Source organism: Eleutherodactylus coqui, chromosome 5 (assembly GCF_035609145.1).
Source record: "Eleutherodactylus coqui strain aEleCoq1 chromosome 5, aEleCoq1.hap1, whole genome shotgun sequence".
NCBI classification, from domain to species: Eukaryota; Metazoa; Chordata; class Amphibia; order Anura; family Eleutherodactylidae; genus Eleutherodactylus; species Eleutherodactylus coqui.
This window is the reverse complement of record NC_089841.1, coordinates 29,982,088-30,054,176: the sequence shown is the minus strand read 5'-3', so window position 1 is coordinate 30,054,176 and position 72,089 is coordinate 29,982,088. Positions and strand designations below refer to the sequence as shown.

The window sequence follows — 72,089 nt, the reverse complement described above, 5'->3', positions numbered from 1 at the left end:
AGAAGCAGAATGACCAAAAGTTAATGTTTGAATAAGTTTTACTGTTTTAGTTTAAAAACTCTAATATAAAGTGACAAACTGTATAATTTGTGACAACCCATGCAATAATCTAAGATTGAATCTCTACTCTGAGTACAAGAATGTTATCTTTTATTTTTCCTCTTTTGCTATGTACGCCCCCTGCGTGGGGAAAATTATTGCATAAATGGCATCTAGTTCAGTTTGTGCTGCTTTAATAAAAAAACTTTAGGCTACTCTTGTGAAACCAGCTCTGGTTCCCATCTGCCATGCAGAAAACTAGATGGGAATGGAAATGAAGTGCAAACCTGGAGGTCACCACTGGGTAGAATATGTGAAGTGGAGACGACTGATCTCCATCTCATATAGATTCCATTCCTGTTAGTCTTTTAGTTTGGATAGAAAAGTGCTATGTTCTTCAACTGTCGTTATTCCTTGTTGGCTGTTCTTAGTAGCTGAAGACAGACACATCTCTGTCCATAGAAGTCAATGCGTCTGTCTTCAGCCATTGAGAAGAGCCATCAAGGAACGATGATGGTTGGAGGAGCACAGGGTGCGGAGGAGCACTCCTAACTGCACATCATTTGTTACTACCTATAATAGTATCACATTTTTATCCATATTTAATTTGTACTTTCACAGAAAACAACAAATAAAGAAATCTACACAAAATAGTTACAGTTGGTTAAAAAGTCGAATCTGTGACTGCTGTATTTGGTGGTTACTACTCACCTGGGTGGTTACCTGTAGGAATCTCCTCTTTACACCGCTGATCGCTCCTCACATTTGTCTCTGTAGCATTAATATCGGTCAGATCTTCATCCGGATACAAAAGCTGTGAGACAAATATTGTAAAAGTCAGCAGACGGTTGGAGAAATCGTGTGGAAGGTTTTACATGACCGTAAAAGATCATTAATCAGGACAGGAGTAGTTATCTGAGCTGCATAGCTATAGTTCTAGAAGCTGGACATAGATATTAGATAGTGGTTCAATGACCCCTTCAGGAACCTAATTTAATCATTAGGAGCTTTCCTGCCAAATTTATGTTGACTTCACCTCTTGCCCTGCTCTGGGTGGTTTTGGGAACCAGTTGGTAACAACAGCTGAGTGGCTCAAATCCCTGATCAACGAAAACTTCTTGCTCGGGCAGATGTTCACTTCTAACCAGCAGCATCTGTCTCATATTACCTCCACTTAAAATCAGTCTCTATTAAAATATGACTTATATTCCTATGTAATTTAAGGCATGCATTTCGTACATTGTTCCCATATTTTTGTCCACCTCCTGTATATTCGGTATGGCTAGACACGCTACACATCTCAGTGGAGGAGATCAGCTTCTACCAGACACATCCGCTGTTTGTCTCAGAAGACATAAAGGAGCAGATGGATATAAATCTAACCTGTTGGCTCCTTATTCCCACCAGCAGTCTCCACCGCCAGAAAACTGGGAGAAGATCCAGACAACATGTAATGTCTCTGGCCAGCAGTAATCCTGCCATCTCCACCGGCCTCATCACACAAGTAGAAGACATCTAATAAGACTGAAGACAAGAGCTTCACAGACTTCTACAAATCAGAGGGACATCTCCATCTACCTGATGGTCCTGTGGAAGAAGAGGATGGGGACATCTCTCTGGTGGGCTTCTCTTACTGGATGGAACTGGAGGAAACACAGACAGTCACTGAAGTCATTCTTTACATACAGATAATAAAGTCCCCGTGTATTTAGTCCTGTCTATTACCTAGTGATGGGAGCGGCTGGCGGGTCTCCATCATGGCCTCCTTGTACAGATCCTTGTGTCCTTCTAAATACTCCCACTCCTCCATGGAGAAATAGACAGCGACATCCTGACACCTTATAGGAACCTGACAACACAATATACAGTCATCACCCAGGAGCCTCCAGTGCTGTTACTGTATAATGTCCCAGCATTCCCTGCAGCGTCACCTCTCCAGTCAGCAGCTCAATCATCTTGTTGGTGAGATCTAGAATGTTCTGTACTTTGAAATCCTCATGTATCAGGGGGTGAGGTGAGGGCCCCGTGATCGGGCTAAGGGGTCTTCCCCATCCATCACATACAGGGGCCCAGCAGCCATTACTAGAGGTCTTCTTCACTACTGTGTAATCCTATATATGGGGAGACATTAATAAATATCACTACAGACATTTCCAGAGTCCATCACCTCTACAGTCATATTATCTGCTATTATCATAGATAAGAATGATGTAATATGACATCACCAGAATCTCTCCCCCCTCCAGTGACATCATCTGTTATTACCATAGATACGAATTATGTAATGTGACATCACCAGAATCTCTCCCCCCTCCAGTGACATCATCTGTTATTACCATAGATAAGAATGATATACTGTAACATCATCAGAATCTCTCCCCCCCTCCAGTGACATCATCTGTTATTACCATAGATACAAATGATATAATCAGAATCTCTCACCTCCCCAGTAAGATGGAATAGTATCTCTAGGGTGAGATTTAATGCACATTCTGTCATCATGTCTCTGTCTCTATCCATTCTTGGTCAATCAGAAAAAATCTTTTTTATAGAAGGTATCAGCAGAGGATCCTTTATTGTGAGGAACTGAATGGAAAGATGAGAATATATAGATATGTATAACAGTTACTGGACATAATGAGGGGAAACATTTGAGAAGATAATAGAGATTTGATGTTTTATTCTCTGTTTTTGTTTGGTCTGGAACATAAGTTGAATTGCATTTCAAGAGTTCAGAAGTGAGTATGCCATAGTAGGCCAAGTTCATACTATGTATATTCTTTTGACACCAGCCTGAAGGAGGACCAGGACTCTTTCTGAAAACTTTGATGATGTAATTTAAATTCACTTCTTAAAAGCAGAGAACTAAGGTGTGTTCCTTCTCCTTACTCATTGGTCAGAACTTGCACCCAACAAAACAAAAGACATCATATTTGGTCTCTTTTTTGCAAATCTTTCACATGTTCTAATCTGGCTCCTCTTTATAAGCCCCTCACCCTTTTCCACTTTCACATTATTCCTTAGAATCTCATCACTTCATCCAGCAGTGTCCCTCACACTCCATGCACTTAACAGCACTTCAAAGCTGTTCCTACACAGATGCTGGAGGGGGTCCCCGTCATTTTTTGTTGTTTACTATGGAGGAAAATTCATGCAGAGATAATAATGATGACTATTGGCGTTTGTCCATAGTTTATGTGAATGCATAGAGTTACCATTACCTACTGGCTGAAAGCAATTGTTTTGTTGGAAGTATTCACCCTCAGAGAAGGTCAGAGAGGAACCAGTTGCCAAGGTCTTGCGGAAAATCAGCAGAAGAATGCAGCAAGCTCAGATGTGATTATCGTTCAAAAACTCGTTCAAATAAGCAATAGGGAAGAATGTCGTTCAGTCTAAATGTTCGCATTTCACTCGATAATTTGCTGCAGACAAAAAAATTGTTCGCTTATTCATTTATCATTTGGTTTAGACAGCAAACAATTCTGAAAGATTTCTCAATTGAGCGATCCAACAATGTATCTGGCTTTCTAAGCAGAATGCATGAGCGAACGATGATATCACTCGCTCGTGCAAACAATATGTCGGCTTGTCTAAAAGTACAATAAAAGTACACCGTTCTTTTTTCATCTGGTCACTGTCTTGCTTATATAGGGCAACCATGAAAAAAAGAATATATTAGGACAATAACAGGAAAGTTTCATTAATTTATTAGAAAAAATAAGAAGTGATAAAGGTTTAAAAGAAAACATTTGCCACATTTATACTAAAGAAGAATCAAAGCAAAAGCAAATCTATTAAATAGTTTTTTCTCAAGTGTATTCACAAGGGAAAAAAAATGTCACACAAGATGCAGGCGGATAAAACTACCCTCCCCCCCACACACGCACACAAAATACCACCTGCCTAACACAGGAGGAAGAGCGGAGACGGTTAAAAAAGATTAATATCGAAAAATCGCCGAGCCCAGATGGAATACACCCCAGGGTTCTAAGGGAACGAAGTGATGTGATAGCTTGATTTTTATTTCTTATATTTAGGGACACTATAGAGGTCGGGGTTGTACCATTGGATTGGCGTATTGCTACTGTGGTTCCAATATACAAAAAGGGGTCAGGAAGAGAGTCCAGTAAGTCTCACTTTAATAATTGAAAAAATATTTGAGGGGTTTCTGAGAGATACCATCTTGGAATAGCTCAAGGAACACAACGGTATAACTCCTCATCAGCATGGGTTCATGCGGGTTCGATCATGTCAGACTAAAGACCCTTTTATATGCAACAATTATCACTCAAAATTCGTCCAAATGGCCAAAAATTAGCGATAATCGCTATAAGTAAATGTTGACATCATACACTTTTCGTTTGAATTAGTAAAATTTAAAATCCAGCGTTCAGCCACTGAAAGACTGAGCAAATACAGTTCATTTGAATGTATTTTGCGCATCTTTCAAAAGATTGCATGATGTTCTTTCCACGGCATGTTTACACTAGCAGCGAGGAGGACAATGCAATCTGCCAGCAGCTGTTTACATGTCTGGGCATGTATTTAAACACACATTGGGCTCTGCAAACAGCACCTGGAGGTCCTTTTACATGAAAATGAAGATGATAAAGTGTTAATGGACATTAATACTTTTTGCAAATAGATCGCTAAATCTTTCAGCTATTTGAAAGATTATCTTTGAGTTTAAAAGGGCCTTTATTTCATCAACTTCTACAATGAAGTAAGCTCTATGCTGGACCTGGGAGAGTCTATTAATCTCATAGTAACATGGTATGTTAGGCTAAAGGGAGACAATCTCCATTTAGTTCAGCCTGTTTCCACCCTCCTGTGTTGATCCAGAGGAAGGCAAAAAAACCAATGAGGCAGAAGCCAACTAGCTCTTTTGTGCGAAAAATTCCTTCCCAACTCCATAATTGGGTACTGCTAGAGAAAAGTGATATGGAGAAAGACCAGGGGGTACAAGTTGACTGTAGACTTAACTGGAACAATCAATGCCAGTCAGCTGCTGCAAAAGCAAATAAAGTCCTGGGGTGTATTAAAAGAGGTAAAGGGGTGAAGGACAAGAACATAATTCTACCACTATATAAGGCACTTGTCAGGCCTCACATGGAATACTACGTACAGTTCTGGACACCGGTGCTCAGGAAAGATGTTACGGTATTGGAGGGGGTTCAAAGAAGGGCAACTAAACTAATACATGGAATGAAGGGACTGGAATACCCAGAGAGGCTATCAAAATTGGGACTATTTACCCTGGAAAAAAGACGGCTAAGGGGCGATCAAATAACTATGTATAAACACATTAGGGGACAATACAAGGATCTCTCCCATGATGTTTATACCCAGGACTACGACGGTAACGAGAGGGCATCTGCTACGTCTAGAAGAAGGAAGGTGTCATCACCAACACAGAAGAGGGTTCTTTACTGTAAGAGCAGTTAGACTGTGGAACTCTCTGCCTGAGGACATGGTGATGGCAAAATCCATAGAGGAGTTTAAAAGGGGACTGGATGTCTTTCTAGAGCAGACGCATATTTACAGCTTATAGACATTAGGTGACCAGCGGGGGTTGTTGTTCTGGGTCTTACAGTCAGGTAGGAACTATCAAAGGTTGATCCAGGGATTATTCTGACTGCCATTATGGAGTCGGGAAGAAATTTTTCCCCCCTAAATGGGCTAAATTGGTTTCTACCTCTTAGGGGTTTTTGCCTTTCTCTGGATCAACTAGGAGGGAGTAACAGGCTGAACCAGATGGACATTGTCTCCCTTCAGCCTAACATACTATGTTACTATGTATTAATCCCCCAAATATGGCTACAACCTGCAGCGCCAACACTTAGCCAATGGGTAGTGAAGGGGAATTAAATCTGCAGATCCCATGGGGAATTCATAAACACCTGGAAGACTTGGCCGAAAAGGTCTCCAAATGATGGTCCCTGCCATTAACTCAAACTGCACAATACAAAAAAGCACTTCCAATCTAATTTGACTGTTAGAGGTTGATGAACCCCTCCCTCCACAAGCCAAATGGGGTTAATGCTCCTCTCTGCAAGTAGAACTGACAGCCGGGGACAAACCTACCTGCAGAGCCAGACAGCAGCCTACAGGACCTGTGCTGACGTCACCCTCATGTGATCACCTGTGTGGGAGGAGTCAGGGAATCACATGACCAGCGGTGGTCAAGGTATGCGGGACTGTGCTGTGCTTGCTGGTTGTGATCCCTGCAGTATGTAGCAGAGCTGTGTGTGTGTTGTGCAGGGATCAGGATGGATGTAATAGAGATGAAGGTTAAGCATTAGCAATTATTGACAAAGCAGTAGGACACCCTCTGTATTCACCCAATCTCGCTCTGTGCAAATTTTATTTATGCGTGCAGTGGAAAAGGAAAACAAATAGTACAGCTGCACATTGTTCATATGATCCAGCCATCAGTAAAATACGCAAAAAAACAAACAACTTAAAAAATAGACATCACTGGAGCCAAACACAACCTTCCTGGTGTACCGCCTCAGAAGGGCTCCGCAGATAACAGAATACAGAATGTGGAGACATAGACCCAGATAACAGAATACAGAATGTGGATACATAGACCTAGATAACAGAATACAGAAAGTGGAGACATAGACCCAGATAACAGAATACAGAATGTGGAGACATAGACCCAGATAACAGAATACAAAACGTGGAGACATAGACCCAGATAAGAGTATACAGAATGTGGAGACATAGACCCAGATAATGAAATACAGAACGTGGGGACATAGACCCAGATAACAGAATACAGAATGTGGAGACATAGACCCAGATAACAGAATACAGAACGTGGAGACATAGACCCAGATAACATAATACAGAATGTGGAGACATAGACCCAGATACCAGAATACAGAATGTGGAGACATAGACCCAGATAATGAAATACAGAACGTGGGGACATAGACCCAGATAACAGAATACAAAACGTGGAGACATAGACCCAGATAACAGAATACAGAACTTGGAGACATAGACCCAGATAACAGAATACAGAACGTGGAGACATAGACCCAGATAACAGAATGCAGAATGTGGAGACATAGAACCAGATAACAGAATACAGAATGTGGAGACATAGAACCAGATAACAGAATACAGAATGTGGAGACATGGAACCAGATAACAGAATACAGAATGTGGAGACATGGACCCAGATAACAGAATACAAAACGTGTAAACATAGACCCAGATAACAGAATACAGAATGCGGAGACATGGAACCAGATAACAGAATACAGAATGTGGAGACATAGACCCAGATAACAGAATACAGAACGTGTAAACATAGACCCAGATAACAGAATACAGAATGCGGAGACATAGACCCAGATAACAGAATACGGAATGTGGAGACATAGACCCAGATAACAGAATACAGAATGTGGAGACATAGACCCAGATAACAGAATACAGAATGTGGAGACATAGACCCAGATAACAGAATGCAGAATGTGGAGACATAGACCTAGATAACAGAATACAGAATGTGGAGACATAGACCCAGATAACAGAATACAGAATGTGGAGACATAGACCGAGATAACAGAATACAGAACGTGGAGACATAGACCCAGATAATGGAATACAGAATGTGGAGACACAGACCCAGATAACAGAATACAGAATGTGGAGACATAGACCCAGATAACAGAATACAGAATGTGGAGACATAGACATAGATAACAGAATACAGAACATGGAGACATAGACCCAGATAATGAAATACAGAATATGGAGACATAGACCCAGATAACAGAATAAAGAACGTGGAGACATAGACCCAGATAACAGAATACAGAATGTGGAGACATAGACCCAGATAATAGAATACAGAACGCAGAGACATAGACCCAGATAACAGAGTACAGGATGTGGAGACATAGACCCAGATAACAGAATACAGAATGTGGAGACATAGACCCAGATAACAGAATACAGAACGTGGAGACATAGACCCAGATAACAATACAGAATGTGGAGATATAGATCTACATAACAGAATACAGAATGTGCAGACATAGACCCAGATAACAGAATGCAGAATGTGGAGACATAGACCCAGATAACAGAATACAGAATGTGGGGACATAGACCCAGATAACAGAATACAGAATGTGGAGACATAGACCCAGATAACAGAATACAGAATGTGGAGACATAGACCCAGATAACAGAATACAGAATGTGGAGACATAGACCCAGATAACAGAATACAGAACATGGAGACATAGACCCAGATAACAGAATACAGAATGTGGAGACATAGACCCAGATAACAGAATACAGAACGCAGAGACATAGACCCAGATAACAGAATACAGAATGTGGAGACATAGACCCAGATAACAGAATACAGAACATGGAGACATAGACCCAGATAACAGAATACAGAACGTGGGGACATAGACCCAGATAACAGAATACAGAATGTGGAGACATAGACCCAGATAACAGAATACAGAACGTGGAGACATAGACCCAGATAACAGAATACAGAATGTGGAGACATAGACCCAGATACCAGAATACAGAATGTGGAGACATAGACCCAGATAATGAAATACAGAACGTGGGGACATAGACCCAGATAACAGAATACAAAACGTGGAGACATAGACCCAGATAACAGAATACAGAACTTGGAGACATAGACCCAGATAACAGAATACAGAACGTGGAGACATAGACCCAGATAACAGAATGCAGAATGTGGAGACATAGAACCAGATAACAGAATACAGAATGTGGAGACATAGAACCAGATAACAGAATACAGAATGTGGAGACATGGAACCAGATAACAGAATACAGAATGTGGAGACATGGACCCAGATAACAGAATACAAAACGTGTAAACATAGACCCAGATAACAGAATACAGAATGCGGAGACATGGAACCAGATAACAGAATACAGAATGTGGAGACATAGACCCAGATAACAGAATACAGAACGTGTAAACATAGACCCAGATAACAGAATACAGAATGCGGAGACATAGACCCAGATAACAGAATACGGAATGTGGAGACATAGACCCAGATAACAGAATACAGAATGTGGAGACATAGACCCAGATAACAGAATACAGAATGTGGAGACATAGACCCAGATAACAGAATGCAGAATGTGGAGACATAGACCTAGATAACAGAATACAGAATGTGGAGACATAGACCCAGATAACAGAATACAGAATGTGGAGACATAGACCGAGATAACAGAATACAGAACGTGGAGACATAGACCCAGATAATGGAATACAGAATGTGGAGACACAGACCCAGATAACAGAATACAGAATGTGGAGACATAGACCCAGATAACAGAATACAGAATGTGGAGACATAGACATAGATAACAGAATACAGAACATGGAGACATAGACCCAGATAACAGAATACAGAATGTGGAGACATAGACCCAGATAACAGAATAAAGAACGTGGAGACATAGACCCAGATAACAGAATACAGAATGTGGAGACATAGACCCAGATAATAGAATACAGAACGCAGAGACATAGACCCAGATAACAGAGTACAGGATGTGGAGACATAGACCCAGATAACAGAATACAGAATGTGGAGACATAGACCCAGATAACAGAATACAGAACGTGGAGACATAGACCCAGATAACAATACAGAATGTGGAGATATAGATCTACATAACAGAATACAGAATGTGCAGACATAGACCCAGATAACAGAATGCAGAATGTGGAGACATAGACCCAGATAACAGAATACAGAATGTGGGGACATAGACCCAGATAACAGAATACAGAATGTGGAGACATAGACCCAGATAACAGAATACAGAATGTGGAGACATAGACCCAGATAACAGAATACAGAATGTGGAGACATAGACCCAGATAACAGAATACAGAATGTGGAGACATAGACCCAGATAATGGAATACAGAATGTGGAGACATAGACCCAGATAGCAGAATAAAGAACGTGGAGACATAGACCCAGATAACAGAATACAGAACATGGAGACATAGACCCAGATAACAGAATACAGAATGTGGAGACATAGACCCAGATAACAGAATAAAGAACGTGGAGACATAGACCCAGATAACAGAATACAGAATGTGGAGACATAGACCCAGATAACAGAATACAGAATGTGGAGACATAGACCCAGATAATGGAATACAGAATGTGGAGACATAGACCCAGATAGCAGAATAAAGAACGTGAAGACATAGACCCAGATAACAGAATACGGAACATGGAGACATAGACCCAGATAACAGAATACAGAATGTGGAGACATAGACCCAGATAACAGAATACAGAACGCAGAGACATAGACCCAGATAACAGAATACAGAATGTGGAGACATAGACCCAGATAACAGAATACAGAATGTGGAGACATAGAACCAGATAACGGAATACAGATCGTTGAGACATAGACCCAGATAACAATACAGAATGTGGAGATATAGATCTACATAACAGAATACAGAATGTGGAGACATAGACCCAGATAACAGAATACAGAATGTGGAGACATAGACCCAGATAACAGAATGCAGAATGTGGAGACATAGACCCAGATAACAGAATGCAGAATGTGGAGACAGACCCAGATAACAGAATACGGAATGTGGAGACATAGACCCAGATAACAGAATACAGAACATGGAGACATAAACCCAGATAACAGAATGCAGAATGTGGAGACATAAACCCAGATAACAGAATACAGGATGTGGAGAGATAGACCCAGATAACAGAATACAGAATGTGGGGACATAGACCCAGATAACAGAATACAGAATGTGGAGACATAGACCCAGATAATGGAATACAGGATGTGGAGACATAGACCCAGATAATGGAATACAGGATGTGGAGACATAGACCCAGATAACAGAATACAGAATGTGGAGACATAGACCCAGATAGCAGAATACAGAATGTGGAGACATAGACCGAGATAACAGAATACAGAATGTGGAGACATAGACCGAGATAACAGAATACAGAATGTGGAGACATAGACCGAGATAACAGAGTACAGAACGTGGAGACATAGACCGAGATAACAGAGTACAGAACGTGGAGACATAGACCCAGATAACAGAATACAGGATGTGGAGACATAGACCCAGATACCAGAATACAGAATGTGGAGACATAGACCCAGATACCAGAATACAGAATGTGGAGACATAGACCCAGATAACAGAATACAGAATGTGGAGACATAGACCCTGATAACAGAATACAGGATGTGGAGACATAGACCCAGATAACAGAATACAGGATGTGGAGACATAGACCCAGATAACAGAATACAGAATGTGGAGACATAGACCCAGATAACAGAATACAGAATGTGGAGACATAGACCCAGATAACAGAATACGGAATGTGGAGACATAGACCCAGATAACAGAATACGGAATGTGGAGACATAGACCCAGATAACAGAATACAGAATGTGGAGACATAGACCCAGATAACAGAATACAGAATGTGGAGACATGGATCGAGATAAGAGAATACCGAATATGGAGATTGAGTTTGTTTTTTTTACAGGGGTGCTGCAAGCCGAAAAAGGTTGAGCATTATTGATATAAATTATAAAAGTAAATTTGTAATTAATGACTAGTAACTGTAAGGACTGGCGGTTCGCGGGTCCGTCGTGCCCGCACCGCCGGTCCGATCACACGTGCGGCCGCTGTGCGGCGCAGGGGAGCCCCAGTCCTCGTCACCACCCCTGGCCGCCGGGCTCCGCCTCACCGCTGGGTTGCTAGGGACGCGGTGGGTGTTGCCCCGCGTCGCGTCCTAGGTATCCTGGCAACCAAATGTGTGTCTCCTGTCCTGCCTCCTGCAGGGCTGGGGGCGGGTTCCCCAGTGCTGCTGGGTGCACTCAGCTGCTGTCAGGCTCCCCGCCCCAATCAGCTGCTCGGGCGGGAGCTCTGACAGCATTTAAACCTGCTGGTGTCTCCTGACCAGTGCCAGTGTTAGTTTTGGATTTCCTGCTACACCAGCGTACTGCATAGTTCTGACTCCTGACTCCTGTTACTGACCCTCTGCCTGTGGACCTGACGTTGCCTTTGCTTGACCCTCTTGTACCGCGTACCGCGTACCCTCTTGTTGCTGAACCGGATTGCCTGACTCGCCTTGCTGTTGTTTGTTCCAGTGTCTGTCTGTTCGTTAGTCCCCGCGTCCCCCTTCCTTAGTGAGTGTAGAGACCGTCGCCCAGTTGTCGCCCTGGGGCTTAGCCCAGGGGGGCAAGTAGGAAGGGACAGGGGTTGCGGGTATTTTCAGAGACCTCCAGTTTCCCGGACCCCGAGTCCTGACAGTAACAAGTTCTGAGATGCAGTTATATGGGTCAATGTGAAATATTCTTTTACATTTGTTTTAGTTTAAATGTTAAATATTACAATAAAATGAAAGAACAATGATTAAAGAACGTTGTAAATGTATCGCATATAAAACAATTGGTAACCATACGGAAGATACGTTTCCTTAAATGTTGTGCCATCGTCTGCACTGCGAGAGTTACAGATGAGGTAAAGCACTGACCAGTGTCAACCTGTAACAGGTGATAAGGGGGAGGGGGGTAAATGTCTCTCTGAGCCCCAAAAAACTGGATGTAGTGTAGAAAGTAGTGTGGTTATGTCTCAACTGGTTAATTACAAGGAGATTAAAGATCTGTGATTTTGGGAGCAAATGGCATTGTCTTCCCATTGGGTCCAGACTCTCAGATATTCCACCGATCGATCAAGAAAGTTAGTTTCTTGTTGATTAGATACCAGTCTCTTTACCTCGGATAAGTCTAAAAGCCCATCTCAAAAATCACTCAAAGCCATCTTTTGAGCGAGAATCGTTGAGTCTAACTGCACGGACATTGTGCACTTTTTGTTAACGAGTTGAAAGAGAACGATGAGCCTTAACGGTGCCGTGCACTGAGTTCTCAGCCGGATACTGCTGATACTATTTTTTTAGCTAGTATCCTGTTCGGAGAACATAGCCGGAGTATGAAGAAGACAGTGCTCCAGCTGTGTTCTGGACACCCCACTCGGAGCACTCAGCTGCACCAGCTGAGCGCCCCCACAAGAAAACAGCTGTATACAGAAGACAAACGGCCCCGCTTGTCTTCTGCATACCCCGCTCCATGCGCTCAGCTGTATACCGCTCCGAGAAGGCAACAGCTCTATGAAGAAGATAGCAGTCCCACTTGTCTTCTGAAAACAGTCTGAGCCTTCATTTACACACTTATGCAAAGTGAACGCTCAAAACTGTTACTCAAACTGCTGTTTGAGCGAATTTTTAGCGATCATCTGGCTGTGTAAATGCACACAACGGTTATCGCTCAAAAGATGTCTTTTGAGCAACTTTTGAGAGATAATCATTGTATCTAAATGAGCCTTAAAGGAGATGTCCCGAGGCAGCAAGTGGGGTTATACACTTCTGTATGGCCATAATAATGCACTTTGTAATATACATTGTGCATTAATTATGAGCCATACAGAAGTTATAAAAAGTTTTTTACTTACCTGCTCCGTTGCTAGCGTCCTGGTCTCCATGGTGCCGACTAATTTTTGGCCTCCGATGGCCAAATTAGCCGCGCTTGCGCAGTCCGGGTCTTCTGCTGTTCTCTATGGGGCTCCGTGTAGCTCCGTGTAGCTCCGCCCCGTCACGTGCCGATTCCAGCCAATCAGGAGGCTGGAATCGGCAGTGGACCGCACAGAAGAGCTGCGGTCCACGAAGATAGAGGATCCCGGCGGCCATCTTCAGCGGTAAGTATTGAAGTCACCGGACCGCCGGGATTCAGGTAAGCGCTGTGCGGGTGGTTTTTTTAACCCCTGCATCGGGGTTGTCTCGCGCCGAACGGGGGGGGGGTTTAAAAAAAAAAAAACCCGTTTCGGCGCGGGACATCTCCTTTAAGGAGTCAAGTCCATGCATGATCACGCAGGATAAGGTGCTTGATAAAGGCCAGTTATTGGCCGAAACGTTGCCTGATACTTGCTCCATGGAATAATAAGGTATTCGCACCAGTTTATGCTGCCACACTCATTTATATTAGCCCACACTTTGCAGACATTAACCTCTCATTTGCTGCAGCTGTGCAATATACATAACAGAAGGACAAGACACTTTTGCACACTGCATCAACATAAGGCATGAATGCATGACATTATGGAGGGGGCCAGGAAAGCATGTACTGGGCCACTACACTGGTACCGTCAGAAATAGCTCTGCCAGTATGTTATGTATGCCTGGTGCTTTATTTTTGGCTAGTTGTTTCATAGCCATAACCACTATATTATTTAGGAAGGAGGAAAGCAATCACCATAAGTCTGGGGAAATGTTTGCAACACGCTTATTCAATAGCACTTCCCATGGGTTCTTGGTATGTTGAAACCTGTTATAAAATAGATTAGTGAGTAAACTCGGATACATAATTTTTTAACTCGGGAGCAGGACGACCATATATGAATTATGTTACCGAAGGTATGGGCATCCACCAAAACAATTTGAGACATATCCCGATATCGCATCGGCTATTTGGGTAGGAACTAAATACAAGCGGAATAGGGCTTTAAAAGGTTTCGGGCACCTCTGTTAGTCGACTCCCAGAGCTGGGACCAATCTTCATGGATGTTTCGTATGTCATATGTTTCTTGCTGAGAGACAGATAATTGTGTCCAGTTCGAGAAGTGGACCAGTCTGGAGTATATTTATGAGATAAGGCCTTTATCGTGTGTGTGTATTTAAGGCAAAAATTTTCAAAAGGAGTTAGGGCCAATGGGGAATTAGCTTTCTTAAATAGAAGTGTTTGAGTTGTAAATATTAGAGATGAGCGAACGTACTCGTCCGAGCTTGATATTCGTGCGAATATTAGGGTGTTCGGGATGCTCGTTACTCGTAACGAGCACCAAGCGGTGTTCCGGTTACTTTCACTTTCCTCTCTGAGACGTTAGCGCGCTTTTCTGGCCAATAGGAAGACAGGGAAGGCATTACAACTTCCCCCTGTGACGTTCAAGCCCTATACCACCCCCCTGCTGTGAGTGGCTGGGGAGATCAGATGTCACCCGAGTATAAAAATCGGCCCCTCCCGCGGCTCGCCACACATGCCTTGTGACTTAGCTGAGGGAAAGTGCTGCTGCTGGTGCTGCTGTAGGGAGAGCGTTAGGAGTCAGTGTAGGCTTCAAGAACCCCAACGGCCCTTCTCAGGGCCACATCTACTAGTGTGCAGTACTGTGTTAGCACAGTAATTTATTTTTTTTTTGTCCAAAATTGGATCTGCAGAGCATTGCGCCCAGCAATAGGGACAGAAGTGGGGGTTAGGCAGGGAGAGTGTTAGGAGTTAGTGTAGGCTTCAAGAACCCCAACGGTCCTTTCTAGGGCCACTTCTATCCGTGTGCAGTACTGTCCAGGCTGCTGTTAGCAGTGTTGCATATTTTTTTTTTCTCAAAACCGGCTGTGCAGAGCATTGCACCCGGCATTAATACTACAGGGATAGAATTGTGTAGGCAGGGCCAGAAGACATTTATTATTCATTGAATAGACGCAGTGTGGGTGTTCCCTTTGCTAAAAAGGAAAAAAATTATATTTGGCCAGGCTGTGTCAGTCCTAAGGTCTGCGTGTACGTGTGTGCTGCGTGTACAACGTACAAAAATCAGACGCAACCAGCTACGCTTTACTGCAGCCTAGCGCCATTGTCTTTCCTGACTGGCAAATACCTGCTCTGCTAGAGTTAATAACTCTGCTACACTATAGTTGTGTGACACTTTTTGAGGGCCACACCACAGATATTAAACTTCTTGTTCATTGAATATACGCAGTGGGTGCTTCCCTAAGCTAAAAAGGAAAAGAAATTATATTTGGCCTGCCTGTGTCAGTCCTAAGGTCTGCGTGTACGTGTGTGCTGCGTGTACAACGTACAAAAATCAGACGCAACCAGCTACGCTTTAGTGCAGCCTAGCGCCATTGTCTTTCCTGACTGGCAAGTACCTGCTCTGCTAGAGTTAATAACTCTGCTACACTATACTTGTGTGACACTTTTTGAGGGCCACACCACAGATATTAAACTTCTTGTTCATTGAATACACGCAGTGGGGTCTTCCGTTTGCAAAAAAGCGAAAACATTATATTTGGCTTGCAGGCTTGCGCCAATTTATTTCCTGCCTGGGAAATCAAATCACTGGTAATACAGCATGCTGAGGGGTAGGGGTAAGCCTAGAGGACGTGGACGTGGACGTGGCCGAGGACGCGGAGGGCCAAGTGAGGGTGTGGGCACAGGCCGAGCTCCTGATCCAGGTGTGTCGCAGCCGACTGCTGCGCGATTAGGAGAGAGGCACGTTTCTGGCGTCCCCACATTCATCGCCCAATTAATGGGTCCACGCGGGAGACCTTTATTAGAAAATGAGCAGTGTGAGCAGGTCCTGTCCTGGATGGCAGAAAGTGCTTCGAGCAAGCTATCATCCACCCACAGTTCTGCGCCGTCCACTGCTGCAAATCCGAATCCTCTGTCTGCTGCTCCTCCTTCCTCCCAGCCTCCTCACTCCACTACAATGACACCTGCTCAGGAGCGGGAACACTCCCAGGAACTGTTCTCGGGCCCCTGCTTAGATTGGGCAGGAGTGGTTCCTCTCCCACCAGAGGAGTTTATCGTCACTGATGCCCAACCATTCGAAAGTTCCCGGGGTCCGGGGGAAGAGGCTGGGGACTTTCGCCAACTGTCTCAAGAACTTTCTGTGGGTGAGGAGGACGATGACGATGAGACACAGTTGTCTTGCAGTGAGGTAGTAGTAAGGGCAGTAAGTCCAAGGGAGCAGCGCACAGAGGATTCGGAGGAAGAGCAGCAGGACGATGAGGTGACTGACCCCACCTGGTGTGCAACGCCTACTCAGGACAGGTCTTCAGAGGGGGAGGCAAGGGCATCAGCAGGGCAGGTTGCAAGAGGCAGTGCGGTGGCCAGGGGTAGAGGCAGGGCCAGACTGAATAATCCACCAAGTGTTTCCCAAAGCACACCCTCGCGCCATGCCACCCTGCAGAGGCCGAGGTGCTCTAAGGTCTGGCAGTTTTTCACAGAGACGCCTGACGACCGACGAACAGTGGTGTGCAACCTTTGTCGCGCCAAGATCAGCCGGGGAGCCACCACCAACAGCCTGACCACCACCAGCATGCGCAGACATATGATGGCCAAGCACCCCACAAGGTGGGACGAAGGCCGTTCACCGCCTCCGGTTTGCACCGCTGCCTCTCCCCCTGTGCCCCAACCTGGCACTGAGATCCAACCTCCCTCTCAGGACACAGGCACAACCGTCTCATGGCCTGCACCCACAGCCTCACCTCCGCTGTCCCCGGCCCCATCCACCAATGTCTCGCACCGCACAGTCCAGCCGTCGCTAGCGCAAGTGTTGGAGCGCAAGCACGCCACCACGCACCCGCACGCTCAATCGTTAACCGTCCACATAGCCAAATTTATCAGCCTTGAGATGCTGCCGTATAGGGTTGTGGAAACGGAGTCCTTCAAAGCTATGATGGCGGCGGCGGCCCTGCGCTACTCAGTTCCCAGTCGCCACTACTTTTCCCGATGTGCCATCCCAGCCCTGCACGACCACGTCTCCCGCAACATTGTACGCGCCCTCACCAATGCAGTTAGTGGCAAGGTCCACTTAACTACGGACACGTGGACAAGCACAGGCGGGCAGGGCCACTACATCTCCCTGACGGCACATTGGGTGAATTTAGTGGAGGCTGGGACAGAGTCAGAGCCTGGGACCGCTCACGTCCTACCCACCCCCAGAATTGCGGGCCCCAGCTCGGTGGTGGTATCTGCGGCGGTGTATGCTTCTTCCACTAAAGCACCCTCCTCCTCCTCAACCTCTGTCTCGCAATCAAGATGTGTTAGCAGCAGCAGGACGTCGCCAGCAGTCGGTGTCGCGCGGCGTGGCAGCACAGCGGTGGGCAAGCGTCAGCAGGCCGTGCTGAAACTACTCAGCTTAGGAGATAGGAGGCACACGGCCCACGAACTGCTGCAGGGTCTGACAGAGCAGACGGACCGTTGGCTTGCGCCGCTGAGCCTCCAACCGGGCATGGTCGTGAGTGACAACGGGCGTAACCTGGTGGCGGCTCTGCAGCTCGGCAGCCTCACGCACGTGCCATGCCTGGCCCACGTCTTTAATTTGGTGGTTCAGCGCTTTCTGAAAAGCTACCCACGCTTGTCAGACCTGCTCGTAAAGGTGCGCCGGCTCTGCGCACATTTCCGCAAGTCCCACACGGACGCTGCCACCCTGCGCACCCTGCAACATCGCTTTAATCTGCCAGTGCACCGACTGCTGTGCGACGTGCCCACACGGTGGAACTCTACGTTCCACATGTTGGCCAGGCTCTATGAGCAGCGTAGAGCTATCGTGGAATACCAACTCCAACATGGGCGGCGCAGTGGGAGTCAGCCTCCTCAATTCTTTTCAGAAGAGTGGGCCTGGTTGGCAGACATCTGCCAGGTCCTTCGAAACTTTGATCAATCTACCCAGGTGGTGAGCGGCGATGCTGCAATCATTAGCGTCACCATTCCTCTGCTATGCATCTTGAGAAGTTCCCTGCAAACCATAAAGGCAGCCGCTTTGCGCTCGGAAACAGAGCCGGGGGAAGACAGTATGTCGCTGGATAGTCAGAGCACCCTCCTGTCTATATCTCAGCGCGTTCAGGAGGAGGAGGAGGAGGATGAGGAGGATGAGGAGGAGGGGGAAGAGACAGCTTGGCCCACTGCTGACGGTACCCATGCTGGTTGCCTGTCATCATTTCAGCGTGTATGGCCTGAGGAGGAGGAGGAGGAGGAGGAGGAGGATCCTGAAAGTGATCTTCCTAGTGCGGACAGCCATGTGTTGCGTACAGGTACCCTGGCACACATGGCTGACTTCATGTTAGGATGCCTTTCTCGTGACCCTCGCATTCAACGCATTCTGGCCACTACGGATTACTGGGTGTACACACTGCTCGACCCACGCTATAAGGAGAACCTTCCCAGTCTCATTCCCGAAGAGGAAAGGGGTTCGAGAGTGTTGCTATACCACAGGACCCTGGCGGACAAGCTGATGGTAAAATTCCCATCCGACAGCGCTAGTGGCAGAAGGCGCAGTTCCGAGGGCCATGTAGCAGGGGAGGTGCGTAGATCGAGCAGCATGTACAGCCCAGACAGTGCAACAGTCTTTAAGGGCCTGGCCAGCTTTATGGCTCCCCAGCAAGACTGTGTCACCGCTCCCCAGTCAAGGCTGAGTCGGCGGGAGCACTGTAAAAGGATGGTGAGGGAGTACGTAGCCGATCGCACGACCATCCTCGGTGACGCCTCTGCCCCATACAACTACTGGGTGTCGAAGCTGGACACGTGGCCTGAACTAGCGCTGTATGCCCTGGAGGTGCTTGCTTGTCCTGCGGCTAGCGTCTTGTCGGAGAGGGTGTTTAGTGCGGCTGGGGGAATCATCACAGATAAGCGTACCCGCCTGTCAACCGACAGTGCCGACAGGCTAACACTCATCAAGATGAACAAAGCCTGGATTTCCCCAGACTTCTCTTCTCCACCAGCGGACAGCAAGGATACGTAAGCAATACGTAGGCTGCACCCGCGGATGGAAGCTACGTTCTCTCTCACCATCCAAAACGGGGACATTTCTGCTTCATCAATCTATGTCTAATATTCCTCCTCCTCCTCCTCCTGCTCCTCCTCCTGAAACCTCACATTATCACGCTGAACGGGCAATTTTTCTTAGGGCCACAAGGCTCACTCATTATTTTTCAAAACAATTTTTAGATGTTTCAATGCTCTGAAAAGCGTTGGAACTTTAACTTGAACCAATTTTTCGTTAAACTGGGCTGCCTCCAGGCCTAGTTACCACTTAAGCCACATTAACCAAAGCGATTAATGGGTTTCACCTGCCCTCTTGGTTGGCCATGGCCAATTTTTTTCAGGTACATTAGTACTGTTGATACAGCAATTTTTGTGGGCCCTCGCCTACAGTGTAATCAAATAAATTTTTAGCCCACCTGCATTAAGCACGACATTACTACCTCAGCTGTGTTGGGCAATGCAATGGGATATTTCTATGTACCGCCGGTGGCTTCCTGGCACCCACCCATGCTGTAGGTGCACACGGAGTTTTTACTACATCTGTACACTTGAAAAGAACCCCAGTCTGACTGGGGCATGCAGTGTGGGCCGAAGCCCACCTGCATTAAGCACGACATTACTACCTCAGCTGTGTTGGGCAATGCAATGGGATATTTCTATGTACCGCCGGTGGGTTCCAGGGAGCCACCCATGCTGTAGGTGCACACGGAGTTTAATCTACATGTGTCCACTTGTAAAGAACCCCAGTCAGACTGGGGCATGCAGTGTGGGCCGAAGCCCACCTGCATTAAGCACGACATTACTACCTCAGCTGTGTTGGGCACTGCAATGGGATATTTTTATGTACCGCCGGTGGGTTCCAGGGAGCCACCCATGCTGTAGGTGCACACAGAGTTTAACCTACATGTGTCCACTTGTAAAGAACCCCAGTCTGACTGGGGCATGCAGTGTGGGCCGAAGCCCACCTGCATTAAGCACGACATTACTACCTCAGCTGTGTTGGGCAATGCAATGGGATATTTCTATGTACCGCCAGTGGCTTCCTGGCACCCACCCCTGCTGTGGGTCCACAGGGAATTATAAATGCATCTGTTTCCACTTGTAAAGAACCCCAGTCTGACTGGGGCATGCAGTGTGGGCCGAAGCCCACCTGCATTAACCCTTTCCTATCCAATTTGTATCCTGGTTTTCCTAGGGGGCTTACTCTTTTTCTGCCATTATACAATGGCGCTATATGCTGGCTAAAGCCAGTACTGCATGAGGTGACACGTTGGATAGGCTCCAACAGCAGAGAGGCTGGCAATATACAGTAAAAGAATCCCGACGGCCATCTTCCAACATCGGAGCTGTACAGCCTTAAATCATAATGTCTTCAGAGGTCAGACAGTGGATTGGAAAGGGTTAAGCACGACATTACTACCTCAGCTGTGTTGGGCACTGCAATGGGATATTTTTATGTACCGCCGGTGGGTTCCAGGAAGCCACCCATGCTGTCGGTCGACAGGGACTTCACAATAGGGAGTTGTACCTGCCTGTGTCTATGAATTAAAAAGCCCGGTCTGACTGGGGCATGCAGAGACACCTTGACAGAATGAATAGTGTGTGGCACATAGGTTCCCCATTGCTATGCCCACGTGTGCAGCTCCTGATGGCGGTGGCACAGGATTCTATTTCTCATTGCTTCTGTACAGCATTGTGGGCTATCGCACCGCCACTCTTAAAGAGGGTCGCTGCCTAGCCGTGCCAACCTCTGCAGTGTGTGCCTGCGGTTCCTCCTCATGGCAGACGCACTTCTAAATAGACATGAGGGTGGTGAGGCATTAGGGCAGCTGAAGGCTGCGCAGGGACACTTTGGTGTGCGCTGTGGGGGGGAGGGGGGGCGGCTGGGCAGCATGTAACCCAGGAGAAGTGGCAGTGGAGTGTCATGCAGGCAGTGATTGTGCTTTGTTGGAGGTAGTGTGGTGCTTAGCTAAGGTATGCATTGCTAATGAGGGCTTTTCAGAAATAAAAGTTGTTGGGGGGGGGGCCACTCTTGCCGCTATTGTGGCTTAATAGTGGGACCTGTGAACTTGAGATGCAGCCCAACATGTAGCCCCTCGCCTGCCCTATCCGTTGCTGTGTCGTTCCCATCACTTTCTTGAATTGCCCAGATTTTCACACAAGGAAACCTTAGCGAGCATTGGCGAAATACAAAAATGCTCGGGTCGCCCATTGACTTCAATGGGGTTCGTTACTCGAAACGAACCCTCGAGCATCGCGAAAAGTTCGTCCCGAATAACGAGCACCCGAGCATTTTGGTGCTCACTCATCTCTAGTAAATATTTAAAAAAAACTCAGAGGAAGTTAAATTATGGTTGTTTTTTTAGGGTAGGAAATGAGGTGGTACCTTCCAAAGAAAGTACATGGTATATTTTGGTAAGACCTCTGTCTGTCCAGGCTTGAAAAATTCAGGAATAGTAATTACCAGGGGAAAAAAGAGGATTTCTTAGAAAGGGCAGCAGCGGTAAATGAGGGGAGATTAGCAGATTTTAGCAAAATGTCTCACAATTGGGTTAGTAAACAGGGAATCTGTATATTGGTGTTGTTAACAGGATTGAGTCAATAGTGAAAGGATAAATTTTGCATGCCTCTAGAAAAAAACAAATAGGGGCATTAGTTTTTGGATGGAGAAGAGCTATCTGGGCTGCTTGGTAATATTTAAGAAAGTTTGGAATGCCTAGACCTACTTTCAATCTGTGTCTGTATAGGGTGAGCGAGAGACAATAAGAATGGAGTTTTTCCAAGGCGAAGAGACATTTATTGAAATGTTTTCAGGATGTGCTCTGGGACTTGGAGTAGAAGCACAGTAAAGTAATATATGAGTTTTAGAAGGAATGTCATTTATAGTGAGTTCAGTCTTCCTATCCATGAAATTAAAAAAAAATCAGATTCTCTAGAAGTAATGTGAATTTATGGAGGAGAGGAGCGTAGTTCTGAGCATATAGTGTTGTATAAGAATTAATTATATTTACAGCTAAGTAATCTAGTGATCCAGATAACCATTGGAAAGGGAAATTCAATTGAATATGGGAGACCAGGTGTGAGGGTAACATGACAATAAGATTTCTTGATTTTGGATTGTTAATTGTTATACCCAAGAGCGATCCAAACCTGGACAGTTCTACTACCATAGTAAGTTGGGAATAGAACGGTGGGGAGAAGACACCAACAGTAGAATATCATCTACGAACAAACAAATTTTATGGCAGGCTGATGCAATCTGAATTCCCATGATGTCTGGGTTATTACGGATTTTAATGGTTAGGAGTTACATTGCTGAAACAATAAGAAAAGGGGACAAAGGGTGAAATATTAGACGTACAAGGGTGATATAAAAAGTGTGTTATCTGGATTCTATTTGTTTCTGGATAACGGATATTTATCAGTAATCACATACATTTCTTATTCATCACCTAGTACTCTAAAATTGCGTCCCTTTATTTTCCAGTACACGTCGATTTATGGTTCCAAGTTTTTTTTCTCTCTTGTGTGAATCCTTTGATGTTCAACAAGATGCGATTTTCTTGAGAAGCATTTCCCACATTCTGAACATGAAAACGGCTTCTCCCCTGTGTGAGTTTTCTGATGTTCAACAAGATTTGATCTATCTGTAAAACACTTCCCACATTCTGGACATGAAAATGGCCTCTCGCCTCTGTGAATTCTCTGATGTCTGACAAGATGTGATTTAACACTGAAACGTCTCCCACATTCTGGACATGAATATGGCTTCTCTCCTGTGTGAGTTCTTTGATGTGCAATTAGACCAGACCTTTGGTTATAGCACTTTCCACAAACAGTACATGAAAATGGCCTCTCCCCTGTGTGAATTCTCTGATGTGTAACAAGAGATGTCTTCTGGTTAAAACATTTTCCACATTCTGGACAGGAAAATGGCTTTTCTCCTCTGTGAATTCGTTGATGTCTTACAAGATGTGATTTAACACTAAAATATTTCCCACATTCTGAACATAAGAATGGCTTCTCCCTTTGAACTCTTAAATGTTGAATAAGATATGATTTAACAGTAAAACATTTCCCAAGTTCTGAACATGAATATGGCTTCTCCTCTGTGTGAGCCCTTGCATGTTCTCCCTTTTTGTGACTTTTTTTCTGCTTGTCGGTCTGTGATGAATCAAAAGATGGAACATGCATAAGATGACCAGATGATGAATGTTTGCTGTGAAGGGCTAAGGGGATATCTGGGAAAATGGCAGGTTCTTCATATGTTGCTTGTGTGACATCACAATCCTCTGCTTTACAATCTGCAGATATCAGATGTCCCTCTGAGCTCCCTGTACCATCATCTGCCAAAAATAAATATTTATTACTTTGAGTAATAGAACCTTAAAAATTTACATTGATATTTACAGATTTTTCATACAAGTCATGCAGAAAATGCAATTATTAACTGACTAGGATAGTGGTGGCAAAACAGATGACAACCTAATCGTAGACACCAGAGTGAAGACCAATAAATTATGATGTTTGGCCACCAATCTGTTCTCTTGCAGTTTTTCACTTTTGTGATAAAACCTCCATCTTACTAGTTTCATGTATCAGTGTACACAATATGAGGACTCTGGGGTACCTGAAAAAGTACTTGCAGCAGACTCCTCCAGAAGTCTTGGGTATCTGTCCCTTGTAGCAAAGGCTACAATTAAAAGTACACTGATATACCAAAAGTCATAGGATCCTGTAGGAACCCATGTAGGTCACCAGCAACTCGACGTGGCATCGATTCCACAAGTGGGAAGGAGACATCTGAAAGGATGTTGTGCTTTCTGTGCCATCTAGTTAACCACCCACTGCTTTGTGGTATTTTTAGGTGCAAAATCTTGGGTGTACATAGACCTCTTCACTACATCCCATAAATGCTCAATTAGACTCAAGTCAGGTGAGTATGCAGGTGTAGACTAAGTATGTGATTTCCCTTGTTAAAGCACTGACCAAAGTCTATGCACAGGTGTTCTCTTCCAGACCTAGAGGCAGACACCGGGACAAATATCTTGCAGTCTGGGGATTGAGTATATGCCAAGAAGTTCCTCAGGAAGCACCCTCTTGAGCCTCGATTTGATGGTCCCTACCAGGTGCTTCTGACTACTGCCACCGCTGTGAAACTAGTCAAAAGACCGACTTGGATCCACGCTTCACACTGTAAGAAAGCCTCAGATCCGGGAGACCAGGATAATTCATGCTGTGGACATTACTCTGGTTGGGGCTAGTGAGAGAGTAGGGTGGCAACTAGAATCCTTGGTCGGAGGAATATAAGGGTATGGTTACCTTCTGGTATAACTCATCCAACACTCAAGTAGCCACATATTCCTTCGACTATTGTACTGTGGTCCCGTGTGTAGAAGCAAAATCCCACTGCAGGCTAGATTTAGCTCAGTCCAGCTGGTTATATGACTTATATACCCGGGGAATACAATATGTTTGCGTCACTGATAATGTCTGGGGAGAAGACTGCTGCTATAAGGGATAGAGCAGATGTTCCCGAATGGAAGCTTTCACATAGCCCGTGCCTGTAATTAACCCCCTACACCCTAAAATAAAAAACCTTGCAAGACATGATGGTCATAGCCGACCCTACCTTTGAAGACACCATGACAGTAGAGACTGGCTACTCTGACCGGAATCTCTGGTTGGAGTGGATGAGAGCGACAAATCTAACTGTTTCGTGTGCGGTAGTGCCCAACCACACTTGGGGACGGTCTCCCTAAATCTCCCTGCAGATGCTGAAGAGTGTTTCCTTAGTCTCTTCACTAACACTTCCACTAATTACACTGCTTGTGAGAAGTGGAAAAAGGAATACTCTATAAGCACTTAAGTGCCTCGCCCCGGGGAGAGCATTACTGTCTACCCCAGAAACTACACCTGCTATGCAAACAGGCAGGGTGAAGGGAGATTTTTGGGTAACTCGCCAACGGGGATTGCTCCTCCTACAGTACACTAGGAGGGGAATGGACGCAGAACCAGGTCCAGACCTTAGAAGACATTTAATGGCTTTGTAGGGACATGAGGTTGAGGACCCGTCTGGAAGGTAATTGGACAGGGGAGTGTGCCTTAGCAAAAGTCCTTATGCCTCTCCACATCCTGTCAGACAGCGTTGAGGATAGTGAGGTTACCCCGAATAGTTACCATAGAGCGAGAAGAGAGACTCCTGGTCGTAGTTTTGATCTACACGTGTACATTGACATCATAGGACAGCCAAGGGGGCTACCTGATGAGTTTAAAGCTAGAAATCAAGTTAAAGGTGGGGATTGTGGGTTCGAGTCCATTTTTCCAATCATTACGGTAAATGAAAAAATGTTGACCGGATTAATTATATTTATTATAATCAGCAGCTGTTTATAAATTATACCAGAGATGCCTTACAGAGAGTAGCTGATCAATTAGGACCTACCTTGACTAGGACTTTTCAAAATAGAATGGCCTTCAATATGATTTTATGATGTCTGTAAGATGATAGGGCAAACTTGTTGCACCTACATCCCAGACAATACGGGACCCACAGGTAAAGTCGCAGTTGCCATTAAGAAGCTGACCGCATTATCGGAAGAATTAAAAAGAAACTCAGGGATAACTGACCCTTGGGACCAGTACTTTTCATGGATGAGCGGGTGGCAAAGGATCCTGGCCCAGATGGGCATTGCTCTTGTATTTGTACTGATTATCTTTTCCGTTCTAGTATTTCCCCCTGTGTCCAAAAGACCAGTTAAACTGCTGTTGAAAAAAAAAAAGCTGCTCCCACAATGAGTTTGCTGGATGCATCTCCAAAAGGAGTGGACAAGTCATACACCCCCTTGAAAACCCTAAATCCAACCTTCAATGTGCTCCAGTTATAGGGTCAACGGGAGAGGACAGAGAAAATTACCAGGGAAAGTTAGAGAATAGACATTTCAAGGGGGGATTGTAGTAGAAGTGATGATTAATTAGCGTAAAATGTCTATTAATTTGTATAAACTAGATGTATCATGCAGCTGTAGTGATTGAACTCTGTAGAGGCTAATCGACGCATAATTTCATTATGGTAATTGCTGGACAATGACATGGTAAAAGATGTGTGCTATAACGTTAGCCTAATGTAAAGCTGTAGTGCAGCCTTTTAAGGGTTAAGTCACATAGATATACTTTCAGTCTTACAGTATAGCAATCTTGGGCATCTCTCCCCCCCACCCCGGGATAAAGGGATTCTGTATGGCCCAACGAATGAAAATATATATGTTATTGATGTCATATGTTATACGCCCATAAAGGGCAGGGATTATATGTTTTAATAAAACTGAGGGTCTGAGCATTGTACCGCCCAGACCCAGTTTAGATCCGAGACTAGTAGCTTGTGTCAGGCTGGTTCTTACATAATTAGGAAGCTACAGAATACCCTGTAACCTGCTAGAGAAATTGGCACCCAGAACAGTAGTACCCTGTTGTACCATCTCTAGCTTGGATACAAGATGTGATATTGGAGGCACGGGGGCTCTAGTACCCTGTTGTACCGCCTCTAGCTTGGATACAAGGTGTGATATGGGGGGCATGCAGGCTCTAGTACCTTGTTGTACCATCTCTAGCTTGGATACAAGATGTGATATTGGAGGCACAGAGGCTCTAGTATCCTGTTGTGCCATCTCTAGCTTAGATACAAGGTGTTATATGGGGGGCAAGAACACAGCCAATGGGGGCAACGGTGGGTGTAAAAGGCAGTACATGTAATAAGCGCTGTGAGACCAAATGTCCTTCAGCCCATGGAAATGGTTCCGAAGACACAAGGACCTGTAACGATGGCCTCTCTGGATTGTGGACAACAAAACAGTTGGAACTGCTCATGCTTATTAGTTAATCAGACGATCCTCTATACTGGTGGTCTGGAGGGGGCATCCTGAGCCTGGTCACCTTGTGTGCCCTCACACATCCACTATGATACAGCTATAGGCTGGCTGTTTATGGGCGAGTTGTCATTGCGAGATCAGATTGCATGACACGCTTTCCATAGGCTAACTATGGAAAGCGCAGCTCGACATGCACGAGCGGAGAATCATAGCGATTTTCCGCTTGTGGGATTAAAATCACGGCATGCCACGATGAGCCTATCTATTAAGGCTCATTTAGACACAACGATTATTGCTCAAAAGATGTATTTTGAGTGATAATCGTTGTGTCATTTACATTGCAAGATGATCGTTCAGACCTTGTGCTCCAAAGGATGCAGAGAACAAGTGAGGGGGCCGCTTGTTCTTTGCATCCAGCTGTTCCCTGCTCGTAGCACCTGGCTCTTATACAGCTGAGCATTCTGAGCAGAGGATGCAGAAGACAAGCAGGGGAAAAAGCTGTTTTCTGCACGGAGAGCCCGGCTGTTATACTCCATGCGGTGTATGAAGAACACAACTGGACCACTCTATTCTTCATACTCAGCCTGTCATCAGAGAGCAGGATACAGCTGAAACAATAGTATCAGCTGTATTCCGCTGTGAATCTCTGATAAGGCTCATCGTCAGCATGCTGAAAGACAACGATGAGCGATGGTTTAACCCCTTAGTGACGAAGCCTGTTTGCGCCTTAGTGACGGAGCCAAATTTTGGAAATCTGACATGCGTCGTTCAACGTGGCATAACTCTGTAAAGGCTTAACATATCCCAGTGATTCTGACATTGTTTTTTCGCCACATGTTGTACTTCATTTAGATTGTAAAAAGAGACCGATATAATTTGTGTATATTTATTAAAAGTACCAATATTGGAAACATTTTGAAAAAATTGTCATTTTTTCACATTTTCAACTGTAATATCTCAAATATGTCCAAACATACTGTACAAATTTTTGATAAGATATGTATTTCCATCTGTTTACTTTATTCTGAATGCACACTTGAAAAACTTTTGTGTTTTTTTTTAACCATTTAGAGGACGTACAAATTTAACATTACTTTTCAGCATTTTGAGGAGCACTTTGTTTTCCTGCACCAAGGCAAGTTTGCAAAGGCACATAAGTGTCAGAATAATAGATACACCCACAAATGACCCCATTTTAAAAACTACACTCCTTAGTGTATACACTGAGGGAGGTCATGAGTATTTTGACCCCACCAGTTTTTTTCAGGAATTAGTTCAATTTAGGGGAGAAAAAATAACATTTCATATTTTTGCAAATATGTCATTTTAAAGACATATTTTTTTTCCTATAGAGCCCATGAAAATGAGGATTTACACACCAAAATGGATACCCCCGTTTCTCCCGTGTTCAGAGACATACCCATTGTGGCCCTAATCTCATGTCTGGATGCATAACAGGAGCCAAAATGAAAGGAGTAGTCAGTGTCTTTCAGAACATAAATTTTGCTTGAAGGCGTTTTAGGCCCCATAGCACTTTTGTAGAGCTCTTGAGTGGCCAAAACCAAAGAGAACCCCCACAAGTGACCCCATTTTGAAAACTAGACCCCTTAACGAATTTATCTAGGGGTGTACTGACCATTTTGTTCCCACAGTTTTTGAATGAATTGAAGCAAAGCAAAAGGAAAAAATTGTGATTTTCGTTTTTTTGGCAATTCTGTCGTTTTAAAAACTGCTTTTTTGGTACAGCACACACATGAATGAAGACTTGCACCCCAAAGTGGATACCCCTGTTTCTCCCGTGTTCAGAGACATACCCATTGTGGCCCTAATCTTTTGTCTGGATGCACAACGGGGCCCAAAATGAAAGGAGTAGTCGGTGGCTTTCAGAACAGAAATTTAGCATGAAGGTGATTTAGGGCCCCATTGCCCACTTGTAGAGCCCTTGAGCGGCCAAAACGACAGAGAACCCCCACAAATGATCCCATTTTGAAAACTAGACCCCCTAACGAATTTATCTAGGGGTGTACTGTGTATTTTTACCCTACAATTTTTGAATAAATCTAAGCAAAGCAGTAGGAAAAAAATTACAATTTTCATTTTTTTGGCAGTTGTATCAATTTAAAAACTGTTTTTTTTGTACAGCACACATAGGAATGAAGACTTTCACCCCAAAATTGATACCCCTGTTTGTCCCATGTTCAGAACCATACCCCTTGTGGCCCTAATCTACTTAAAGGACGCATGGCTAGGCCTATAATGGAAGGAGCACCCGTTGGATTTTAGGGTACAACGGAATAAATTCCAGGCCCCATTGCCCACTTATAGAGCCATTGAGCGTCCAAAACTATAGAGAACCCCCACAAATGACCCCATTTTGAAAACTAGACCCCTTAATGAATTCATCTAGGAGTGTACTGCGTATTTTGACCCCACAGTATTTGAATAAATTTCAGCAAAGCAGAAGGAAAAAATTACGATTTTCATTTTTTTGGCAATTTTGTCAATTTAAAAACAGTTTTTTTTGTACAGTGTACATAGGAATGAAGACATTCACCCCCAAATGGATCCCCCCGTTTGTCCCGTGTTCAAAAACATACCCATTGTGGCCCTAATCTACTTACAGGAAACATGGCAAGGCCTGTAATGGAGGGAACACCCGTTGGATTGCAGGGCACAACTGAATACATTCCAGGCCCCATTGCTCATTTGTACGGAATAAAAATTGACTCCCTAAAATCCCCCCCCCCCTCCACGTCCTTTTCGGCATTCCCCAAATCTTAGATAAAAGTAATAATGTGAACTGTGTGGTATTTCCAAAGACGGGTAATTATGGAGGCTGGTTGGGATGGGCACATAGGGCAATAAAATCTGGTATCCCCCCTCCTCTCATGCTTTTTGGGGGTCATTTTTTGACCTCAGTGGCGGGGATGGGGTGTAAAAAGTGGCGCTCTGTGAGTCTCCGTAAGCTTGATGAGGTGCGGTGGTCTCACACAGAAGGCGCTCAACAAGGTGCTCCTGGAACTGCAGGAAGGCGAGCGTTCCCGGGGCTTCTTGTAAATTGCGTATTACAGGTAGCGGTCTGAATAACGCCGGACTTACACAGCCGTAGGTGGATCCCAGCTGTGAGCCCGGCTGTGACCCTGTGTACGGCCGCGTAATGTACTGCGCATAACTGCGTACTTACACAGGCGGTCATGCGCAGTACTTTTTTTTTTTTGTTGTTTGTATTTCCCGCACCATCGCTTAGCGATGACCCGGGTACCCGCAGCCTGTACACAATGTAGTCGCGTATGGGCTGCGGGTATATCCGCGACCATGGAGCACAATGGGCTCTATGTTGCTGATATCCGCGGTAAAATAGAACCTGCTGCATTCTCTTTTCTGCGAGTGGATTACACAATTCCAACCCGCTAATGTGAGCGGAATTGTGTAATCCAATGCGATTGATCTGCGTATTACCGCTAATCAAACGCATGCGGAATCCGTAATTCCTATCCGGTCATGTGAGACCGGCCAAAGGTAGATCGCTACCTTTTTATCACGTGACCGGGGACCGCTCAATGAGGCCACCCGTCACTGCTCCAGGCTCTCGGTGACCGTTGGTCGCCGAGAGCAAGGAGATTTTACGTTTCCTGGGCTCCCCGACTCCTGCGCATGTGTGCGGTGTTTTGCCGGCGGTCGCATGCGCAGAATACGGGAAAGTTCACGGAAGAAGATTGCGTCGGGGTGCAAATATGGAGGCCTCCGGTAAAAAGTTTTATCTCCTCTCACCGATCGCATCGGTGAGGGGAGATGAACCTTCCCCTTTTTTTATCTTTTACGTGATCGCCATTATTCTTTGGATAACGGCGAACACGTGACCAGGAACCGCTCACCGCGGCCCCCCGTGAAATCTACAGGCTCTCGGCTAAGTTTTGTAGCCAGGAGCAGGGAGATTTTAAAAAACCTCGGCTTTTGCGCATGCGCCTGCCACATTGGCGAAGGGCGCGTGCGCAGAAGCTGGGGTGTGGTCTGTGGATAAATCCGCAGGCCTTAGGTATGTCATTTCATCCTCCCTCACGGATATGATCCGTGGGGGGAGATGAAACGCAAGCTTTTTTTTTAACTTTTTAAAACTTTTTTTTACTTTTTGCACTTTTTTTTTTTTACCTTTTACCCCTTTTTTTATTTTTATTTTTTAACTTTTTGCACTTTTTTTTTTACTTTACATGATCACTGTCATCCATTGGATGACAGTGATCATGTCCCTGGTGACATCCCTCTGCTCTTGGCTACACATGGCAGCCAGGAGCAGAGCAATTTTGAATTTCCCGGGGCTCGAGCCCCTCTGTGCACGCGCCCGATGTCAATCATCGGGCGCGCATGCGCAGACGGGGATTTCGGGTCCCGGGACATCGGGACATCGCAGAGGACCGGGGATGAGTATCTTCACCTCCCCTCATGGATCCGATCGATGAGGGGAGGTGAAACTTTTCTTTTGTTTTACTTTTTCAACTTTTTCGCGATCACCGCTATCGCAATGGATAGCGGTGATCGCGGGCCCGGGGACTGCTCACAGTGGTCCCCGGTAACACCTCCTGGTTCCCGGCTACCTTCAGGAGCCGGGAGCCAAGAGATTTTAAATTTGCCGGGGACACCCAGGCTTCTGCGCGTGCGCGTGACGTCATCGGCTGGCGCGCATGCGCAGAAGACCGCCGGCGGGTCCGGGAGGACCCGATCTCCGGGGGACACCGGGAACAAGCCGCGTGAGTATTTTCAGCTGCTCTGATGGATCCGATCCATCAGGGCAGCTGAATCTTTACTTTTTTTCACTGTTTTGTTTACTTTTTTGCGATCGGCGCTATGCATTGGATAGCGCCGATCGCAATGCCGGAGGGGACTGCCCGCATCCTGGGATGACAGCTCCATGCTGTCGGCTACCTGCGGGCACCGACAGCATGGAGCTGTCACGTCCTCAGGCCAGTGGGCATCAATCCAAAGAGGATGCATAAAACTACGTCCTCTAGGATTAAGGCCCACTTTCTGAGGACGTAGTTTCCCGATGGGGCAGTCGTTAAGGGGTTAATGAAAACTGCACAATGTCAGTGCAGTTACACACAATGATTATCGCTTAAAAAATGGCTTGAGCAATTTCTGACTATAATCATTGTGTTTAAATGCGCCTTTAGATAGGCTCATCACAGAGACCTGTCAGTGCTCCCCCCTCCTCTCCCTCACTAGCGATATTCCATAATGGCCGTGGATAGGTGGCCTTACAGTGCCATACCAGTCATGTTGGTTTTCAAAAGATCTGTAAATGCCCATCATGTGTTATCACCTATAATGGTATCACATGTCATCCACATTTAGTTTGTACTTTGGCTGAATAGGGGAATATATAGTGGAAACTGACAGATCCCAGAGTTTATAAATCTACATAACTATCAGCAGCCGCTGACCGAGGAGAATCAGTGACTCTTCTCTGCTGTATTTAGTGGTTACTACTCACCTGGGTGGTTACCTGTAGGAATCTCCACCTTAATTTCTTGTTTGACCCTCACATTTTTCTTTGTAGTATTAATATCGGTCAGATCTTCATCCTGATACAAAAGCTGTGAGACAAATATTGTAAAAGTCAGCAGACAGTTGGAGAAGTTGTGTGGAAGGTTTTGCATGCCCAGAAAAGATCATTAATCACCATGAAGACCAAAAATGCCCTGACAGAAGTAGTTATCTGAGCCACACAGCTGCAGGTCTAGAAGCCGGACATAGATATTATGGTATATCTGGCATGGCTAGACACGCTGCACGTTGTCTCAGTGGAGACACATCTCCACGTCTACCAGACACATCTGCTGCTTGTCTCGGGGGAAATAAAGGAGCAGATAGATATAAATCTAACCTGCTGGATAGACATTACAGGGGGTTCAAAGACGGGCAACTAAATTAATAAATTGAATGGGAGGATTGAAATACCCAAAGAGGCTATCAAAATTAGGATTATTCACCCTAGAAAAGAAGACGGTTAAGCGTCGACCAAATAACGATGTATAAATACATGAGGGGACAATACAAGGATCTCTCCCATGATCTGTTTACACCCAGGACTGCGACTGTAACGAGAGGGCATCTACTACGTCTAGAAGAAAGCAGGTTTTATCACCAACACAGAAGGGAGTTCTTTACTGTAAGAGCAGTTAGACTGTGGAGCTCTCTGCCTAAGGACGTGGTGATGGCAAAATCCATAGAGGAGTTTCAGAGGGGACTAGATGCCTTTTTAGAGCACCACGACATTACAGGATATAGACATTAAAAAACAAGAGGGATTGTTAGTCCGAGTCTTGGAGTCAGGTAGGAACTTTTCAAATGTTGATCCAGAGATTATTCTGTCTGCCATTATGGAGTTGGGAAGGAATTTTTCCCCCCAAAATGGGCTAAGTTCGCTTCTGCCTCACTGAGGTTTTTTGCCTTGATTTGTATCTACATGGGTTGAAAACTATGTTATGTTATGTTGGCTCCTTATTCCCACCAGCAGTCTCCACCTCCAGAAAACTGGGAGAAGATCCAGACAACATGTAATGTCTCTGGTCAGCGGTAATCCTGCCATCTCCATCGGCCTCATCACACAAGTAGAAGACATCTAATAAGACAAAAGACAAGAGCTTCACAGCCTTCTACAGATCAGAGCGACATCTCCACCTACCTGATGGTCCTGTGGAAGAAGAGGACGGGAACATCTCTTTGGTGGGCTTCTCTTACTGGATGGAACTGGAGGAAACACAGACAGACACTGAAGTCATTCTTTACATACAGATAATAAAGTCCCCGTGTATTTAGTCCTGTCTATTACCTGGTGATGTGAGCGGCTGGCGGGTCTCCATCATGGTGTCCTTGTACAGATCCTTGTGTCCTTCTAAATACTCCCACTCCTCCATGGAGAAATAGACAGCGACATCCTGACACCTTTTAGGAACCTGACAACACAATATACAGTCATCACCCAGAAGCCTCCAGCGCTGTTACTGTATAATGTCCCAGCATTCCCTGCAGCATCACCTCTCCAGTCAGCAGCTCAATCATCTTGTTGGTGAGTTCTAGAATCTTCTGTACATTGATATCCTCATGTATTAGGGGGTGAGGTGGGGACCCCATAATTGGGCTCAGGGGTCTTCCCCATCCATCACACACAGGGGCCCAAGAGCCATCACTCGAGGTCTTCTTCACTACTGTGTAATCCTGTATAGGGAGAGACAGTAATAAATATCACTACAGACATTTCCAGAGTCCATCACCTCTCCAGTGACATGATCTGTTATTACCATAGATAAGAATGATATAATGTGACATCATCAGAATCTCTCCCCTCCTCAGTAACATCACCTGTTATTACCGTAGATAAAAATGATGTAATGTGACATCATCAGAATCTCTCCCCTCTCCAGTGACATCATCTCTTTTAACCATAGATAAGAATGATGTAATGTGACATTATTAGAATCTCTCCCCCTCCAGTACCAACATCTGTTTTTACCATTGTAGGAATGACGTAATGTGACATCATTAGAGTCTCTCCACCTACAGTGACATCATCTGTTATTACCATAAATAATCATTATGTAATGTGACATCATCAGAATCTCTCACCTCTCCAGTAAGCTGGAAGATTATCTCTAGGGTGAGATTTAATACACTCTCCGCCATCTTGTTCCTGTCCTTCTCCATCCTTAATTGGTTAGTCAGGAAAAATACTTTACTGAGCAGATACCAACGGAGGATCCTATATTGTAGGGATGGAAAAAAGAGGAGAATATAAAAACCATAACAAAATTCAATGTAAAAAATACATTTACTGGAGAGAACAAGAGTGTGCATTCCCACAGAAAAATTGCTGCGGAACAAATCCCATTCACTCACAGTAGAAAAAAAATCCATAGCGGAAAAGAGGCTTTCTATGGATTGTGGAAAAGCAATGGATCTTCATGAAAGTTTCATTTCACCAAAATCACAAAAATTTGCAAGAACGTCCCTTGATGATTTTGGCCTGCGATGTGTAACCATACCCCTAGAGGAAGCATTTGAGGAGATATTAATGTTTTCTAATCCTCCATCGGACCTTGACCAGCATGCAGATTTGCCTGCATAGCTCCACTGTCGGAGGAGTTCTGACTCATGTGCATACAGTGTCCCGGTGGGCGCTCCACTGTCAGAGGTTCTCCAGCACATGTACTTCCTGTTAGCAGTCTGGGCACTGTTATGCCGGAAGTTTCCAAGCACAATGACATAACGTATCTTAATTTTCATGGTCACTTTCATCGCTGAGCTGTCCTTCACCATCACTCCCCTCCACAATTTAAATTTGAATTTCCTCATCAGTAAGGCTGGGTTCACACTGGGCGGATTCCAATCGTAAATCTCGCAGTTTGGCTGCAGCGAAAAACCGCGAGATTTCTGCTAGGAATCCGCTGCTTCAAAACCCGTGGCTCCTCCGCTGCGGCCAGCGCTCCTATAGAGGAGAGCGCGGCCACAGCGGAAGAAGAAAAAAAAAGGAACATGCTGCAGCCGGCGAATCTGTGCTGCAGTGCCGGATTCGCCGTCCCGTGAGGACGAGATTTCTGAGAAATCTCATGCACATAGCTGGCTAATCCCAGGATTAGCGTCTGCAGGCAGATTTGAAGCAGGAAAATTCCAGACGGAATTTCCGCGGCAAATTAACCCAGCCTAACACTCTCCAATTTTCCCTCTCTAATTTTTGAATCAACAGCACAAGAATTTATAGCACTGCACCGCAGGAATGCACCGCCGGTGCAATAACATAATGTCTTATGCCATCGCTCCGACGATATGAGGATAGTGAAAGGTGGATTATGGAGGATAGTGATGGTGAAGTAGCGTTCAGCGATGAAAGTGACCGTTAGGAACATGTTACTGTTTTTAGTGATAATACTTCCAGTGATGAAAAAGAACGTGGCGATAATTTGCTACCCGTTACAGGTAGCTGGAAGGAATATCGTGATGGTAATGGGGATCCTATACAGTTCTCATACACAGTGATGTAACAGGGATCCACCTTTCCACAAAGTGCTCACACAAAAACAGACAGAGAATGTTTCCAGGTGTTTTTCACCTATGAACATTGTGGCGAAATTGTGGCTGTGACAAGTCTGTATGCAGTAAAAAAAAACAAAAATCCAAAAGCTTACCAAAATATTAGCACTCCTGGAAGAATTTTTGCCAGAAGAAATGAAGGCATTCTTTGGAGTCTAATGAACATGGCTCTGAATTTGAAGCCACAATTAGTAAAGCATTTGACAAAGTATCTCATACCATACTTATTGAAAAAAATGACCAAATATGGGATTGACAAGGCAACTGTTAGGTGGATTCAGAACTGGCTGAGTGATTGTATGCAAAAAGTGGTCATAAATGGCTGCACATCCAAGTGGAAGAATGTATCAAGTGGGGTACCACAAGGCTCTGTCCTAGGTCCAGTGTTGGTCAACATTTTTATAAATGATCTGGAGGAGGGAATTGAGGGAAAACTGATCATGTTTGTCAACAACACAAAGCTAGGAGGGATAGCTAACACTGGAGAAAAGAGAGAGACGATTCATAAAGATCTGAACAAGCTTGAACAGTGGGCCGTTGAATGGTATTTAACAAGGAAAAATGCAAAGTCCTCCATCTGGGCAAGAAAATGAAAAAAAGCACATACTGAATGGGAGGAATTCAACTTAGCAGCAGAACATGTGAAAAAAATACTTGGGTATACTAATAGATCACAGACTGAACATGAGTCAACAGTGTGATGCAGTAGCAAACACAATTGGTACAATAGTACTTAACAAGGCAAACACAATTTTTGGATGTATTTAAAGAGGCATAGAGTCTAGATCCCGTGAGGTCATTATCCCCCTCTACTCTTCCTTAGTCAGACCTCATCTGGAATATTGTGTCCAGTTCTGGCCATCCCAATTTAAAAAAGACATTGACAAACTGGAGCAAGTTCAGAGAAGAGTTACCAAGATGGTGAGTGGTCTGCAAACCATTTCCTATGAGGAACGGTTAAAGGATCTGGGAATGTTTAGGTTGCAAAAAGAAGGCTGACAGGAGACTTAATAGCTGCCTACAAATATCTGAAGGGCTGTCACAGTGCAGGGGGATCAGCCCTATTCTCATTTGCAGAAGGAAAGACTAGAAGCAATGGGATGAAACTAAAAGAGAGGAGACACTAATTAGATATTAAAAAAAAACAACTTTCTGACAGTGAGGGTGATCAATGAGTGGAACAGGTTACCACGGGAGGTGGTGAGTTCTCCTCCAATGGAAGTGTTCAAACAAAGGCTGGACAATATCTGTCTGGGATTATTTAGTGAATTCTGCACTGAGCAGGAGGTTGGCCCAGAAGACTCTGGAGGTCCCTTCCAACTCTACCAGTCTATGACTGCTGTACCAATGAATGGCAAGACTGAACCCCATTCTTCAAGGATGTTTTCTCCCGCCTCCATTTTCTACAAAAATTTGGGATGATGCATTTAGTTGTTCCTGTTGCTATGCAAGGGAGTGCATGTACCCAAGGAGGCAAGGTGAAGAACATCAGTGATTACATCGACAAAAAAAACCCTGTATGTTCCTGGAAAAAAATGTGGCTATAGATGAGAGCGCAGTGGGCTTCAAGGCAAGGGTTCAATTCAAGTGCTACAATCCAAAGAAGCCAAAAAATTGGAGCCTACTAAGTTTTTGCCTGTGTGATTTAGAAAATGGCTATATATTTTTGGACATTGCCTATTATGGCAAGACCACCACAGAAAGATTTATTCACTATTTTGTGTCTTGGATTCTGGTTTCAGTTTGCTTTTGAAAGGCCAAACAAGTGGTACGGGCTATCACATCTTAAAGGGGTTGTCCCGTGCCGAAACGGGTTTTTTTTTTTTTTCAACCCCCCCCCCCCCCCCCGTTCGGCGCGAGACAACCCCGATGCAGGGGTTAAAAAAGAACACCGGAGAGTGCTTACCTGAATCCCCGCGCTCCGGTGACTTCTTACTTACCTGATGAAGATGGCCGCGGGGATCTTCTCACTCGGTGGACCGCAGGGCTTCTGTGCGGTCCATTGCCGATTCCAGCCTCCTGATTGGCTGGAATCGGCACGTGACGGGGCGGAGCTACACGGAGCTACACGGAGCCCCATTCAGAAAAGAAGAAGACCCGGACTGCGCAAGCGCGGCTAATTTGGCCATTAGACGGTGAAAATTAGTCGGCTCCATGGAAACGAGGACGCTAGCAACGGAGCAGGTAAGTGAAAAACTTCTTATAACTTCTGTATGGCTCATAATTAATGCACAATGTACATTACAAAGTGCATTAATATGGCCATACAGAAGTCTATAGACCCACTTGCTGCCGCAGGACAACCTCTTTAATGGACAGGTTCTACACAAGCCTTCAACTTGTTTGGGAATTTCATGACATGAAAATGCATACTACCAGAACAGTTATGGCTTGTAGCAAGGACTTTCCTAGTAAACTTAAAAAGAAAAAAAAATTTCAGGAATTTCAAGTTTGTGCCTATGAATGCGAGAGGAAAATGATGTGCCTCTAACTCCAAGATAAGAGGAAGGTGACAATGCCGAGTGCATTCTATGGCCTTCAAACACAGTTGGTCTCCGGTTATCGGAAGAAACAGATAGTTTATATTCAAAACCCAACCATTATTTTGGACTACACAAAGTTTACGGGAGGAGCGGACAGAGCTGATCAGTACTGTGGATGCTACGGATCTACCAGAAGATCCTACTAATGTTGGAAAAACTTCTTCTGGCTGCTGGAAGTTGCAGTTGTGAACAGCGCCATCTCCACAGATATGAAGACACACCTTTTCATACAGAAAAACTCCACTCAGCTTGAGGACAACATGAGGAACACAAATCAAGAAGGAGAGGAAGACCATCAACTTTGGAGGTTGAGGAAAGACCTAATGCGAAGATGCATTTCCTCATGGGAAACAAAACAAATCCACAAAGTATTGCATGAGTCAGGAGTTTTAGAATACCCGAACCACGGGCAGCATAAAATCCCAACAGGCGCCCACTGCCAACCTCTCTGTTCTACTCTGAGCCACTGAGGTGGTTTACACTCGGCCAAGATTCTCGGACCCAAGTTGTGCGTTGCAAGTGGCACTAATCTCACACGTACGTTGACACCATTTTTTGGAATGGGGTTGTACAGGTAAACGATTTTCTTCCCACATTGCAATCGTATCTTTGGACGTGCCATCGCATCGCCCATTGTCTTCAGTGGGGCCGTCAATTTTTAATTCAGCACATCACCCAATGCAATGATGGGATGCGTAAAAAACGTGGTCGAACGCCTATGTGAGAGCAGCCTGAATGACGTGCTACATTTCTTTTGTGGGTTAGTACAATTACAACAGTACAAAATTATACATACTTTTTGGGGATTTTCCACTTTTGCAAAATGAAAACGCTTCTTTTGGAAAATATTTTTTTTTACACTGTTGCATTCAAAGCCCTATGACTCATTTTCCTATGGATGGAGCTCTATGGCGGGCTTTTTTCTAGCATGATAACTAAAGTTTCTTATAGTACCCTTTGGGATACACATGGCTTCTTTGAACACTTTTATTGTGTTTTTTGGGAGGTTAAAAAAAATTTGTCTCAGTTTTTTACATTTTTTTTTTATAGTATTTGCAATGCAGGATAAAAAAAATCGTGTCCACAAACACATGTTTTTATATTTTTTTAACATTTTTATTTTTTTTTAAAGAGGGGAAAGTATACACAAAAGGTTTTTCGGTGTTTGGGGGGGGGGGTTTACTATTTGTATGTTTTTTTTTACATTTTTGTTTACTGTTTGTTTCTCTGTAGGGGACTTGAACTTGCAATCCAGTGATCGCATTGATAATACATTGCAGCACTACTCTATTCCTAGCAATTACAAGTCGCAGCAGATGCCATTGTCTGCTTTGGCAACCCAGCGGTCCTCTGTGATTTTATAGAAGAGGGCCAATGACATCAAAATTGGAGTCCCCTTTACAACATTGATTGTGGCATGTAAAGGGTTAACATCAGGGAACAGCATTCTCACTGATCCCCGCTGTTGCAGTGGGAGGCTGGCTGTTAGTCACTGCCGACTCCCGCTTACTTCTGAGCATGTGCCATCCACAAGATGTAAGTTTACATCAGTCTGCATGAACCCCTTCCCACTACGGACGTAAACTTACATCCTGTGGCGGGAAGGGGTTAAAAGAAAGAAGTGCAGCCAAACAAAGGCAGGGGCCAAATGATCGCTGGTCCCCCTGGAACACATAATCCGTCCGCAGAGCTGACCGACACGCTCATTGTCTAACACATGCACTGACACCAAATATCGGGAGTTTTAGATTTTTTAGCTATAAAAGCCGTTTTCAGGTTTTCCTTTTAATTAATGTCGATAGTTTTTCAAACCCTTTTTCAGTCCTCCTGCTGGACGTGATCGCGCCCGATGGATTACCCCATGTGATCTGTATTGCAGTGACATTGGCGAGCGCGATATCTCTGGGTTCATTCACACATGCAGATATTTTATGTGATTTTCCATCATGTGACAAACAAAACAACCCGTCCGATTCACGGACCGAAATAAGCCATAGAAGTCAACTGGAGTCCGCAACCACACACAAAGCAGCCACATTCACCGCAGATCGGTCAGTAAACCGCAAGATTTTTTTTGCGCATCTAAATATTCAGCGCTTTACACAAAAATGCACCCCAAAAAGACCAACGTGAATACGCGGCGTATTCAAGAACTGAAAACCGCATATGCCTCATTTACAGGAGCCCTCAGCTGAGGAGGAAAGCCAAGGCTATCAGTTCCCTGGCAGTGAAGGGGTTAATCCACCCCTCCCCCAGGGGCCCTGACATGAGGGGACACACTTACCTCTACCAGCACAACCAAACAGCAGCTTCCAGGACCTGTGATGATGTCACCGTCATGTGATCAGTCACCTGTGTGGGAGGAGTCAGTGATCACATGGCAAGGGGGTGATCCGTGTACACAGGACTCTACTGTGCTCATTGTGATCCCTGCTGGATAAGCTAAAGGGACGGCCATCGTGGACTTAATATTAACTAACAGACCTGACAGAATAATAGGGGTGCTGGTTAGGGGGAACCATAATATATCATACATTTCAACTTGTCCTTCGAGAGGGTTTTATCGAGGAACTGTGAAAATACTAAACTTTAGGAAGGTCAAGTTCCATCAGCTTAGTGATAACCTGAACCTTAGTGACTGAGATAATAAGAGTGCAAACAATAAATGGGAAACATTTAAAAACATCCTAATTACTTACTGTGAGAGATTCCTACCATACTGGAATAAAGAGTAATAGAATAAAACAAATGTGGCTTAATAAGGATGTAAAGGGGCAATAAACAGCAAAAAGAAAGCTTTTCATCTACGAAAACAAGAAGGCCGCGAAAAAGCACTAAAAACCTATAAGGAAAAAAATTATGTAAAACTCAGATAAAAGCAGCAACGATGGAGACAGAGAGAAGTATTGCTAATCAGAGTAAAACTAACCCTAAACTGTTTAACTATATTCATAGTAAAGAGATTAATACCGAACGTGCTGGCCCTTTAATAAATAATGTAGGAGAAATTGTAGAGAGTGATGAGGAGAAAGCAAATCTATTAAATAGGTTTTATCCAGTGTATTCAAGAAGGAAAATAAAATGTCAGGTGAAATGCAGAGTGATAAAATAAACTCTCGACTAAATGTCACCAGTCGAACCCAGGGGAGGTGAAATTACTTACCTAAGACCTCTTGTAATGTCCCCCGAAGGGATCTTTATCCAACGACCTTTCCCCAGATTCAGCGCATGCGCCTGCTGGCAAAATGCACACAAGCTGGGGAGGGTCCAGGAAATTTAAAATCTCCTTGCTCCTGGCTACTAAAGGTAGCCAAGAGCCTGGAGCAGTGACCGAGGGCCACGGTGAGCGGTCCCTGGTCATATGATCACCGTTACCCAATGAATAATGGCAATCACGTTAAAGTTAAAAACAGTTGAAGTTTGATGCTCCTTTCGGTTTGGGCTCCGTTGTGCATAAAGACATAAGATGAAAGCCACAATGGGTATGTCTCTGAATATGGGACAAACAGGGGGATCTATTTTGGGCTGCAAGTCTTCATTCATGTGTGTGCTGTGCAAAAAAACCCTGTTTTTAAAATGACACAATTAGCAAAAAAAAATAAAAATTGTAATTTTTTACTTCTGCTTTGCTTAGATTAATTTAAAACTGTGGGGTCAAAATACACTGCACACCCTGTAAGATACTGAGGGGTGTGATAGTGGATGGTCGTTATGTCGCCCCCTAGGTTCCGCTATTATGCCTGGTGGGGCTGGAGGAAGTTCATCTCCCACTGTTTGAGACATGAAAGTCCAGGAGTGCAATGTAATCTCCAGCAAGTAGTTGCTGGAGGTCTTTTCTTTAAAAGTCTTTGGGCCTGGATTTTTGGAATGGATGGCAGGCTGGTAGTGGGGCCATCTATTCCACTTCCTCCACTCCGAGTTGTGGGGCAAGGCTAATCAGCACTGGTACTAAAGGTGGGCCAGGAAGAGGTATATAATTGGCAGTTTTCACTGACAGAGAGACTGAATTGCTGCTGGACCCTGGCAGTCTGTTATACCTGCTGGAGGTAAAAGCCTTGTTGTTTTATGCACCTGCAGTAAGTGACCTGTTCAGGCAGGGACTGTCTGAGAAGTTAATGCTGGAGAACCTGGACTATTGTTTTCATACCTGAAGCCAAGGCTGGATTTTCTTTTGATTTATTGGACTCAAAAATTAATACAGGTCACACCTGTACTTGGACTTTAAACATGTCTCTGTCTCTGACTGCTGAACACCCTGCAAACCTGCACTCTACCGAGCTGTCTTCCCACAAGCCCTAAATAAATTTGTTAAGGGGTCTAGTTTTCAAATGGGGTCATTTGTGGGGATTCTGCATCGTTTTGGCCGCTCAATGGCTCTACAGGTGAGCAATGGGGCCTAAATCACTTTTAAGCAAAAGGACTTCTGAAAGCCACCGGCTGCTCCTTTCGGTTTGGGCCCCATTGCGTATACAGATATAAGATTAGGGCCACAATAGGTATGTTTCTGAACACGGGACAAGCAGGGGGTTCTATTTTGGGGTGCAAGTCTTCATTCATATGTGCGCTGTACAAAAAAAACTGTGCCAAAAAAATGAAAATCGTAATTATTTCAGCCAGGCGTTCAACTGTTGTTCATGTTAGGCCCCCAGTTTGCAGGTTCAATATGGCGCTGCAGCTAGCAGACAGAGATGGGGCAGTATTTATTAAAAACCAACAGAAACTTTACAAAAGTGGTAGAACTTCACTCCATAGGAAAGTACTAATTATGTAACCGTTACATGTTCTAACAAGACTTCACACCTACATCTATATCAGGGGTGTCAAACTTATTTTCACTGAGAGCCACATTAGTATTATGGTTGCCTTCAAAGGGCCAATTGTAACTGTTAGACTATATAGCAATATCCCAGTAGTAATAGGGTCCCCATACTGACCCCCGGTAGTAATTATTGATTCTTGTAGTAATCCCAGTAGTAATGGAGCCCCCCCCTATTGACCTCTAGCCAGGCAGCATCCCTATAGGCACTGGTGTACGGTGAGGGGAAGCAGGGGTCGCAACGGCGAGCCGGCCCTTGCACTGAGGGGGCCCAAGGGGACCGGCGCTGTCGGCTGCATGATGGCTGAAAAGGGAGAAAAGAGGAGAGAGACTGGAGGCAGCGCCGCAGGTCGGCACTCACAGAGGGGAGGGCTGTTACACGTGGAGTCGGCAGCCAATAACAGGCTGTAGACTCCCATGGCGCGGCCCTCCAACTGATAGGCTGCAGCTGTGAGTGGTCACAGCTGCAGTCTATGAGTCTGCCGACCAGCGATTACCAGGGGAAGGGGCTAGTGTGTCTCTACTCACCTCCGAAGCGCTGGATGCACAGGACCTGCAGGAGGACCTGTGGCTGCAGATCACATGACCAGGCTCTGGTCATGTGATCAAAGGACGGGACTTTCCATTACAGGCTGCCCAGAGACTGCTACAGAGGTGAGTAGAGGAGAAATTGTAATTATATATGTATAGCTGGCATAAGTTATACCAGCTGTATATATATAATTATATACTGGAGATCCGCAGGTTACACCAGCATGGGACATACCACTATATACAGGGATATAGGGGGATATACAGCCTGTATATAGTGATATAGACCATGCTGGTATAACCTGGCCCAGTTTATGTCAGCATGCTCTATATTACTATATACAGAATGTATAACTTATATCAGCTGTACATGTATAAATACTGTATATACAGAAGATATCCAATTTTGGCCGATATCACTGTATACAGGAAATGTATATACTTATACATCTCCTGTATATAATTATATATGTACAGCTGGTATAAGTTATACATCTCCTGTATATAATGATATGGACCATGCTAGTATAACCTGGGTATCTCCTGTATATAATTACATATGTACAGCTTGTATAACCTGGATAATATACTGTATATAATTATATTTGTACAGCTGGTATAAGTTATACATCTCCTGTATATAGTGATATGGACCATGCTAGTATAACCTGGGTATCTCCTGTATATAATTACATATGTACAGCTTGTATAACCTGGATAATATACTGTATATAATTATATATGTACAGCTGGTATAAGTTATACCTCTTCTGTATATAGTTATATATGTATAGCTGGTATAACCTGGGTATCTCCTGTATATAATTATACATGTACAGCTGGTATAAGTTATACATCTCCTGTATATAGTGATATGGACCATGCTAGTATAACCTGGGTATCTCTTGTATATAATTACATATGTACAGCTTGTATAACCTGGATAATATACTGTATATAATTATATTTGTACAGCTGGTATAAGTTATACATCTCCTGTATATAGTGATATGGACCATGCTAGTATAACCTGGGTATCTCCTGTATATAATTACATATGTACAGCTTGTATAACCTGGATAATATACTGTATATAATTATATTTGTACAGCTGGTATAAGTTATACATCTCCTGTATATAGTGATATGGACCATGCTAGTATAACCTGGGTATCTCTTGTATATAATTACATATGTACAGCTTGTATAACCTGGATAATATACTGTATATAATTATATTTGTACAGCTGGTATAAATTATACATCTCCTGTATATAGCGATATGGACCATGCTAGTATAACCTGGGTATCTCCTGTATATAATTACATATGTACAGCTTGTATAACCTGGATAATATACTGTATATAATTATATATGTACAGCTGGTATAAGTTATACCTCTCCTGTATATAGTTATATATGTATAGCTGGTATAACCTGGGTATCTCCTGTATATAATTATACATGTACAGCTGGTATAAGTCATACCTCTCCTGTATATAGTTATATGTGTACAGCTGGTATAGGTTATACCTCTCCTGTATATAGTTATATATGTATAGCTGGTATAACCTGGGTATCTCCTGTATATAATTATACATGTACAGCTGGTATAAGTTATACATCTCCTGTATATAGTGATATGGACCATGCTAGTATAACCTGGGTATCTCTTGTATATAATTACATATGTACAGCTTGTATAACCTGGATAATATACTGTATATAATTATATTTGTACAGCTGGTATAAGTTATACATCTCCTGTATATAGTGATATGGACCATGCTAGTATAACCTGGGTATCTCCTGTATATAATTACATATGTACAGCTTGTATAACCTGGATAATATACTGTATATAATTATATTTGTACAGCTGGTATAAGTTATACATCTCCTGTATATAGCGATATGGACCATGCTAGTATAACCTGGGTATCTCCTGTATATAATTACATATGTACAGCTTGTATAACCTGGATAATATACTGTATATAATTATATATGTACAGCTGGTATAAGTTATACCTCTCCTGTATATAGTTATATATGTATAGCTGGTATAACCTGGGTATCTCCTGTATATAATTATACATGTACAGCTGGTATAAGTCATACCTCTCCTGTATATAGTTATATGTGTACAGCTGGTATAGGTTATACCTCTCCTGTATATAATTACATATGTTTAGGTGGTATAACCTGGGTATATACTGTATATAATTATATATGTACAGCTGGTATAAGTTATACCTCTCCTGTATATAATTATATATGTAGAGTTGGTATAACCTGGGTATATACCGTATATAATTATACATGTACAGCTGGTATAAGCTATACCTCTCCTGTATATAATTATATATGTATAGCTGCTATAACCTGGGTATATACTGTATATAATTATATATGTACAGCTGGTATAACCTGGGTATATACAGTATATAATTGTATATGTACAGCTGGTATAACCCGGGTATATACTGTATATTTGAACACTTTACACACAACTGAAAAAAGCATCAGAAACCTGCCTGCAGTTTAAAACCCGCATGTACTTGTTGAATCCACGCGCGGTTTATAATAGCGCATGCGGTTTTTGGATGTGATTTTAATTGTGGTTCAAAAATGCAACAAAATCCATGAACACAGTGTTAGGCCGGCTGCACACAGCTGGGTCAGACTCTGCATGCATGAGCCCGCAGCGGAATCCAACCCTGTGCCCTGCTGGCATCCGCACGTAGCTGTAATTTCTTTCTTTTTTCTGTACTGCGGATGGTCCACAAGGCGAGCCATGGGACCTGCACAGTACAGTTTTTCTTTTCTTTTAATCACTGACTTTCCAGCGCCGTCGCTAGGAGATGATGCGTGTGCCCCCGACTTTTCCGCAATGTCAGGGCAGCGGGTCGCACGGCTTACATTGAGTAGTTCAACGGAGGCCGTCCGGGCAGAATCTGCACTAAAATAGAGCATGCCGTAATTTTTCCTCTGTGAGCGGAAAACCGCAATTGCTTTCCGCTCGTGTAGAGGAAAAAACGCTTTTCCATAGCATGCTATGGGCGGTACATGCTGTGGAATTCGTAGGCGGACGCCCGCTCCATATACCGCAGTGCAGATCCAGCAGTGTGCAGCCGGCCTTAGGCTAATTTCACACGGGTGAGTCTGATATTGGGCCGTGAAACTCTGCCCCCTATCACACTCCCCAACGTGTGTCGTCCCCGCGGATGTGAGCGGTTGTTGTGTTATAACCAGCTCACATCACATCATCATATTCTCGTGCGATGCAGAGAAAAAAGAAAACATCGCTCCTGTGTATGATCGCATTCAAAAGAATGGGGTCATATTCATGTGCGATTTGTACGTCTTGCAACGCACAAATCTCGCACAGTTTTCGCGGCCGTGTGAAAGCGGCCTAAGACATTACCAACAGGTTTTAACATAGTCAAGGAAAGGAGTCATGCTGAGAAGGCTTACACCAAGGGGCTAGATAATGTATGTAAATTAGCACGGTTTAGGTATAGGTACAGGTACAGATGGAGGGCGGGGGGCCCAGCTGAACTTTTGCACCCGGGCCCCTTAGCCTTTAGGTACGCCCCTGCCTATAGGCATTCCATTCACCAAGCCTGCAGCTTCGATTCAGCAGTCCAGCAACAGTGCGGAGTCTGTTACTGATGCCCTTTTTCCTCACTGTCTGTGCACCATACAGGATGGCGCACACGGACACCGGGGTTAGAGGTCAGCGGTCACAGACTCTGCACTGCCGGGCTGGAGCTGTAGGCTGGGTGAGTAGAATGTCTGTTAGGTTGCTGTATGGCTGGTGGGCAACATAAAATGAGGTGACGGTCCGAACACTGAATGATTATTGCTTAGATGCTCCCTGGATTGCGGGAATCTGACCGATAACACTGGGGAACACAATTCTTGGTGACTGAGATGTTGGAACTTTTTGGGGGTATTTTGGGGTTATAGATTCTGAAAATGACATTAGTTCTCCATCAGGTCTGCTTATCAAGATATATGTCCATATAAATGTATACATTTACACTTATTGTATTATGTATGTAATGACTGCCAATCAAAAGCTGAAGGTACGAAGATAAATCCCAAAAAGTCTAGAACACGAATAAAGCAAGTTTCTTCATTGAACTGTTGATGAAACTACATTTTTGTGGGCTTCTGAGCCTTAATGCAAAACCTGTAACAGAGCCGCCATCTATAATGCTTTATTCATAGTACTGGGCTCCCTATATGGAGAAAAGAGGCCTTATGGGCCCCCTAGAGCTCCTGGGCCCGGGTCCAACCCTAATCCTCTGCATCCCCTATAGTTATGCCCCTGTGTGCATCCCATTGCTCATAGTACTGTTCTTCCACAGTCCTTATTTCCTGGTGAAATCATTCCCCCTGTTCGTCACTTACATCACCAAAACTGTCTGGAAGTTGATCCAAAATGACTGCAGGTCCTGCAATTTGATGTTCATGTAACAACCAAGGGTTCAGAAACAGAAGTGAGCGGATTTCCATTATTCATTGTAGTTTGTGGCCCTATGGTTCCCAAGGAAATGCTTTACAACTAGAGATGAGCGAGTATACTCGCTAAGGCACATTACTCGAGCGAGTAGTGCCTTAGCCGAGTATCTCCCCGCTCGTCTCTAAAGATTCGGGGGCCGGCGGGGGGCGGGAAGCGGTGGGGAAGAGCGGGGGGAACGGGGGGGAGATCTCTTTCTCCCTCTCTCCTCCCCGCTCCCTGCCGCAACTCACCTGTCACCCGCGCTGGCCCCCGAATCTTTAGAGACGAGCGGGGAGATACTCGGCTAAGGTACTACTCGCTCGAGTAATGTGCCTTAGCGAGTATACTCGCTCATCTCTATTTACAACCCTACAAAACAATGACCGAGCATGAGCCTCAAAGTTGCCCACTGAATGTCGGATACGTTGGTCTTTCATGATTTCCCAGATTTGTGGTCCATCGAATTTACTTGCCTTTAGCTTCTCCATGCTCATCGCAGGAAATTTTCTACGTTTGCAGCCAAAACCTATTCTATTTCTCTTCAATGTCTTTACACATTGTTTCATCAAACCGAATGTGATGTGCAGTGGTGGTGAGATGTACCATATGAACTAGTATTAAGCAAATGCTGGCAGGACAAACAACAAAAATAGACAAGGAAATCAGAAATATCTCAAAAACTAGAGCTTCTAGAACGAAATAGATGGTATTTTCAGAATCAGTGGCACAAAAATACCCCAAATAAGGTCTAAAATTCGAGGCACCACAGAAGAAAAAAATTTTTGTTCCCTAGTATAATTGTTCAGTGTAAATGCCTGCATGGTCCGAACAATCAATCATAATTCATTAGTCATTCGGATTGTGCAGGCATAAAAAAATCACACGACAATCCTCTTTTTTCACGTTTCACGTTCCTCGTGACGCCTCACCCATTGATTTCAATGGGACCTTAAATACATTCCATGGCTCTAGCTTGCTGTGCGATTTGCATGGAATGCGAGGTTTCCTATTGAAATAAATAGGGAACATTTCCGATCCTCTGTCACGTGTGAAACTTCAGAATTTCACAGAAGCAATACAAGACTTTTTTGCCTGAAAAATCGCCTCACATCTGTGGGTAAACGCACTTTGACAAGCCTGATATCACGCTCACCTGTGTGAAGCTAGCCCTAAAGACACAAAAACACTGAAGTAGCAAGCTTTGTGGGAAACAAAATTTGCGTCAGTCTCACAACTTTTGGCCATGACTGTATATATTTGCTGTTGACTGCAATGCATGATAGGATAACCCAGTGCTGGGTTATGATTTATGCTAAATGACTGATGGTCTGTTATGTGTGATGTGAAGCTCTGAGGATCTAGGCCTGCTAGAAAGAGCAGTTTTAAATGTGTAGTTAGCGACCAGATGGCCAGGATCTTGTTTTATGTTCCTCAGCTGTATTGTGGTGTCAAGTACTGTGAAGAGGCCAGACGTACTGCACTGGTCTTACTGTCTTCTGTTGATATTTGAGGCTTCCAATTATGCGCTGCAGCATGGAACCATTTAGCCAGACAAACATCCTATGCAGTTTGAATGGTTTTTTTGTTGATGTCTGTGTTAAATAGAGATGTACTCCAGTGTAGAGCACGTTTCCACCATTTCACCAGATGCATGCCTCATTGAGTTTAAATGAATCATATTGGAAATCCTGGCATCATCTCAGCATACAAACATGATTCTTCCTGTCTCTTCCACCAATTAGACTGGTTCATTAAATCCATTCTTTGTAGGTTCATTAGGCTTCAGGAATTTTCTTTTTACTGCTCATATATATGTCTGTGAAAGCCCTCACTGACTGACTGACTCGCCCCTAATCCTCTAACTTCCCGGTGTCGTACAAACATGAAATTTGGCAGGAGCATGCTTTATGTCCTAAGTAGGAAAAGTAAAGGGGTCACAACTTAATTATTCAAAGCAAAGTCCAAAAGTATTGGCACCCCTAAGCAATGTACCAAATTTAATTCTCTAACTTCCTGGTGTCATACAAACATGAAGTTTGGCACGGCCATTCTTTAGGTCCTAAATAGGAAAAGTAAGGGGGGTCACAACTCACTAATTGCAAAACTAATGCACACCTATGTAATGTAACTTCCCGGTGTTGTAGAAGCATGAAGTTTGGTGTGAGCATTCTTTAGGTCCTAAATGAGGAGATTGGAAAGGGTGGCACATTCTGCAGAAGGACATTGGAACATGCAGCCTGAGGAGAATCTAACCCTCCTCTATGTGTATACATATTTTATTCCTCAGTTCCTCTAAAGTAACCATGACTCCATAAACTTTTCCATGCAAACACGTAAACAGTAAACACCTGTATCAAATTAAGGCCGGGTATATCAGCTAGTATACTTATATAATTACAAGTATTATTCCATTATTTTGCAGTTTCACTTTATTTCAAACACAAACATATAAGTTATAAAAGTAAACTTTTATTAACAATTAGTAACAAGTTTGGGAAGCAGTTCTATGTATCAATGTGAAATACATCATTCCATGGACACGGGTGATATAAAGGTGTGCTATCTAGATTGTATTTTTTTTTCTGGGTAACAGATGTTTAGCGGTGATTGCACACACATTTCTAACTCATTTAGTGCTCTAAATTACTTTTGCTTTGTCTTCTATATGTCACGTTTTCTACTTTTTCTCTCTTAAGTGACGTCTTTGATGTTCAACAAGATGTGATTTTCTTGAGAAACACTTCACACATTCTGTACATGAAAATGGTCTCTCCCCTGTGTGAGTTTTTTGATGTTCAACAAGATTTGATTTGTCTGTAAAACATTTCCAGCATTCTGAACATGAAAATGGCTTCTCCCCAGTGTGAATTCGCTGATGTCTAACAAGAGGTGATTTATCACTGAAACGTTTCCCACATTCTGCACATGAAAATGGCTTCTCCCCTGTGTGCGTTCTTTGATGAGCAATTAGACCTGACTTCTGATTATAACACTTTCCACAAACAATACATGAAAATGGCTTTTCTCCTGTGTGTATTCTATTATGTGTAACAAGAGATGTCTTCTGGTTAAAACATTTCCCACATTCTGGACATGCATACGGCTTCTCTCCTGTGTGAGTTCTCTGATGTATGACAAGATGTGATTTAAGACTGAAATGTTTTCCACATTCTGCACATGAAAATGGCTTCTCCCCTGTGTGAACTCTTAGATGTTTAATAAGATATGATTTAACTGTAAAACATTTCCCACATACTGGGCATGAATACAGCTGCTCCCCTGTGTGAGATTTTTGATTTTCTGCCTTTCTATGACTTTTCTTCTTATTAGTTTGTGATGAATCAGAAGATGGGACGCGTATAAGAGGATCAGATGGTGGATCTTTTTCCTGAAAGGCTGAGGAGATATCTGGCATAATAGCAGGTTCTTCATATGTATCTTGTGTGATACCACAATCTTCTGCTTTACAATCTGCAGATATCAGACATTCCTCTGAGCTCCCGATACCGTCATCTGCCAAGAATAAAACAGATTTAACCATTTTGGAATAATATCACGTTAAAAATGTTATGGATGCTATATAACATTTCTGTACAAAGTACAAGTTATTTATCAGCCCATGTAAAGGTACCTTATTAGTAGACCCCCGAAAGCAAGTAGATCACACTGTTCAGCCACCAGAGAACAGGTGCACTTTGACAAAAAATTTGGAGATGGAAGTAAGAGGTTTGGATTAAAGAGGAGTCTGAGATCATTAGCAGAATATAGGTTGTGAAGTAGATTTTGGGCTGTGCAGCACTATATGAAAGACTGATGAGTTTAAATTGTATTTCGTAGTGGATGGGCAACCAATGCAGTGACTGGCACAGGGTGATAAAATCCGTATAGTGATGTTTTTGAGCCACATGTGACATAAATGTGCAAGTGATTGAATATAGGGAGTGAAGGCAAGATCAGGGTCAAATATGACACTAAAACCACATATTTGCAACATAGCATTTATGGTAGCATGACACATGAAAATATCAGTATTAGGTAAGTTAGTAGATGGCAGAAGTACAAGTAGTTCTGTTTTTATAGATTTAGTTTGAGATAGAGATGACACGACGTTAGAGACACCAGACAATCATTTACATTTAGTAGTAGTAAAGGTGTGATGCCACAGGAAGTAGTACATAATTGGGTATCATCTATGTAGCGATGGTACTGAAAGCCAAATCTGCTGATAGTTTGTGTAGCACAGGGGCTGTGTAGATGAAAAAGTGGAGAGGACCAAGGACTTAACTCTGAGGAACCCCCAAAAACAAGGGGGAAAGTATAGACAGGAGCTAATCCGGCAAATAATACACCGAGCGAGAGGTCAGAGAGATAAGAGGAGATCGAAGGGAGAGTCATTGGATCTTGTAGATCCTGATTTTTCCAAAGCATTTGATACTGTGGTACAAAAAAGGTTGATATATAAAATGAAAATGTTTGGTCTGGGCGAGAATGTGTGTAAGTGGGTAAGTAACTGGTCAGTGATAGAAGGCAGAGGGTGGTTATAAATTGGGTCACAATAACTACTAGGGTATCACAGGGGGCAGTATTGTAGGCGTCGGGGTCACCGTTACTAGGTGGGTACTACAGGTGGAAGTATTAAAGGAGTCACTATTACTAGTAGGTGACCAAAGGGGGCAGTATGGGGCACAATTCTTTTTAATATATTTATAAACGGCATTGTTTAGGGATTTGCAGATGAAACAAAATTATGCAAGGTAATTAACACAAGAGAGAACCGAATCCAGATACAGATAGATCTGCATACAGATACACATGCATTTGTGTAAACTGAAGGTTTGGGCATAAGAATGGCAAATGAGGTATTCAGTCAGCGGGGTCTACGTCTCCACGACCTGTATTCCGTCAGCGGGGTCTACGTCTCCACGGCCTGTATTCCGTCAGCGGGGTCTACGTCTCCACGACCTGTATTCCGTCAGCGGGGTCTACGTCTCCACGACCTGTATTCTCCATGAAGTCAGTTTGTAAAAGTCGTTCAGTGTGCAGGGATGCCCCTCTATGAGGAGATCTGAGCCTGACACATCTGGCAGTAGTCTGCAGGCCCTCAGAGCAGGTTGCCACTTGGTCTGCCTTCCTGAATGCAAACATTGGTCTGTGCTCAGCACAGACTCAGGGTGGAGAGTTCAGGGGTCACAGACTGATTACAGGAGTGACAGCCACCCACCTGACCTGGAGCTGCAGACTAACTGAGTTAACTGCTTGTTGGATTGCTTCCCAGCTGCACTATGGGGAGAGGGGGCACTACTGAGGACACTATGGAGTCCACTATTACTACTGGAATAATTAGACGGGGTCACTATTACTACTGGAGCCACTATAGGGGTCACAATTACTACTGGAGCCACTATAAGGGGCCTTAACATTATTGGGGCCACTATTAATACTGAGACCAGTTGTAATGTCTTACCGGCGCTGGATAGGAGCCACGGGTGTAGTAGCTGTGTAGGTTACTAGAGAGTAGTCAAGATAACCAGGAGGCAGCAACGGGAGGTCTTGGTATGTAGTACAGAGAGATGAGGCAGGAAATGTAGTCAGATGGAAAGCCAGAAGTCAGTATTAAGAGGACTTGACACAATAGCAGAGGAGCAGGTAGAAATTGAGCTAATTAATGCTGTGGAGCAGAATAATCGCGTACTGGAGGAATGTCAGGGTCATGCTTTTATAGTGAGTCTGATTAGAAACAGGATAGGGCCTGGACAGGGAGGCAAAAACTAGAATACACAGGATCATGGAACAAGCCTATGTTCAGCAGGCGAGCTTAGGCAGTGAGAGCTACTGAGTGCAGGACCCTCATTTGAGGATGGCCTCCGGACATCCCAGGGCCTGGTTTACCAGTACACCTCTTGTGGAACTTCCCAGTGAGCTCTGAAGTATGCACATTTTCATCTGGCTCCCAAGAGTTTTCCCTAGGCCTTTATCCCTGCTACTGCACCAAGTACTGAAGTCTTCCTCTGTGTCTTTAGGATATTTCCCTCAAGAAATTCCTCCTGCCCTTGTACTTTTATGGAAGAAGGAGGTTGCTATCTTCTAGTGAAAGTATTTTCCTGAAACGTTTTCAGCAGGCATACGTGGAAGACAGGATGGATTCTGAGGCTTTTTGGGAGTTTTTCGGGACCCACCTTACGAGTCCTTGTTGCAATTTGGAAGGAACCGATAAATCTTTGTCCAAGTTTGGAAGAGGGTACATGGGTCTTTAGATTTTTGGTGGACAACCGTATCTTCTAACCCATTTGGAAAATAAGGGCTGTTTGGCAATGTCTGTCTGCAGCTTTCTTATAAGTGTCTTGGGCTTCCCGTAAGGCTTCCTTCAATTTCCCTTGTGTTTCAGAAAACACCGTCCGTCTGTCATTGACCGTCGGGACAGGAGTGTTGATCTAAAGGCCAGGAATAAAGATGGAATGGGTACCATAGTTTAGCGTAAAACTGACTCTGGGTGGTTGAACTGTGCTTGGCATTATTGTAGGTGAACTCCGCTGTTGGTAGGTAATCCACCCAGTCACCCTGGAGATGACAAATGAAGCAGCAAAGATACCACTCCAGGGTTTGGTTCATCCTCTTGGTCTATCCATTAAACTGGGGATGAAAGATAGAAGAAAGATTTATGGTGGTTCCCAGAGATGTACAAAAGTGTTGTTTCCAGAATTTTTACGTGAACTAAACCCCTTTGTCAGAGACCAAGCTTTGTTCTTGCTAGAGACATCCCTGAACATCTGGCATTGAATCGGTAACATTTCAAAGTCCTGTTGACCATCATCAAGTTCTTTTATTGGTTTCAGGAAGGATGGTGTTATCTAGCTGCTCTGAAAATACAGTATTTTGAAGCAAAGGCAATGGTCCTTGTTTACCAGTTGATAGAGGGATTATGGGTAGAGAACTAGGGGATCCCAAAAATCACTGGAAATTTAGGGCTCCAGTTCGCTTGTCTCCTGTTTGACAGCTCCCGAGGACAAGAGTGATCCATCCACAGTTTCCATATTAATAGGTATGGACTTAATCCTAGTGGCAATGTTCTTGTGAAGAGCCAATTTCAAGTCCATGAAGTTTCTTCTCGCTCCTGAATCCAACATCGCTGAGCGCTGCGTCTTCTGATTACCCTTCTGATCTCCATTGGGAGGACAAAGTTGTGGAGTAGGGGAAGGGTTTTCACATCGTTTTGAACTGCCATTGCAAAGATGTTTGGTGATATCCCCCTGTTTCATGGCGACTAGATTGGTCGTGGTCTTGATGTTGGCTAGGGTGATAGAACTTTGTGACTTATTTGGACATATTGTCTCGAACCTCCACAATAAAGGCACAAAATTTCAGTACAGCGCCTTCCTTTTTCAGTGATGGAGAGGGGTTTGTGGATTTGGTCAATCTGCATTGGTTCTGGTGCAGCTTCAGTCCTTGACTGGGGGACTCAATGTGGATTGACTGAAGGAGTAGGGGGCGTTGGTGCTCAAACCCCACAGTCACTCTTTTCGCCGCTCGGCAAGTCTCTGGTCAATTCGAATGCATAGCTGGATAAAATCTTCTAGTTTATCAAGGGTCTCCACTCTAACAAGTTACCCACTCAGATAATCCCGGACTAAATCGGCTCTGTTGTGTGGTTGTGTTCCACATGGTATCATTCGCCCAGCAACGAAATTCCGTCGTATACTCTGCAACAGAACATCGTCTTTGTTATAGGTTATTTAACCTCCATTCAGCCGTGGCACAATGGGTCGGATCATCAAAGACTTGACCCATAGCTGTTGTGAAGGCATCAAGGCTGTCGAGGAGATTACTATTGGTCTCTATGTACGGCAAGTCCCATGCGATTGCCTCATCAGTGAGGATGTTAATAATAAAAAACATCTTCCTGTCACTGGCAAATAAGGTGGGCTGCATCTGGAAATAAATCCGGCATTAATAAAGGAAGCCTCTATACGATCCCCACCGAATTCTGCAACCAGTGACATGCGGACATCAGAGCCTGAGTGATGCAAATCCAGAAGTTGCCTCTGTAAACTGATGATTTCCTTTTGTTGATCTAGCATCAGTGCCTGTAATCCAGCTAACTTCTCTTGGCAGGAGGCACAAAATCTCTGGAGCTCTGGAACTTGCTTCCGCAAAGCCGTCACTATGGTTGGGCGTATTTAATTTGTAGCATCTTACCGACACTGGATAGGAGCCATGGGTGTAGTAGCCATGCAAGTCACTAGAGAATAGTCAGGATAGCTAGGAGTCATTAACAGGAAGTCTCGGTTTGCAGTACAAAGAGATGAGATGGGAAACATAGTCAGATGAATAGCCAGAATTCAGTATCAGGAGGTCTTGTCACAATAGCAGAAGAGCAGGCAGAAGTGGAGCTGATCAATGCTGCGAAGCAGAATAATCACACACTGGAGGAGTGTCAGGCTTAGGCTTAGTGAGCCTGATTAGAAGCAGGGAGGGGTCAGGACAGGGAGACAGGAACCAGAATACACAGGATCATGGAACAAGGCTAGGTTCACCAGTAAGAGCTACTGATTGGAGCGCAGGAGCTCCCTGGTTCAATTCCTGACACCAGTATTAATACTGGCTCCTAACAAGGTCACTATAACTACTGCAGGGGGTCAATATTGAGGCATTATTAATCTGTTAATGGAGAGAGGTCTCAATGGTTCTAATATATCTTGTCTATATACGCTTTCAATGACTGGGGTCACCTAAGGCAGCATAAAGGCTTGTATGGTCTAATAGAAGCTGAAACCTTCTTAATTCCCAAACTGGACAAATCCTTTCCCTCATCAGTACTGACAGCAGATGGTAAAGAAGTCCTTCTCTTTCACAGAGGTGTATTTCATGTCTATATTCTGGCTGTATTTTTACATCCATATTATACAGATGTGTTCTTCTTTAAAACAAACATTGGGCACACCAGTGCCGTTTGCTTGGAGTTCTTGGCCCACTGCAGTCTACTGACTGCTAGATTACACATTATGAAAACACACTGTGCCAGGCATCTATGAATCTGACTTTTCTCTGCTGTATTTAAATGGTTTCTACTCACCTGGGTGGTTATATGTTGGAATCTCCTCCTTAAACTCCTGTTTGACCGTCACCTTTATCACTGGAGCATTAAAATCGGTCGTATCTTTATTCTCATACAAAAGCTGTAAGATAAATATCGTAAAAGTCAGCGCAAGTCAGACAGTTGGAAAAGTCATATGTAGAGATGAGCAAGCATACTCGTCCGAGCTTGATACTCGTTCGAGTATTAGGGTGTTCGAGATGCTCGTTACTCGTGACGAGTACCACGCGATGTTCGGGTTACTTTCATTTTCTTCCCTGAGAAATTTGCGCGCTTTTCTGGCCAATAGAAAGACAGGGAAGGCATTACAACTTCCCCCTGCGACGTTCAAGCCCTATACCACCCCCCTGCAGTGAGTGGCTGGCGAGATCAGGTGTCACCCGAGTATATAAATCTGCCCGCCCGCGGCTCGCCTCAGATGCGTTCTGACATAGTTCAGGGAAAGTGTTGTTGATGCCGGAGCTGCTATAGGGAGAGCGTTAGGAGTGATTTTAGGCTTCAAGAACCCCAACGGTCCTTCTTAGGCCATAGAAATCGCAGATCGCACCTATGTGCGATCTGCGATTTCTGTTCTCTTCTCTATATGCGCTCAATGGGGCCGGCGGCAGCAGCGCCGACCCCATTGAGAACATATAGAAGACAAATCATTCTTCTCTGCCACAGCTGTAACAGCTGTGGCAGAGAAGAACGATGTTTGCCCATTGAATTTAATGGAGCCGGCAATACAGCAGGTTCCACTGAAAGCAATGGGCTGCCAGCGATCGCGGGATGAATTGTTGGGAAGGGCTTAAATATATAAGCCCTTCCCTGCAATTCATCCAGAAATGTGTTACAATAAAAATATATACTGGCGTATAAGGCGACGGGGCGTATAAGACGACCCCCCAACTGTCACCTTATACACCGGGAATACAGCGGAGCAAAGAATAAAAATCATTACTCGCTTCTCCTGGTGTTCTGCGCCGCTCCTGCAGGCTGTCGCTCCCTCCTGGTCCCTGGCAGAGCATTGCTTTCTCTACGAAGGGCTTTAAATCCCCGCCTCCAGAAACACACGTGCCTTCAGCCAATCACAGCCAATGACAATGATGTCATTGAATGGCTGTGATTGGCTGAAGGCACGTGTGTTTCTGGAGGCGGGGATTTCAACCACTGCGTCCAGAAAGCAATGCTCTGCCGGGGACCAGGAGGGAGCGACAGCCTGCAGGAGCACCGCAGAACGCCAGGAGAAGTGAGTAATGATTTTTATTCTTTGCTCCGCTGTATTCCCGGCGTATAAGGTGACAGTTGGGGGGTCGTCTTATACGCCCCATCGCCTTATACGCCGGTATATATTTTTATTGTAACACATTTCTGGATGAATTGCAGGAAAGGGCTTATATATTTAAGCCCTTCCCGACAATTCATCCCGCGATCGCCGGCAGCCCATTGCTTTCAGTGGAACCTGCTGTATTGCTGGCTCCATTGAATTCAATGGGCAAACATCGTTCTTCTCTGTTACTGTTACTGCTGTGGTAGAGGAGAACGATCTTTATGCTGACAGTGGAGGGGGGGGGGGCCCACTCTTGCCGCTATTGTGGCTTAATAGTGGGACCTGGGAACTTGAGATGCAGCCCAACATGTAGCCCCTCGCCTGCCCTATCCGTTTCTGTGTCGTTCCCATCACTTTCTTGAATTGCCCCGATTTTCACAAACGAAAACCTTAGCGAGCATCGGCGATATACAAAAATGCTCGGGTCGCCCATTGACTTCAATGGGGTTCGTTACTCGAAACGAACCCTCGAGCATCGCGAAAAGTTCGTCCCGAGTAACGAGCACCCGAGCATTTTGGTGCTCACTCATCTCTAGTCATATGGAATATTTTACATGACTATAAAAGATAATTTTTCAACATGGCAACCAAAAATGTCCATCTGAAAGGGAGGAGACTTACTGAAAGGAAAGAAACACAAATTACATATTAGAGAAAAATTTCTGACAGTGAGGGTGATCAATGAGTGGAACAGGTTACCGCAGGAGGTGGTGAGTTCTTCAATAAAAATGTTCAAACAAAGGCTGGACAAATATCTTTTTGGGATGATTTAGTAAATCCTGCACTGAGCAGGGGGTTGGACCCCCGATGACCCTAAATGTCCCTTCCAACTCTACCATTCTATGATTTTATGATATTAGATGGTGGCTCAATGACCCCTCAGGAACCTCATATACGTGTATATCTGGCAGGGCTAGGCACGCTGCACAATTTGTGTGGACTTCACATCTTGCCCTGCTTTGGGTGATTTGGGGAACCAATTGGTAATAACAACTGAGTGGCTCAAACCCCTGATCAGTGGAACGTTGTTGCTCAGGCAGATGTTCACTTCTAACCAGCAGCATCTGTCTCATATTACCTCCACTGAAAATCAGTCTCTATTAAAATATGATTTATAATCGTATGTAATTTAAGGCATGCATTTTGTATGTTCCCATATTTTTGTCCACCTCCTGTATATTCGGTAGGGCTAGACACGCTACACATCTCAGTGGAGGAGATCAGCTTCTACCAGACACATCTGCTGTTTGTCTCTGGGAAAATAAAGGAGCAGATAAATATAAGTCCAACCCGTTGGCTTCTTTTTCCCACCAGAAGTCTCCACCTCCAGAAAACTGGGAGAAGATCCCGACAACATGTAATGTCTCTGGTCAGCGGTAATCCTGCCATCTCCACTGGCCTCATCACACAAGTAGAAGACATCTAATAAGACTGAAGAAAAGAGCTTCCCAGCCTTCAACAGATCAGAGGGACATCTCCATCTACCTGGTGGTCCTGTGGAAGAAGAGGACGGGGACATCTCTCTGGTGGGCTTCTCTTACTGGATGGAACTGGAGGATACAGACAGACAATGAAGTCATTCTTTACATACAGATAATAAAGTCCCTGTGTATTTAGTCCTGTCTATTACCTGGTGATGGGAGCGGCTGGTGGTCCTCCATCATGGCGTCCTTGTACAGATCCTTGTGTCCTTCTAAATACTCCCACTCCTCCACGGAGAAATAGACAGTGACATCCTGACACCTTATAGGAACCTGACAACACAATATACAGTCATCACCCAGAAGCCTCCAGTGCTGTTACTGTATAATGTCCCAGCATTCCCTGCAGCGTCACCTCTCCAGTCAGCAGCTTAATCATCTTGTTGGTGAGTTCTAGAATCTTCTGTACATTGATGTCCTCATGTATCAGGGAATGTGGTGGGGGCCCCGTGATTGGGCTCAGATTTCTTCCCCATCCATCACACACAGGAGCCTGAATACCTTCACTAGATGTCTTCTTCAATACTGTGTAATCCTGTATATGGGGAGACATTAATAAATATCACTGCAAACATTTCCAGAGACCATCACCTCTCCAGTGACATCATCTGTTATTACTATAGATAAGAATGATGTAATGTGACATCATCAAAATCTCTCCCCTCTCCAGTGACATCACCTGTTATTACCATAGACAATAATGATGTAATATCACATCATCAGAATATTTCCTCTCCAGTGACATCATCCGTTGTTACCAGAGATAAGAATCATGTAATGCGACATCATCAGATTTCCCCCCTTCTCCAGTGATATCATCTGGTATTACCATAGTTAAAAATGATGTGTTCTCTCACTTCTTTTGTAACATTACCTGTTATTACCATAGAAATGATGTAATGTGACATCATCAGAATTACAGTCTCTCCAGTGACATAATCTGTTATTACCATGGATAGGAATGATGTATTTTGACATCATCAGAGTCTCTCCCGTCTCCAGTGACATAATGTTATTATCAGAGATAAGAATGATGAAATGTGACACCATTAGAATCTCCCTACTCTCCAGTCACATCATCTTTTATTACCATAGATAACAATGATGTAATGTGACATCATGAGAATCTCTCTCCTCTCCAGTGACCTCATCTTTTTTAACATTGATAGGAATGATGTACTGTGACATTATCAGAATATTTCCTCCCCAGTGACATCATCTGTTATTACCAGAGATAAGAATGATGTAATGTGACATCATCAGAATCACTCCCTTCTCCAGTGACATCATCTGTTATTACCAGAGATAAGAATGATGTGATGTGACATCATCAGAATCTCTCCCCTCTCCAGTGACATCATCTGTTATTACCATAGATAAGAATGATGTATTGTGACATCATTGGAATCTCTTACCTCCCCAGTAAGCTGGAACAGTATCTCTAGGGTGATATTTATTACGCTTTCTGTCATCTTGTTTCTGTCTTTCTCCATCCTTCATGGGTCAATCAGGAGAAGTCTCTTATGTAGATGATATCAGAGGAGCCTATATTGTAGGGACCTGAATGGAAAAAGTGATGAGTGAATGTAAAAAATACATTTTCTGGAGAAAATGCGGTCAACTTCACACACAGGATTTGTTTAGGAATTTTGGCTACAGAATGCACAGTGTACAGTTATAGTGCTCACATGGCAGGTTCCCAGGGAGCAGAGGCGTAACTTGAAGCTCCCGGGCCCCGATGCAAAACCTGTAACAGGGCGCCCAACTATAATGCTTTACTCATAGTACTAGGCTTACTATATGGAGAAGAGAGGCCTTATGGGACCCCTAAGACTCCTGGGTCTGGGTGCAACCGCATCCCCGGCATCCTCTATAGTTACGCCCCTGCCAGGGAGGTATCTTTTATATTTTCCCACCTCCCAATGCTCACAGTGTCAACCATGAAAGTTGGCATGTGGACTATGCAGTCAGTGAGTATCGTGTTATCGGATTAAAAGCTGCAGGCTGAGTGTGCGCTCTTCCATTGATGTTCCCCGGACTCCTGGGAACCTTCCTTGTGAACACCATGACTTAAATTATAGATCTCGCACCGATGAAAGAAAAAAAAAGTTGGTGAGGGAAGGAGGAAGTAATCAGTGAGGGTTCCCGCTGGATTCTCCCACTTCATTGAGTATACTGACAGTATGGTTATGGAGATACTAAATTTACATAATTTTTTTAAGTTCAAGCAGACTTTTACAGAACCCGATAATAGGGCAATACTATTCTCCCAAATGTTCTTTGTTCCTGATCATTGTATAAAAAGGACCAATGATCAGCCTACGAGCCAGCAAACTCTCATTCATTTCTGCAAGCATAAAAATACTCGCTGATCGGCAGTACATGGCTCCCTATAAAAGGAAGGATATGCAGCCGACCAATAACCGAACTCAGAACTGGAGCTCTGGGATCGCTTATTGGCTGCAGCAGCCTGTGATGTCCCATCCACAAACTGACTGCAACCTGTAAACACAGACTCGGCATGGAGGACTGAGCTGCACTGTGGTAGATGCAGGAAGCCAGGAGGGCTGAGTGCATGACCGTTTGCCATTTTGGAGCTTGGGGAACATGTTTTTAAAAAAAAGGAAAAAAAAACACAAAAAAACACAACATCATGGACACGCCCTTTAACATCACAAGGACTAACCTTTTTTTTCATTCTAGTTTTTTCCTCCGCACTGTTAAAAAAATCATATCTATCCATCCATGTAGATGTCTGAGAGCTTGTTGTTGTTTTGTGAGACTGGTTTTATTTTTCAATGCCACTATTTAATGTACCGCGCAAGGCATTAGAAAAGTTTTAAGAAATTCTAAGTGGAGGGAGATGGAAAAAAACCGATGTTCCGCCATCTTTGAAGGAGTCTTTTTCTATGGCGTACACACTGCAGCAAAAATGACATCATAACTTTATTCTGTGGGGCAGTACGATTGCTGCGATACCAAATATATAGTTTTTTTGCTGTACAAGTTTTAAAATGTCTTTGGAGAAAAAAAAAAATATTTCCTGCTGTCAGAATCTTTTTCTTTTTCTGTCGACATAGATGTGTGGCGGCTCATATGATTTTTTTCTTCAAGATAGGGGTGACCAAAAAAGCGTCATTCTGTCTTTTTTTTCTGACGACATTCACCCCATTACCTTAATAGATCGGACGTTTATGAGAATAATAGAATGGTAGAGTTGGAAGGGGCCTCCAGGGTCATCGGGTCCAACCCCCTGCTCAATGCAGCATTTACTAAATGATCTTAGACAGATATTTGTCCAGCTTTTGTTTGAGGACTTACATTGAAGGAGAACTCACCACCTCCCGCGGTATCCTGTTCCACTCACAGTGTCTCCTCCCTTTCAGTTTCATCCCATTGCTTCTAGTCTCTCCTCGTACAGATGAGCATAGGGCTGATCCCTCTGCACTGTGACAGCCCTTCAGATATTTGTAGACAGCTATTAAGTCTCCTCTCAGCCTTCTCTTCTGCAAGCTAAACATTCCCAGATCCTTTACCATTCTTCATAGGACATGATTTGCAGACCGCTCACCATCTTGGTAACTCTTCTCTGAACTTGCTCTAGTTTGTCTATGTTTTTTGGAAATTGGGGTGGCAGAACTGGACACAGTATTCCAGATGAGGTCTGATTAAGGAAGAGTAGAGAGGGATAATGACCTCACGTGATCTAGACTCTATGCTTCTCTTAATACATCCCAGAATTGTGTTTGCCTTTTTGGTTGCTGCATCACATTGTTGACTCATGTTCAGTCTGTGATCTACCGTGTTTCCCCGAAAATAAGTGTCTTATATTAATTTTTGTTCAAAAAGGTTTAACTTTTTTACATGTATAGCTGCCCGGACACTATTTAAATTGACTTTTTTAATTAACTGTTAGCAGGGCTTAATTTTGGAGTATGGCTTATATTTCAAGCATCCTCAAAAAGCCTGAAAAATAATTTTGCATCCTCAAAAATTCTGGAAAATCATGCTATGTCTTATTTTCAGAGTATGTCTTATTTTCAGGGAAACAGGGTATTATTATACCCAAGTCTTTTTCACATGTGCTGCTGCTTAGCCCAATTCCTCCTATTCTGTATGTGCTTTCTTCATTTTTCTTGCCTAGATGTAGGACTTCTCCTTGTTAAATACCATTCTGTTAGTTGCCATCCACTGTACAAGCTTTTCTAGATCTTTTTGAATCCTCTCTCTCTTCCCTAGTGTTAGCTGTCCCTCCTAGCTTTGTGTCGTTGTAACATTTGATCAGTTTCTCATTAATTCCCTCCTCCAGATCATTTATAAAAATGTTAAACAACACTGGGCCTAGGACATAATTTTTATTTTTTTCTGTAATTTTTTTAAACTTATTCCTGTAACTATTTTTTTTACCATCTATGACCCACATTATGTCATAGAGGACCTCTGGGGATCAGTGTTTATTTTTTTATTCAACACTTTTCTGCTGGAGCATCCATAGGAGCCCCAGTTATAAGGAAAAATATCCCCCTGTCATGACAACAGTCACTGGCAGAGCTGATTAGGGTCTTCTAGGACTCCACAGCTCTGCTGTGACAGGGAACACCCAGCGGCCATGTGATTGCTGGGTCGCATAGTGGAAGTAACACTTCCACTTTAACTTTTAAGTACATAGCGCTCATTGAGCACTGTTTAGCCTGGGAAGAAGGCAGAAGAGGTTAAAAACCACTTCTGCTATCTCCTATTAGTTCTCTGCTGTGTCTGACAGCCATAGACCTGACCTGCGCATGCTTAATTGCAGGAGCAGAGGCTTTAATCCTGCACCGTACATCTGTTATTGGCCGGAATTCAATCCCAGAACCAAGCAATGTATATTTACCACGCTTGGACCCTAAGGGGTTAAAGTCCAACTGGAAACAATGGGTTAGGCCTTCAAAGAAAACATCCAAAGGTAGAACATGCTGTAATTTTTTTTCCCTCACAGCATCGCTTGTGTGAATGTATACAATCAAAATAATGGATTTCATATTCGTGCGAGTTTTGAGCATAACAGATAAAACACGTGTAAATGTACAGTTCGTGTGATTAAGCCCTAAAGGGAAAAAGGTGGGGTTTTGACTTTTTTGGGGGGTATTTTTTTTTACTAAGCTTTAGCACTTTTCATTGTTCTTATAATATACTGCTGCACAGTATGGCAGTGTATTATAAAGCTCAGCTAGAGGGTGAGCCTGATAGGCCACGATACCTGGCAGATCCAGATGTCATAGGACCTACAATTCACAGCTAGAGGTACTAAGGAAGACCACAAAGAAACTCCATCATACCCTACACAAGGATGACCATCTGAAAACCATATTCCCAGACCCTTCCCTTTTGTGTTATAGGAAACCTCCCACTTTGAGGAACTTTATAATCAGGAGTGCATTACCCTCTGACACACAAAAAGGAACTTATTCTGTAATGTAAGGAGCTGTAAGACCTGCTCACATATACTGACTGCGGACAGGATACGGATCCCCAACACACAGCAGGACTATACGATCCCGGGGACATTTACATGTTCCTCGTCCAATGTTGTGTACCTGATCATGTGCAGTAAATGTCCTGTTGGGGGTCTTTATGTTGCAGAAACAGGACAGAAACTGAGAGCCGGGATGAGATCTCATCACCACTCAATTACAAAAGGAAAGACTAGACTACCTGTGGCAAAACATTTTTGTGATCAGGGACACAGCATAGAGCAGATGAGAGTTATCATACTGAAGGGCAATTTCAAGTCGCAGCGTCACAGAAGAATTTGAGAGTACAAATGTATGGCCATGTTTGATACCCTCAAGAATGGATTGAGCCTCAGCCTGGGATTCTTGCATAAGTGGAAAGTATGAAAGGTCTGAAGGAGGTCAAGAGGGATGTCCTCCTCCAAAACATAACTTTAAAAAAATCTGCTTTAAAACTTCATAAAAATACAGAAGTTGACTAGTAATAATATTGCCATCCACTAGGTGGTGCTGCATTTCCTTCCATGTGCAGGTTGAAGGAGAGATAAGACTCATCATCAAACAGTCCTGAGCTCAGTGGACTGATTTATGATGTATGCCTCCGCTCTGTCTGTCTGTTGTTTTAAGTTTTGAGTGCAAAACAGTCTCAAATTTCTGTGTGTGAACATTTATTTAGATGGAGAGGACTGTCCCCCCCCCCCCCCCCTGTATCTGTATGTTAGAATTATGTGCCATCCAAACTAGTTTCATTTATTAGCCTGACGAAGGGGGCGAGAAATCCCTGAAAGCTCGCTGTAACATCATGTGTTTTTGTAGGTATCAGATCTACAAGATTCTGTGGTTTCTCCTGCTGGGAACAGTTACACAGTGACCCATCGGTACTCCGAGACCACATCAGAGTCCCCTTCCGATTAAGGGGGTAATTTGCATGTAGAGTTTTTGTTTTGGGGATTTTTGTGATATTTTGGGGTTTGCAACATTTTTTTTACAGAAATTAAACAATGGCAGAACAAAAGTGCACGCGGAATGGGACTAAACAAAAAGATGTAACTATAGGACAATGGCCTCAACCGGAGGAGGATCCAAGAGGGCTGCAGAGCACAAGAGCTTACACTGTAAGGTGAAGCGGAGGAAAGCCGCTGCTATCAGTCACCTCTCAGACTCATAGTGAAGGGTTAATCCTCCCCACCCCCACTGACCTGGCAAGAGGGGCCACACGTACCTGCAGAGTGGGGCAGCCGTGTGCTTACAGGACCTGTGGTGATGTCACCGTCATGTGACCACATGTGTGGGAGGAGTCAGGGATCACATGACCACGGCTATAAAGCATTATGGGAGTGGTTCTCACAGTGGGAAGGCTGAGCACAGCTGTTAACCCTTTAAATGCTGCTGATAATTCTCTAATCGGATGTCGTATTACATTATACCGCAGGAGCGATCAAACCATCACAGGTTCTTGTCCTCTATGGGTACTAAAAAATGTAAAAATCAATTCAAAAACGTTATATTAAGTGTTAAAAAAATTAAAAGGTAATTCATTTAAAAAAAGAAACCTTTTTTTATATTTATGATTAAAAAAAAATCAAAACAACAAAAACATTTTTGGTATCGATGCGTCCATAAAAGTCCGATCTATGAAAATAATGCATTATTTACCACACAGTGAATGAAATAATGCATTATTGTACTTTTTTGGTCACCCCCCGTTTTCAAGAAAAAATGTAATAAAAAGAGATCATAAAGTCATTTGCACTCCAATAGACACTACAGGAAAACCCGCAAAAAAGGAGCCCTCGCTATTGTGGTCAGAAAATGGCAGCAGAAAATTATTTAGTTTTTTCAAAAGATTTTATATTTTAAAAGTAGTACAGCAAAAAAACGCTATAAATTTGGTATCGTAGTAATCGCACTGGCCCATAGATTAAATTCTCCACAGCCTATAGTGACCCCATATATGTCCCCATATTATATCAGGATGGCAAATTATTTTTTATCTTAAACAGTTTTTCCAGGCAGCGCACGCTGGGATACACCGGGGTCTGAGTAGAAGGAAGCCACTGCTCCGATCCCTGTGTAGTGGTCGGTGCTCGTAATTGCAGGCACAGCTATCAGTGAAATCAATAAGGCAATTGTAAGCACAGCTCCCTTTGATTTCAATGAGCTGCGCCTGCAATTACCAGATCCAGCCACTACACGGGGTCAGAGCAGTGCTTCCACTCTAGCCCCGGTGGGCGCTGCCTGAAAGGCTCCTTGAAATGCCGGTTGTAGGATGGTAGCCAAAAGGGATAAGACATTGGCTCAGATACTGTCGCCTAGTGACTATTATAACCCCCGCATGCAGTCTACATGGTTAGGTCTGGAATCACACAAGCGTATACGTATTTGCTTATGAATTGCACTGCGTTTTTGTTGAATGAGCGTACAAAAAAATGACAGCGATGCTTTCAGTCATTAAAATGGCCAATTAGTTTAATGAGCTCAATGTACGTTCTCTCCATGTGCGAATGCGCAGGAAAATAGAGCATGCTGCGTATTTTTTTGCGCAACCAAAAATGCGCATGAATAATCCGTGCTTGTGACTGAGCCCATTGAAATCAGTGGTTCTATTCCCTACATATTGTGCAGGCAAGTTTTGCGTGCAAATACACCCTTGTGACACAGGCTGAAGGGCTCATTCACACGGACATATCTGCAATATGCAGAGAATAGAACCCATTGATTTCTATGGGTTTGGTCACATGAGCATATTTTGCGCACTTTTCACTTTCGCTAAAAAATATGCAGCCTGTTCTACTTTCCTGCACGAATTTGTGCATAAAAACCACAGTAAGAACCGCAGTTGCGCACACAAATACACAACGGCTGTTGTTCTTCTTTTTTTCATTAGCTTTGCCCTAACACATCTCAGCAGTACTTAGATACCCTCCAGGTGACCGAAGAGTGATATACTGGGCTTCTACGGCTCTTAGAATGTGTTATACACATTTGTCTTAGTGACATTGTTGAAGTTTTGGTTCGGTTCAAACTATTTTGGACCAAATTAAGTTTTTGCCCAAATTTGGCAAATCAACAGAACCTTTCAAACATTTGCTAATCCCTACTTACCTCCTAACGGCAGAGCTCACAGGCTGTTCGGCCTTAGCGAGGCTGTAGTAGCAGGTAAGTGTACTTGGGTGGTGGATGGATCAATCAATACAGCAAGTAAACAAGTTCCAGGGAGGAGAGTCAGGCATAGAACCTCAGGTCCAGACAAGGTACAAGAGGGATTACGCTAGTGGTAGGTAGCAAGCCAAGCTCACAATCCAGGAGGAATCATATAGAGTGCTCACCTCTCTGATTGGCTTGGGTCAGCAGAGCAGTCTGAGGGGCTTGTGTGCTCAGATTTGTCATAATATCAGGGGATGTTATGTGCTATTAACCTTGTGACGCTTTTGGGTGTACATGTACGCCCTCGAACATTGGGGTTTGTATGCATTGGATCAGTTCTGACCTAAATATATATATGTATTTTGCATGGTTGTTTGCTTGAGAGAATACCTTGCGCTTTTCACACTTGTGTTTCTTGTATGTTTATACGATATACAGTGCAGTATATAGACCTTCCAGAGGGGCCTCAGAGACAGTCCAACACATAGCGGCCAAATACAAGCTGGAAGAGCGTACACTGAACGGCACAACCAAGTAGCAGGCATTGTGTACAGGAACATTCGCATAGCGTATGAGCTAAACCTTTCCAAATCCAGATGGGAGACTCCACAAAAAGTTGTGGAGAATAACAAAGCTAAGATCCCGTACGACTTCCAGATATAAATGGACAAACAGGTTCTGAACAACCAACTAGACATTGTGGTAATTGACAAGGACGATGGTGGTGATAGATGAAGCGGTACCAAGCAAGAGCAACATCGGAAAAGAGTATGAGAAGCTGGAGACCTGAAAGAAGAACTAGAGAAGATGGTGAAAGTGAAGGCCAAACTGGTCCCACTGATGGTTGGAGCACTTGGGGCTTTGACTCCTAAGCTGGAGGAATGGCTTCAACAAATCCTAGGAGCGACATCCAAAAACACTATCCAGTATTAATTTTTTCCAGTTTCATCTGCCAATTAGATTGATTCATTAAGTGCATTCTCCATGGTTTCTTTATGCGATTACACTTCAGGAATGTTATTTGTGCTTTTACTAGACATATACTTATATAAATACATCTCTTCTTCCATTTTGCTACCCTCAAAAGACATGGCAAAACGCACGTTGGACCGTAGGTTTCTTCTCCTGGTTGGCATTATTAATATGACTCCTTTTTGTTTTATTTATGTTTAATCTCTTTCTATTAGATTTTCCAAAATATTTTACAACCGTTAGAAAATAGCAGTAAAGTAGGAACTTTTTGTTTTATTTATAGTATACTCGAGCGAGTAGTGCCTTAGCAGAGTATCTCCCCGCTCATCTCTAAAGATTCGGGGGCCGGCGGGGGAGAGCGGGGAGGAACGGAGGGGAGATCTCTCTCTCCCTCTCTCCCCCCGCAACTCACCTGTCACCCACGCCGGTCCCCGAATCTTTAGAGACGAGCGGGGAGATACTCGGCTAAGGCACTACTCGCTCGAGTAATGTGCCTTAGCAAGTATACTCGCTCATCTCTACCAGTTAATGATCTCTGACTGCATGTGACCAAGAGACCGACGTCACTGCACAAGTCTACTTTACTAATCAGTAATAAAAGGAGGTAAAAAGTTATATTTATGCTAAATCAGATGACTTTTAGTCACCTGACTTCAATGTATTTGTCTTAAAAAGACTATATATTCTTTGGCTGTCTAACAAATAAACAGAATAATTTGAGATTTACACAAATCGGTGCGTGAGACCTTTGATTCTCAAAGCAGCTTGTATTAACACTTAATTTGGAACAGCAAGAATATACCTATAGCGCTACAATGCGTTCACACTGTCACCTGTTTGTGGTGGGAAGCCATATGACAAAAAGCTCTAATGGGGATAAATCCGGGGACTGGGCAGGCCAATCTACGGTCATGACACCTTGCAAGGCTTGTCTTGTGATGGCTCTTATATGTGGATGGGCATAATCCTATTGTAACATACCATTTTGAATGGTGGGGTTGAAGTGTATGGCAACAGGGCGTATTAATCTGTCCATTTATTGGTATGCAGTCATTGTGCTTTCAACAACCACCAGCTCACTCTTGCTGTCATAACAAATTGCCCACCAAACCTTGACTGCAAAAGGTTGGACCTGTGTGGCGCTGTGAAATCACAGCAGGGTGGGCCCTTTCTCCAAAACAGAGACAGATACGTTGACGATTATCATTTCACCCCAGACAAAATCAGGACTCGTTACAAAGCTGAACTGTTCTCCATTGGTGTGTCCAGTTGCATCCAGCAGTACACCAGGCTACTCATTGTGAAATCGGGTTAACTGAACTCAGTGCATATGGTCTGAGAATGCAACCCAGCTTCAAGCAATCAGTTTACAATTGTTCGTAGGGTGACTCTGTCTCCAACCACTGCTCAAATCTGTGATGCAGTCACCTGTCTATCAGTAACTTGTCCTTCTGTGTGGACCTGTTCCAGGTCTGTGAGTACTGAAGCCTTCCTATGAGCACTCTCTGTACTGACATTGCACTACGACTAGTGTTTCAGGAGAGTTTACAATA

General features: G+C 43.9%; 2 protein-coding genes across 2 annotated transcripts in view; both read right to left on the bottom strand.

Moving 5' to 3' along the window:
* Positions 1–3,462, bottom strand: part of LOC136629173 (gastrula zinc finger protein XlCGF57.1-like) — an 11,014-nt gene extending 7,552 nt beyond the window's left edge. The window contains exons 1-6 of the mRNA XM_066605335.1: positions 3,300–3,462; positions 2,482–2,625; positions 1,971–2,150; positions 1,765–1,888; positions 1,618–1,682; positions 751–853 (exon numbers count right to left, since the gene is read on the bottom strand). Of these exons, the coding sequence (XP_066461432.1) occupies positions 751–853; positions 1,618–1,682; positions 1,765–1,888; positions 1,971–2,150; positions 2,482–2,559 (550 nt within the window). The 5' untranslated portion in view covers positions 2,560–2,625; positions 3,300–3,462. The remainder of the gene's footprint in view (positions 1–750; positions 854–1,617; positions 1,683–1,764; positions 1,889–1,970; positions 2,151–2,481; positions 2,626–3,299) is intronic.
* A 19,498-nt stretch (positions 3,463–22,960) lies between these two features.
* Positions 22,961–67,693, bottom strand: LOC136628729 (zinc finger protein 665-like). The gene is made up of 13 exons (XM_066604830.1): positions 67,640–67,693; positions 62,341–62,485; positions 61,281–61,460; positions 61,075–61,198; positions 60,930–60,994; positions 58,115–58,217; positions 51,726–52,557; positions 35,183–35,315; positions 34,595–34,774; positions 34,389–34,512; positions 34,242–34,306; positions 33,048–33,150; positions 22,961–24,037 (listed from the first exon to the last, which is right to left on the bottom strand). Exons 2-13 carry the CDS (start codon positions 62,416–62,418, stop codon positions 23,190–23,192), a joined length of 2,835 nt encoding a protein of 944 aa, XP_066460927.1. The 5' UTR covers positions 62,419–62,485; positions 67,640–67,693; the 3' UTR covers positions 22,961–23,189.
* Between the last annotated feature and the right edge of the window lie 4,396 nt (positions 67,694–72,089).

Bases quoted from the DNA above. Each gene is read 5' to 3' on its own strand.
- LOC136628729 (XM_066604830.1), bottom strand. From the start codon at position 62,418: ATGGAGAAAGACAGAAACAAGATGACAGAAAGCGTAATAAATATCACC. The intron at 61,461-62,340 runs GTAAGAGATTCC...CCCCATATACAG, and splicing joins TGTTCCAGCTTACTGGGGAG to GATTACACAGTATTGAAGAA. The intron at 61,199-61,280 runs GTGACGCTGCAG...TTGTGTTGTCAG, and splicing joins TTAAGCTGCTGACTGGAGAG to GTTCCTATAAGGTGTCAGGA.